General features: G+C 40.9%; 2 protein-coding genes across 4 annotated transcripts; one reads left to right on the top strand and one right to left on the bottom strand.

Moving 5' to 3' along the window:
• Positions 1-18,253: 18,253 nt before the first annotated feature.
• DNAJB9 (DnaJ heat shock protein family (Hsp40) member B9) lies at positions 18,254-27,617 on the bottom strand. Its single transcript, XM_075744265.1, has 3 exons — positions 27,456-27,617; positions 23,431-23,658; positions 18,254-22,035 (listed from the first exon to the last, which is right to left on the bottom strand). The coding sequence occupies exons 2-3, from the start codon at positions 23,645-23,647 to the stop codon at positions 21,605-21,607; spliced, it is 648 nt and encodes a 215-aa protein (XP_075600380.1). The 5' UTR covers positions 23,648-23,658; positions 27,456-27,617; the 3' UTR covers positions 18,254-21,604.
• An 80-nt stretch (positions 27,618-27,697) lies between these two features.
• THAP5 (THAP domain containing 5) lies at positions 27,698-35,186 on the top strand. 3 transcript variants are annotated; one of them, XM_075744289.1, is made up of 3 exons: positions 27,698-27,787; positions 32,091-32,280; positions 33,672-35,186. In XM_075744289.1, exons 1-3 carry the CDS (start codon positions 27,780-27,782, stop codon positions 34,638-34,640), a joined length of 1,167 nt encoding a protein of 388 aa, XP_075600404.1. In that variant the 5' UTR covers positions 27,698-27,779; the 3' UTR covers positions 34,641-35,186. The 3 variants fall into 3 exon arrangements, with proteins under 3 accessions (XP_075600404.1, XP_010306634.1, XP_075600413.1); XM_010308332.2 differs by having other exon boundaries at positions 27,701-27,862; XM_075744298.1 differs by lacking the exon at positions 27,698-27,787 and adding an exon at positions 28,046-28,708.
• Positions 35,187-72,089: the final 36,903 nt, after the last annotated feature.

Genomic DNA, 72,089 nt, shown 5'->3' on the forward strand with positions numbered 1-72,089 from the left:
CTACAAAAATTTTCCAGAATGTAGCTGTGTTCGTAATTTGATAGCAGCTTTTTTTGAGATAAACTTTTCATGCAAAATTCCAATAATACTGATTTATATTTTCTTACAAAGCTTCCAAGTCGGAGAAAAAACGGGTTTAGGAAAAATACTTTGGTAGTTTGAGACTCTTCAGTATCTTGGGCCATTCAAGGGAAAATGGCTATCTCATTTCGGAAGTTCATGGTCAATGCAAAACTTGTTACTTAAGCTTTGAGATGGCTCTAAAACCCAGTCGGAAGACTAAGATTGACAAGAGCATCAAAACTATATTCCTGATTCAAATTGAAAAAAACCCTATATATTCACTCCTTATGTAATAAAAATGGATTTTCAAGGATATTTGCATAGGTACCTACTCTTTGGGCATCCAGATTCACTATCGTTGTGTCATTGAGGTTCTCAAGAATCTTGTCCTGCTGTTACCAAGTCACACAGGCCACTAGGCACAGTGAGGCCTATGTTTTCATCATTCATCATACAGAAAACTGTTGAAGTGATATCACTGCTTAATAAATTACCTGAAGATCCAGTGCAAGGCAAAACAGGAGGGCCTTTAAGATAAAAGCCCTGGATGTCATCAGTAAGACTCACCTATTGTTCGGGAATGCTTTAAGCTGTAAGTTATTAGATATGACTGGCTCTCCCTCTCTCCCTTTCCACTACTGAGAGGAAAACTGGGCTTAAGTAGCTAGGTCCAACAGAGGATGCGAACAGAAAAGGCAATTGGGAGTAATCGGTAAGACTGCTCTGGCAGATGTTCATAAGCTACAGTGTTGTCTGCAAACTCATGATACTCTAGCTGTCCATACATGTGAAGGCATCCTAGGCTCTAAGAAAACTTGTGGTTATCTTTCCATGTGAAAATTTGTTTTTCCTTTTTGGGGGTTTTTCCTCTAGCACTAATATCAGAGATTTCCCTGTTTGCCAAGTCTCTTAATCAGTTTGGCATGCTGCCTAGCTGAGACTGTTTGGAAGGTATGGGACAACCGTGGATGTGGCATTTGGTGAGACTAGGAAGCTTTTCACAATTGATGGATCTGGGCCAGGCTGGTGGAAGCAGAAGCTGAGGAGGAACCAGATATGATTGATTTGAAATCCCACATTATGGGTTAGAAGATTATGGTGCTAGTGACAAATTCCTCCTTCTCTTCAAGCATTTGCTAGCATTTCTACATCAGAAGAAAGAGCAGTGAATGGCAAGTAACCACTGGTTTATAGACATGGCCTCTGATCTTCCTTATGAGGAGGGAAACTTTCATAAGCCTCTATGTGGCACTTGTACCATTGCTACAGTATAGGGATAGATCAGCAAAGAAACCATACCTCTATATAAGTACCAGAGTATTGGCTCTGGCTAACCAGTTGCAAAGCCAGTTGTCAGAGTGAAGGTTTGTGATGCTTGCTTGGCACGAAGGGACATCAAACAGCAGAGAACTGAGAGAACATTCAGCTCTGCCTTCGGCACTTGGGGAGCGATGGTGGAGTGCACACTCAGAGAGATGGCAGGACATTGTCCCACAGTGACCTGGAAGCCCACATAGCAAAACCAGCGTGTTTGACCGCTCTCTGGCACCCTACATCGTGCCTGCGGAGCTCCAAGCTGCTGCACGAAGCAGAGTGGAAGAGGGCACTGATAGATTGGTCAAGTCACACATACCAATAAAACAACCACAGAAGCAATACAGGAGCAGGAAAGAGGGAGCAGGAAAATAAGACATGTTGAACATTCAAATCCATGCTAATTGTCATGGATAATCACCCGCAAGCTCCTACACTACTTTGCAGGTAATGTCTCACCATCACCAAGGGCTGAGCCTGTGCTGCTCTTCACTGCTCAGAGCCCTGGCTTTGGTATTACCTCTACCAACCACGCACATAATTTTTCTAATGTATCTACAGCCCACCCATGCTCATCACCACCACAAGCACATACCCTTAATGTTCCTGGCCCGCCTCTCCTTCCATTTCTCACATCTAAATCTAGTCTCTTAATTTCATCCAGTAAATCTTCCTGCTCCCATATCAAGCACCTAGAGCAGAGTTCGGCTTTTGACATATTTCTTTCCTCAGAGGGCTTCTCCTCTGAAACAAAGTTTATTACTCCTGACCAAAGCCGCAGTCCATAATTTTTCCACTGACTGGTCATATAACAGCATATCCCCTCCCTGACCAGCTTCCACATCAGGGGTTTCCTCAAAAACAGCAAAAAGCATGATGGGCAGGAAAACTGAGTCTGGTTCCCTTTAATCTAAGCCTTCTGCAAGTCAGCATGCTCCTACAACATAGTGAGGGAAAACTAGTTTTCGAGACTCTCTGTACTCACCTCTTTCTGCAAACAACAGCATACGAATACAGCAGATGAATAACAGATGAGGTGGGTACATATCCAGTAGCTGAGCAGTCGAATAAGTAAATAACAAGGCACATGCTTGCAAACATCCCTCTGTCACTGCAAACAAATCCTACCTGCAGAAGGTCAGATCCCCCTCATGCCTAAACACTGTCTGTGCCTTTCTCTGCAGTAGTTTAGGACTCTGCTCACAAAACTGACCAGCAGCGGACTTCTCCTTGGGGATCCTAGATGGTGAAGTTAGGCAGATAATTTCACCCAGGAGCAGGACACCTAAATACCTTTGAGGATCTAGTCTTGAAGTTCAATATCAAACGTGGCTGCAGGCAAAGGAATTACATTTGAAACCTCGATTTCAGAGAAAATGAATACATTTTCATGTAAATCAACATATAATTGATCCAACAGATAGTGTATTTGGGGAACAAAAGTGACAGGCATACATCAGCAGCTGTGACATGCTTTTATGTTCAACCTCCCTTCCCCGTGTCCCCCTCCCCTTTCCCCAAAGAGCTTGACACCACTAACCACTACGCAGTGTCAGAGCTGTCTGGAAATATAGCTCCTGAATATAACAAGCAGATACATGAACAATCAGCCTCAGTGGATATTATTTTCTTTGTTGCTGCTTTTATTTGTGAAAATTCTCAGCTTTTAAACTCTGTGCAGACTCTGTGACCTGGAGGCAGAGGAGAGAGAGTAATGGAGTAGGTCAACTTCTCTGTTTCTTGCTTTTAAGAAAAAGTTCTAGTGCTTATTGAACTGATGAAGTCTGGTTGCCTATGGTTTTTTTATCTTGTGGTCGATTGCAAACTCTGATTAAAGCTTCTCCCAGGGAAGGGGCACTTGTGAGAGCTCTCTCTCCAGAGTGGGTTCTCTAATATATGAGCTCACACTTCAGCCTTTCCTTTAGTCGAGGCACTTCAAGATTCTCCAATCTATCTGGCTGCCTATTTCCACAAAATTTATAAGAACATAATTATCTTTGAAGTCATTTAATTCATCTTTAATTCATTCAACAAATTCAAAAGTTATTGCTGGCAACAGAGAAGCAGTGTGATTATATAAGGGATTGGGCTTAAAACCACCGCAGGCCTTCCCTCCTTCCCTCGCTCTCATACACGCGCGCGCACACACACACGCGAAGAGGGAAGAAAATGTGTAAAAATGTGGTAACATATGTGAGGAGAGAAACGAACCTTGATAGGGCAGGGTCTCCCCCATCTGTAGTCCCACCCCTGAACTGCGTGATCACTGAAGATCCTCGTACCAACCTGCAGGCTGGTGGGAATTGCTTCTGCTGCTGCTTCCCACCCAGTGACTTCCTCCCCTCTGTCCTTGACCAAGGGAAGCATCTCCACTGCCACAGCAACCATTGCTGTAGCAGCCCCAGCTTCTACCAGCAGCATTGAGCCCTCAAGGCCAGACCCACAAAGATGAAGGATCCTCTTGTCAGGAAAAATATACTGTGACCTGAGAAAAGATAAAAAGGATCCTAGAAAACTTCGCTTCATCTTCCCTTGTTTCTTGCTAGTCTGTGTCATCGCAGTTTTGTGTGTATGTAGAGAGAAGTGTAATTATTTTTTTTAAATTAAATCTCTTCTTTTCTCACCATAAAAATAGGTCAAGCACAAATCTAAAGGATGTTCCTTCAATACATTCTCTGCCATAAATCTAGCTGGTGTTCCACTGTTTGTTACTGCAGTGTCTACTAATATATTCAATCTGTTGCAAGGGATTTCATTACAGTCCCATTAGTAGTTACAAGTTTTAGAGTACTGTCTCCATCCAGTGGTGAAACGTTAAAAATGCTGCTTTCCTGGAGCTTCAGCTTGTCAGACTTTTTTGCAAAACATGAAATACATTATGTCGTGATTTAAAATTGTACAACTAGTTACTGGATAACAACATTGAAAGATCATATATGAGACTTAAAAATGCCCATTCCATCTGTAACAAAATGTGGTATTTTTATCATAAAAATCTCAACAGCAAATGGTGTGCGTTATAATTCTTATCATCCTTTCAACTTTTGCTTTGGAAGCTGATATTCTTCTGCTACTATAACTATGTCTGGAGACAAAAAAGCAGAGCCTCACCCACCTCCCTCTCCCGTTCGTTCCTCCTCCAGTTTAATACAGCTACATCAATAACCTCCTCTTCGCTAATGTAAGAGAAGAGCGCTTCTGGCAGTTCACATTTTTCAGATGTGGCAGAAGCAGAATTCCACTACGGAGCGTGCAGGGTTAGACGAACTAGTGCAGCTTCACCAGCAGAGACTCAGTAATTAGTTAAGCTCCTGCTTCATTGTCTTTCTTAATGCCATGTTGATTTTAGCTGCCACGGACAGAAAAGAACAAAATGCAGACTGAGTCGGCTATCAGTACCCAAAGGCATGCCAGGTTTATTCCTCACTGCAGCAGCTTGTGTTTTAAGTCTTTCAGAGACAGGATGCCCCAGCTTGACTCTTACCTTGCCCTCCAGGAAAACATTCTTGTTTTCCCTTCTCTTTGTTTTTGGCGTGGCCTCAGCAAACATTTAGTCCCAGATTCTCCTCACAGAGAAGAGGAAAAATGATGCTGTCTCAGTAGGGCAACAGCAACTTTATCAGAAAATGCTGTGAAAGGTTAATTCAGACAACAAATGGCCTGTGCCAGGCTCTCAGCAATGTTACATTGACCTGCTTTTTGTTTTGTTTTGTTTTCCCTAATTGCTTTCAAGTATGCCAAGATCTGGCCGATCTCCAGAAACCAGGAGCAGAAAAACAGTGCAGCTCCATTTCTAACCCATCTCCTTGGACTACCCTCAAGGCAACGCTGGCACAGTTCGGGCTGGGGGTCTTTATATTCTTAGGACACTGCTGAAGCCTGTGCGAATGCACTGTATGTTCTGTGCATGCATGAAGCTGCAGCATGGGATTGGGAAGAAATCAATTTTTTCAATGTTACCTTTCAACATTTTAAATCCATGTATGGTCCCTTGTTTTTGGAGGTATCATAGCTCTGAAGTTGATAAACAGGGTTGGCAGTAAAGCTGTGCTTGAGACATTTGAAGAGTTTGCTGCTGAATGCTCAGTTGCTATTCCCATAGGCTGCCAGGTCACACCCTTGATTCCAGAAAGTTTTGAAATGAGCCTTGCCAGAAAATTCAGGGGTGTTTGGACCACCTCCTTGTTTTGGATCAGTTCCGAGGTTACAGCCTTAGCAAATAACTTGATTCATTCAAATGGTCCTTCTAAACTGAAAAGGATTGGCAAGCTACTAGGAGCACACAAAGTTATGTATAAAAATATGTTAAGAATCTAGTCTTAATCTCTCATTAGGCTGGAGTGCAAATCTGGAAGTACTGAGGATAATCCTCCTTTCATTGTTGAAGTGCTAAGGAAAGCTATTAATTTTTATAGAAGGAAATCTACCTCCCTCAGGAAAAACATTAGTTTATAATAAAACTAAGAATTAAACAATCTTCATTTTTATTTCACACAGATTTCTTTAAAATAGATAATCCAGTTCTTCAAAAAGACATGACCTTTTGAAAAAAATGTCTCCAAGTCTCTGGGACTTTTTCATATCTCTTCCTGGCCAGCTGTACACCCACATACACACCTCCCACCCTGAGGCTCCATTGTCAAGGAAAGCATTCAGGCTGGAATTGGCTGGTTTTCCTGGCTCTTTGAGGAAGTCAGTAGATGCTGAAGGACATCTGCACACCTTAAACAACCCGATGAGGGCAGCTGAGAGTAGTCTCCTCTGCTCAGACGTTCTGGAAGTCCAGCAACAGCACTACGGGAGCAAACCTGCCCCTAGACAGGGGCTCCTGCCCCTGCTGCTATTAAGGTGGACCTCACATGAGCTGCATTGCCTAAAATGTGTGTTTCTTTTTTCATTAAAAGACATTCAGAAGGAAGACAAAATTACTTTCCTTGTCAGGTTTCTACAGGTAGAATGCAGACTCCTTCCTCAACGGTATGTGTTCGGTGGACATAAGATGTCAGGCTCTAGCCCCTCCTCAACACACTCATCACATGTACTGCCACCCTCACCTCCATTTGTCATCTTCTTTAACAGATGCATTCTCCTAAAACCTCACTGTAAGGAGATACTTGTAATCACCTACCTGCATTTCCAGAGAATTACAGTGTTCATAGATGTATACACTCCTGTTGATGAGACTGAGGCTGACTATGATATTCAGCTGATTTATCAATTCCCAACCTTGCTCCCTGTGACTTACAAATCTTCTGGCCCCATCAGCCTGCAATGACCTGAGAGTTCTCCACCATACTTTACACAGAAGTAACTCTGGCAAATTTACTACCCCTTTGAGAAAAGGCCCTGAACTGCCCAAACTCTTATATAAAAGTCATTTATTGTATTTAAATCCTCCAGTACATGGAATTATTTGTGTACCCTTTCTCCAAGGAAAGAAAGATTAGATCATAGGTGTCTTTTCATGAAATCTTCCTCTGTCTGTTAACCTAAAACAAGTCAAGGCAGCCATCAACCATTTTTTTACTCTGACTGAAGAGTTTCCAGACTTCCACAGTTACTACAGTGCTATAACCAACCTTGCAGGGCTTTTCTTAAATTGTACCAGTCTTGTTCTGAGTATCCAGAAGAACTAGCAGTCTGTGGTGGGTTGACCCTGGCTGAAGGCCAGGTGCCCACCAGAGCCGCTCTATCACTCCCCTCTTTCATTAGACAGGGGAGAAAAGGTACAATGAAAAAAACTTACGGGTCGAGATAAGGACAGGGAGAGATCATTCTCTAATTATCATCACGAGCAAAACAGACAGAACTTAGAGAGGGAATTCATCTTATTTATTACTAAGCAAAACAGAGTAGAGGAACGAGAAATAAAACCAAATCTTAAAAACACCTCCCCCCACCCCTCCCATCTTCCCGGGCTCAACTTCACTCCCGGCTTCAACCTCCACCCCCCCCAGCGGCACAGGGGGACGGGGAGTGGGGGTTATGGTCAGTTCATCACACGTTGTTTCTGCCGCTTCTTCATCCTCAGGGGGAGGACTCCTCTCATCGTTCCCCTGCTCCAGCGTGGGGTCCCTCTCATGGGAGACAGTCCTTCACGGCCTTCTCCAACGTGAGTCTCCTCCACGGGGTGCAGACCTTCAGGAGCAGACTGCTCCAGCGTTGGTCCCCCACGGGGTCACAAGTCCTGCCAGCAAACCTGCTCTGGCATGGGCTCCTCTCTCCACGGATCCACAGGTCCTGCCAGGAGCTTGCTCCAGCATGGGCTTCCCACAGGCCACAGCCTCCTTCAGGTGCCTCCACCTGCTCCAGAGTGGGGTCCTCCACGGTCTGCAGGTGGAATCTCTACACCCCCTCATCCTCCCTCCATGGGCTGCAGGGGGATCTCTGCTCTGGCGCCTGGAGCACCTCCTGCCCCTCCTTCTGCACTGACCTTGGTGTCTGCAGAGTTTCTTACATCTTCTCACTCCTCTCTCCAGCTGCAAAAGTGCTCTCTGTTTTTCTCTTTCTTAAATATGTTATCACAGAGGCGCTGGTTGGCTTGGTCTTGGCCAGCAGCGGGTCCGTCTTGGAGCTGGCTGGCATTGGCTCTGTCAGACACAGGGGAAGCTTCTAGCAGCTTCTCACAGAAGTCACCCCTGTAACCCCCCCGCTACCAAAACCTTGCCACGCAAAACCAACACACAGTCACCACGAATCACTAGATCCTTGCCTAGTTTTTTTTCCCAGTCATCTCTCTTGCTTATTCTTGTAAATAGCTGCAGGCTCAAGGATAAGTAGAGTTGAAGAGTTTATATACATACCCCCCGCATGCAGAGACTAGTGACCATCACTCTTTCCAGCCAACCCCCTAATTCCTGCTAGGGAAGCCTTCTAGAAGCCATTGTTGATTATTTTCCTCCTGTAGTCCAGATGATGACTCTGAGGCTGAGGCTTTTAAAAAGAAAGTAAGAGTAAGTTGGTAAGCATTGATCTCCCTCCCATGCCTAGAGGATTAACTTCTTACAATTGCAGCTTGTGATAAATAAATGAAACTTGAGGGGAAAAAAAATTCTATTGTCAGAAATCCTTCTTGACATGGCATTATTGCATCGGTAGCTGGGATTTCTCCACCCCTGTTCCAGCATTCCCAGGTTAAGACATATCTGCGTCTCTGGGAACTCAGTGCACCGTTGCACTCTGCTGCTCTCTCAAAACAAACACTAATTCTGGATGGTATGGAGGACAGGGCACTCTTTGATCTCCCCTCCACATATCACACAGCTATGCATGGCTGCATCTGTGCTTACAGTTCTGCATCACAGAGGTACAGACTCAGAGAGCAGAGTGTTGCACAGGAACTAGAAAGTCTGACAGCCATGCAGCAGCACAAGGTACTCAGTGTGTGTATGCACGTGTGTACACAAGTTTCTATAAGAGCAAGTAAGAAAAGAGGGGACAATCTCAGATGTCCCTGAACAATCCCCAGCAAGTAGTAGAGAAGATAGTTTATGAAAGGGAATCTGAAACTGCAATATCTTTTCTGAGAAGCTTTCTGATCCATGTACTTGGCTTTTCAGGGAAAATGTAATATGTTTGTAATTCTAAAAGATACACATGATAAAGACTTCAGAAAATATCTTATTAATACATTAACTAACTGAGGAAGCTGCAGTTCATCTTAACTGCTGGTCTCTGCAAATAAGCTAATGTCATTTTAGGTAAGTAATAGTCCATTGACCAAATCTTCTCAATGACAGTCTAACTCCACAAGCCAGGACTGCATGTCAGGTTGGTACATGATATATATAAAAAATCTCTGTTCCTGATTTTGTATGCACCTGCATATACATTTTCATAGCAAATTGTAAAAAAGATGAGGAAATCAAATAAGACTCAAATTATTATACTGTTCCTTTAAATATATCTGCCTTTCTTTTATCCTGATCTAATTCCTTAATTCTGACCTGTATAATTCAGATTGTAGAACTTACAGTTATACGTTTATTTTATAATCTAGTTCTCAGAAGAGCAGGTACAGTAGTCTGGGTCATATGGGTGAAAAAGAGAACAAGATTGAAGTTCTTTCTTCTAATAAAGAACATTAATAGCATTAATAAATAATGCTAAGTGTTCAGTCAGAATTTGTCCTGAAAAACCACGGTACTGAAAAAGAATTAGAAGTGACAGAAGACAGAACTGTGTCTGCACAGAGAACATCAAGCTGAGCAGGAATGCACCTGCAAGCCTACACTTGCTAGAAGAAGACATACAAATTGGAAGGTGATCACAAAAAGCAGCAGAATGACTAATAAACTTAAATACAGTATGGGATTTTAAGAGTCTTAAAACAGAATGGCTGCACTAGCTGAAACCAAAGGTCCTTCAAGTCTAGTACTCTGTCTCCAACCGTTCCAGCAAGTAAATGCCTAGGAAGTTTAGCATTCTAAAATGCTAAACTGGTAACCGCATTTGGTGTTTTTCCCTTCTGCTCACTCCAGGTCCAAATATTTTCTGCTCAGGAAATTCCTGAGCTTGAAGAGGTCTATCTGTTTACTGAACCCCCAACAGAAAACTCTTCCAAGATTTGCCCAGTTTCACCTTGAATCTCTTATAGTCTTGTCACCACTCTATTTTCTTGCAAGTTCTGTACGTCTACTATCTTGCATGAAGAACTGCTTATTTTCTTTATTTTGCTGGAACAGTGTTGTCCTTTTAGCCCAAAAGACAGTGCGCAGTCAATCCCTATCCACTGTCTCATTACTACTGATGATTCTGTAGACCTCTCCATATCCCCCCCCAGCCAGCTCTTCTCAAGGCTGAAGAATGCTAATCAGATCAGTCAATCCTCATATGGAAGTCTCTCCATCTAATTGCCCTTACTGCCATTTTCCAAATTCCTTCCAGTTCTAACAAAGTGTCTTGAAGACAAGAGGATCAGAACTGATCACAGTGGTCAAGGGGAAGGTAAACCATGGATTTATATGGTGAGACAATTAGGTGCTCTTTGTTTTTTACTCCCTTCTAAAACCTGTTTTGTTTTGCTCATTGCTCCTAAGCACAGAGCTGATGTTTTCCTGGATCTGTTCCCTACAACTGTGATAACTACAAGATCTTGTTAATGGTCGTGGTCAAAGCTAGGCCCATTATTTTTCATTTTTCCCCATGAACATCACTTTGCACTCATCTATTCTGAATTCCATTTGCCACTTCAATCATCCAGGATCCTCAAAAGTTTCTCAAAAACACTCATAAGAAGTGAAGTATCAGAATTACTTGCCATGTAATAAATACAAGATAAATCTGACAGCTTCACTGATGTTAATATTTTCAGTGTGTTACCAAAGATACACTTGAGAACCCTGTACAGGGAAAATACCTAACTCAATTTTTCCACAATTATATGTGCCTCAAATGGTAAATCTTGTTCTTTACTCTTTCAAGATTTTAATATTGGCTTATGTCCACTTTTGCTTTATAGAGCTCTACAGATCAGTGAGCAAATATGATAGGTTTTGTTCCCTAGGGCACTAGGATATTCACAGGACGTTACAATACTCACTGATATTGCTAATTTATTTATACAAGAAATAATTCTGAAGAGATCACTCTTATAGCTGTTCTTTCACATTTTTAACGCAACAAAATTTTGGATGCCTTTTTTTTCCCCCACTCTTACAACAGTTCTTTATAACAGTTCCAGCAAGAAGAAACATAATCTCTACATAAAGGCCAGCATGTCAATGGATTTATGAAAAAAAAACCAAACCAAAAACACACCAAAAAAACCAAAATAACAACAACAAAACCCAACAAAATCCACAAAAAACTTTTGCAAGGCAGAATAATATCCCAGTCACCACTTTGGGTACATGTTTGCTTGCTGGTTTTTGAGATGGAGTAAAACCTTCAAGCATGTTCAGAGGAAACGAGCCTTTATTTTTAGAATGTGTTAGGTGACTAATATATTTTCTGAACTTAATTTGTGTATTGAAAAGAACAGTATGGCTTACAAAAATGCACTAAAGGATGGTTTGTTCATTTCATAGGGAAGTACTGCTGTGTGATATAGCATTTCTGTGGTCCTTCAGCTTCATGGACAGCAAGTAAAGAGATTTATGATATTGTTAGAATAGACTGTGGTTCTCATGAGGTATGACAGCTGTTATTTTATAGTACTTAAGTCAGTGTGAGGTAACAGTCAGCCACCTACCGGAAATGGTACACACAGGCATAAATAATGTGTATTCACAGGATTCCTGCAGCATGTAAATGCAATAATGTAGTCATACTCCCTCTTTCAAATGCACTCTCCTTGGCACATTGAGACCGTTTATTGGGCAGCTGTGATGCTCTGTGACAAATTGCCCATTCTCCATGCTTACCCATTCTTTCTGGCAAGATCCACCCTTTTCCAAATCTACAGTCTTGTTCCATTTGCAGTTTTCCCCACCTGCTTCCTTTTTAATACACAGACTGATTGAATTACTGGTAAATCCACAGATGTGAAAATAACCACCTATGTCATCTCCGCCCATGAAAAAAAATACATTCCTATCAATATAAACTGAGGGTAGGTCCTGATCCACCTTCATCACAACAGAAGAAAGATGTTTCAATAGAAGCACTGCATACAGAGGATGTGCTTTGTAACACAGCCAAAAAACATTACCTGATGCAGCATGTTAATTTGACTCTGATTCAGGCAGGACCTGATTGAGTCGAGTCAGGATAAGCTCATGATAAGGGTATAACATCAGGAGCCAAGAAACCTGGCCTCTCCTTGTGGGTCTCTCTCAGATTATTTATGTAACCATGGGTAACTGAGGTCATGGCTCAAATTCACGACTGAATTATGAGCATCTAATAAATTACTGTGGGTCTAAGCAGTGATAACTCACAATAACTACTTGCATTCTCATAGCCAGTGAAGGACATGTAAGTTGATCCAAATACCTTGGATCTGGGCAGATGTAAGACTGCACTTAGTTAATAAAACTCAGCTGATAAGGGCATACTTCATGAAATTATGTTGCTTTTGTTAGGTACCCATAAATTGAAATAAATTATTGTTTTTAAGCAAGCATAAAGCTAACTCTGGAGGTATAAGTGCTCCTGCCACTTCCTTTCAGATCGTTGTTTATTTATCCTGGGTTAAAATTCTGTTTCCCTCAACACAGAAGGAATTTTATAAGAGAAAACAGCTACACTGCTGCGTACACCAAGGTGGGTTTTCTGTTTTGGTTTGGGGGAGGTTGGGCATTTGTTTTTATTTTTAAACTTCAAGGTTATCATGCAAAGTGCTGATCAAATGTAAAATCATTCTGCCAGGTTTTTCCAAAAACATTTGTAGGTTAAATTTCTATCAGCAGATTTTATGTAAGGTATCATCTGTCAGCACCTGTCTAGCTTTATGGAAGATTGGGTATCATTTGTCCTCCCACAGACAGAATAAAAGCAGAAAACCAACACAAAACCCCATGCTGTGTACTTGGCTAACCCAACAGGATATGGGGAAAGACACACAGAGGGAAATTAGGTTGCACAGAAATGGTTTGTACCATTTCACAAAATGTCATTGGGTTGCAAAACATGTTTCATATGCACAGACTAAAATGAATTGATATGGACTTCCAAAGCAAGTAGAAACATAATAACTATAGCCATTGCCAAATGGGAAAAGTAGAAGGGCTGGAGTACAAGTAGAGCTCAAGAGACCAGGAGAAAAATAAAGGGGGGAGGAGAGTGTAAGAAGAGGAGAGAATGTGTGTTTCTTGATTTTAGTAACATTCCTACCAACAACCCAGGAGCTCTGCATTCAGCTCCTAGCAGAAGTAAGCTGTATATATGCTCCATCTGCACAGGTAGTTATTTCATTTATTTGTACACAAGTGATAACATTTGCACGCTAATCCCAGCAACACACCCAGTACTCCCTCTGCCCTGCCTCCCTACCTGTTTAGTGTTTGAGCTACCAAGAGGCAGCAGAACCATTGACCTGAGCACTGGTTAGCTGCCTGACGGGCAAAAGACCCAACTTTCATGTCACCAATTCACATACTAAAGCAGAAAGATTGAATCAAAGTCATTGTTTGGATTCATTAATGAATTTGGACGGAGGAGAAAGTATCTTCTTCCTCAGCTGGAGCTCTGTATGCTCAGCATTAAGATCATGGCATTTGTCGTGGTTTAGGCCCAGCCGGCAGCAAGGTACCACGTGGCCGCTCGCTCACCCCTCCCCCAGCATGATGGGGAGGAGAAGTATAACAAAAGGCTTGGGTTGAGATAAGGACAGGGAGAGATCACTCACTAATTATCATCACGAGCAAAACAGACTGAACTTAGAAAAGAGATTCATCTAATTTATTACTAAACAAAACAGAGTAGAGCAATGAGAAAATAACACCAACTTCTTAAAACACCTCTCCACACCCCTCCCATCTTCCCAGGCTCAACTTCACTCCCGGCTTCAACCTCCGCCCCCCTCAGTGGCACAGGGGGACAGGGAATGGGGGTTGCAGTCAGTTCAGCGCACGTTGTTTCTGCCGCTTCTTCATCCTCAGGGGGAGGACTCCTCACACTCTTCCCCTGCTCCAACATGGAGTCTCTCCCACAGGAGACAGTCCTTCACGACCTTCTCCAACGTGAGTCTCCTCCACGGGGTGCAGACCTTCAGGAGCAAACTGCTCCAGCGTGGGTCCCCCACAGGGTCACAAGTCCTGCCAGCAAACCTGCTCTGGCGTGGGCTCCTCTCTCCACGGATCCACAGGTCCTGCCAGGAGCTTGCTCCAGCATGGGCTTCCCATGGGGCCACAGCCTCCTTCAGGTGCCTCCACCTGCTCTGGCATGGGGTCCTCCACGGGCTGCACGTGGAATCTCTACACCCCCTCATCCTTCCTCCATGGGCTGCAGGGGGACAGCCTGCTTCACCATGGTCTTCACCACGGGCTGCAGGGGGATCTCTGCTCCGGTGCCTGGAGCACCTCCTCCCCCCTCCTTCTGCACTGACCTTGGTGTCTGCAAAGTTTCTTACATCTTCTCACTTCTCCCTCCACTGCAAAAGCTTCCCTTCAACTGGTTTTTTTCCCTTCTTAAATATGTTATCACAGAGGCACTGATTGGCTTGGCCTTGGCCAGGGGTGGGTCCGTCTTTGAGCCAGCTGGCATTGGCTCTGTCAGACACAGGGGAAGCTTCTAGAAGCTCCTCACAGGAGCCACTCCTATAGCCCCCACCCACTACCAAAACCTTGCCACGCAAACCCAACACAGCATTTCAATGGGTTCCCCTACTTCGGCCAGGTGGAGTGTGGCAAACGCAGCTCCAGGACAGGCATTTCAGCTCCACTTTATAATTTGAGTTCTCTGAAGAGCCTGTTGTTGGATGGCAGAAGAGAAACATATGTTACTCCTGCCTTGTGGGCATAAAACACTTTTCCTTAGATCACTACCCCAAATCCTGTATATTCAAGGCTAAAAATGTTGCAAGTGCCAGGTACTAAAGTGACATGGATTAAAGTCAAGTGGGACCCCTCAGACAAGGCTCACTTCATCTTTCCTATTTCCCATTCAGCATATAGACTTCCGTGTCAGTGGGAAATGAAAAACAGATGATGGTAATATCATCAGCAAGTAACCACCTAAAATGTATTCTCTCTCTCATGTCTAGATAAAATTCCAGTAACAAGTGGTGCCTAGCAGGTGGGTTCGATGTAAAACTGGAAAGTTTCAGAAGACAGCAACACAGGTATAGCCCCAGGGCCAGCTTATGTGGACTACTCAGTATTCCACACTTTTGGAGCAGGTTGACCTCACCCACCCTGAATAGCAGTTGTTCTGGACTCTGAAACAATACCATACCCTCCATGCCCCAGATCGGGCTGAGGATACCATCCTGCAGCTCATTTGTAACATCCCTGACATCACTCCAGGACTCACATCTCCATACACTGTCTGCCCCACAGCTCATATTATTAAAACCATGCTCCATTTTGCATTGCAGGAGATTCATGTTTTGGAAGACGGGCTACACCACCAGTGCTTATGTCACCTGGATCTTCCACAAGTCCTGGTCTCTCTCTGGAGCCAGGCCAATTCACCACCACTGCCACCACATACCGTCTAGTCAGGCAGCCACACCTGGAGAAAAGAGGGCCACAGCAATACTTCCTCAAGGTCCTCACTAGCAATTGAAACAGAAACACTTATTTTCATCCTGACTACTTCCTGGAGAAGTTCCAGGGTAGAGGTTGCCATCCTCATGCAGTGAGGGGTGCTATGAGGCATAAGGAGCTGGGTGAATGTGCTGGTTTGGGCTGGGATAGAGTTGATTTTCTTCACAGTAGCTGGTATGGGGCTGTGTTTGTGCTGAAAACAGTGCTGATAACACAGGCATGGTTTCGTTACCGCTGAGCAGTGCTGACACAGAGCCAAGGCCTTTTCTGCTTCTCACCCCACCCCACCAGCAAGGAGGCTGGGGGTGCACAAGGAGTTGGGAGGGGACACAGCCAGGACAGCTGACGCCAACTGACCAAAGGGATGTTCCATACCATATGACATCATGCTCAGCACACAAAGCTGGGGGAAGAAGGAGGAAAGGGGGTGATGTTCTGAGTGGTGGTGTTCCCAAGTCACCATTACATGTGATGGACCCCAGCTTTCCTGGAGATGGCTGAACACCTGCCTGCCCATGGGGAGTGGTGAATGAATTCCTTGTTTTGCTTTGCTGGCATGTGAGGCTTTTGCTTTACCTATTGACCTGTCTTTATCTCAACCCACAAGTCTTCTCACTTTTACCTTTCTGATTCTCTTCCCCCATCCAACCAGAGGAGAGTGAGCAAATGGCTGTATGGGGCTTAGTTGCCAGCTGGGGTTAAACCATAACAGTGAACTATAACACCAGAGCAATCATTGCAAACATTATTTCCTCCGGTTCCTCTACATCCAGTCTGTAACTGTCTCTGCTTGTGCTCCTGGCTTCCAGATGTATGCCAGCCACAATCCTTCAGCTTAGGACTTGGGACATTACAGCCCCACAAACAACATGCTCTTGAAATGAGCTGTTGACAGAGATCTTTTCTACCTTAACTCAGACAGCACTGGTTTACTGGTTTCATCATTCCCCTCTCCACACTCTGGTTTCCTTGTCAAAGTACTCCATGTAGTTAAAAAAAAAAAAAACCCAACCAAACAACAAAACAAAACACAGGATGACGATCCATTTCCCTAAGCATTCTTCAGCTTAGTCTCACTTGCATCTGCAAGTCCAAAGAGCCTGGAGCAGTATTTGCAAAGCCCAACCATCATACCCACACAATGAGAACAGCCCATGATCCTCCGCTGGAGGAGACAGCTCTGAGGTCACGCCAGACACCGGCACCACTGATCAAGATTACTGTTGCACCCCTTCTGTGCTGGAATGGCTGGAGAACGGGCGTCAGGCTGAGCAAAGCTGGCTCAGGCACGTCCCTCTTTCTCCACACAGATACCTTTGAGAAGTGCATCGGGTTTTGCTAGCCTAGAGAAACACACAACTGACTCCCAACAGACCTGCCACATAAGTCAAAATAAATAAATATCCCCAGTGAATATGTATATGTTGATACTACATTTACATTCATTCCTTGGTGAACTGTCCCAGAAGAACTGCTTGGAAAAGATGGTCCACCATCTCCAGTGTTTCAAAGTTTTAGTAGAATACCACAGCCAGGCCTAGTGACCTGAGCTCCCCCACAGCACCTTTTGGTGCAACTACAAGGAATGACACAAGCAGTAATGTTCAGTTCAGTAGTTCTTAAAATAAATGCTGTTGAAGCAAACGCCACTGCTTAATAAGCAACATGCCCCATAAAAAAATGTTGTGCCTAAGCTTGGAGTACGTCACTTCAAAGCAGGAATTTTTTTTTTTGTTTTTCTAAACAAACTGGAATCAAGGATGAGTTACAGCCTTAACCTAGAATCAATTCAGACTCATGCCAGGAGTGACTGACAGCCAATTGACAGCACAGCTGCTAAGTGGCCTCTACAAAGCTGGTCTCTGTCCAGTCCCTGAAGAAACAGCTGCCCCAGGGCAGACCAGTCAGGCTCAATCAAGTCAGCCACCAGAGCCGAATGACCCTCTGGACAGCATTTTATTCTGAAGTGAGCCCCACACACAGCACAGTCAAGGTACTCTACACAAGGCTTTTGTTTCAAGTTCAACAGACACTCCTGATGGGAGTTTTCAATTCACAAATAATTAAAAAACCCACACCCCTCAGCATAAAAATATAACACAGATCTTCCATTGTCTCTAACACATTTAGTCCTCAAAATTTGGTTTTGCATTGTTAAGATGGCAGATTAGATTCCAGGGAAAACAGTTTTAATGAGAAATGGACTGATGAGATATACCAAATCCCAAAACTTTTATAACCTCCACCTTCTAAGGATTAAGCCCAGAAAACAAGAACTTTCAAGCATAGTCTTGCAGTCAACTTCCAGGATCTGCGCTTTCCAGCGGTGATCCAGGCCAGTTCGTGTTGGTCATACTGGTCTCCCACACCTCAGCAGGGTGGCCAGAGCACAGGCAGCAGACAGAGACCCAGTAGTTGTCAAGGCAGAGGCTTCCTGCCTCTCGGGAAAAGGCCCTTTTGCGCAGTCTTTGTTGTCTGTTTGGTTTGTAGGCACAGCGCCTAAACATCAAACCGTTCTCCAGATCTCTAAGAAAAACAGAGCAGGTAAAATTAAGTCAATTTCTTTCAACCCCCACCCCCTTCTCCCTACCAACCCCGTCATCCCCTTCAGGGAACACCAGTGGTCCAAACATTCCATAAACACAAGTGCCACACAACCCACTTGAATCCAGCTTCCATCTACATCTTGAAGAACATAAAGAAAAAAATAAAAAAGACTTCACACACAATTTTCACATGTTTAATGTAATGGCACGCTAATTCAGTTTACAGTACTTTCATCTGCACTAGATACTGTGTTTCAAAAGTATAATGGGGAAAAAAACAAGCATGAAAAAATACACTTTTTCGGTAAAGTTTTAGAGATTGAACCATTTGGAGTCACATATGCATAAATGCCTTTGAAAAATTTGTTAAGAATTGTACTTTTCAGCCTCACACAACCAAAGAAAAAAAAAAAAAGGTTTTGCTGGCTCTTTTCACAAGATATGGAGATCAAAGATGGCACTTAAGATACTTCTGAAGTCAGGGGTGTTGTAAGGTTATATCAGGACTTCCGCTGGAGTGCTTGCCATGAAGCAAACACTATAAATAGGAAAAGAATGTGCAAGAGCTCTAAATAAGTAAGAAGCACAACATGTTTTGCAAGCTTGTGTTCCGATAGCCGTGGAACTGAAGACGGCTGGCTGAGGAAAGCCTGCCTTAACTTCTTCAGCTAAAGTCTATTCAAAGTACAGCCATCAGAGAAACTCTCATGGACAGCAAACACACTAGACTCTTTGATACTAATGATGAGCTCTCCTTTGGATTTTACCTTGGATCAACAACCAAAACAAGCAGAAAGGTCACTTTGAGAAGCCACAGGAATAATAGGCAGTATTTGTTAGTTTTCCTATGACAAGTAATTAAGAGAACTAATATGGAAGCAGATAAAAATAGACCAGACAGAAGTCTTCTCAAGGTACTATCAGCTAGAAAACTAGCAACCCTATCATTTTATTATCAGTTTCATAGTTTGACTTTATTCATACAAAGCGTACTTGTTTTCCTTAACTCTTTAAAGTTTGGAGCATCCTTAAAGAGGGGAAGATAACCTAGAAGCAGCCAAGGATCCTTGATTTTCACTTAAAAGGTTAGCCTGAAAGATGATGAACTCATACAGTCACTTAAGAGAGACATATTTTGGGGGTGGCTGCATTTCCTACAATTAACAGTGCTCATTTTAACTTTCATTTCTCTAAGTCAGGATGTAATCCTATCTTTGGAGAAGTCAGTGGTTTGGTTCTAGTAGGAACTTCAAATATTCCTTCTCCCACACTTCGGAACTGCTCATTCTGCTGTTTTCTTTTTTTTTTTTTTTAATTTTAAATTAAGAAAATATTCACTAGACTAAGAAAGGCATTAACATGTTACCTTTGCATCCTGCTTCTAGAGTTGCCTCCCACCTCTATGTTCCAGCAGTCACCATCCCTAAAGGACATTCACTAATAAATACTCTCTTATATTTAATACTAAAGGCCACACCCTGCCAAAGTCTTATCAGCGTGAACAATTCTCAAATGCAAACAAAAATGCCCTCTACAAAACTTGGTATTTGTACAAGAAAGTAATTCAGAACTTTAAGTCAATAATTTGTTCACTTGGGTGCCCGCATGATACAAATCAGGCAGATAATTTGATTCATGCACAGGACTGATGGACTATGTTAAAGAAAAAAAAATGCAGAAATCTACAAGAATTTCAACTTTTGGTTGAATCATATATTAATTATACAGGAGAAACTAAAAATCTCTACTTACACAGAAAAAGGGTGGAAATAACACAAACACACTCACTCCAGCACTTTTCCTACTATAAGAATATTGCACATTCCAATAATGTTGCACAAATTACTGGCTTTTTATAAAGACCATATATGAGGTATTAGTCTATTAATAAATAAAGAACAACATGAAAGAGGAAAAGCACTTAATATAATGCAACAATCCATTCCAAGTATTTAGTGAATGAAAACTGAACAAGCAATAATACGTACCCTTGAGGGGAAGGTTAAGGTTACTTAGCAAATAGGCAGCTTTCAATATCCATCCAAGAAGCAAAGGGTTAAATCTCTTTTGATAAAGATTTTGAGAGCTCAAAGCCTATTTAGAACACTGCTGTTTAAAATGCTCATTTTGCTCACGTAATCAATCTGAAAGGTAAATTCTTATCTCACAATTCTAAAAGGACAACAATATGTGGGTGACAGCAATCTTATTAAGGGGAACCAGTTTCATATATTAAACCTGTATTATTAGTTAAGAAAGAAAACAACTTTTGTATTGACATCGGTTAAAATATTCAGCGGGTTTGTTCTGGGTTTATTTTTGAGTTGTTTGCTTGGGGGTTTTTGTTTTTTTTTTTTTTTCTTAATTTAAAGAGTTTAGATGGGTCATGGATTTCCACGGTGCTGAAACTGATACCATTAGCACTGTCCTTGTTATCAGATTCCAGCACCACAAGGCATTAGATGAATACAACAATCGTAATTTTCAGTTTTACTCCGTGTTTATGCTAAGAATTTACCATTCAAATCACAACACTGAAAAATTCCTGCTGACATGTAATAAATCTGTCAATCTAAACACAATCTGTTGACCTTCCAGAAACACTAGGAATCTGTAGGCAAGCTTATCTTGTTTAAGTTCACAAGAGCACAGAGGAGTATTTGAAGTTCAATAAACTGAGCTGCAGAAACTACATTGCACACGTCATAATACAATAAGCAAAAAACAAGAGTGTTTTCAGTATGGTCTTCCAAACCTTGTTAAAGAGATATTTGTATTTTGGAAGAAAAAAAGATCTTGTGTGCACACAAACTTACATATATTAATAGCCCTTTAATAAGTCAAAGGTTATTCAAATCCTAAAATCTTTTCAGATCAATGAAAGGCTATTTTAAATTAAAAGTAATTCCTACATCACTCTCCCAGATGAAGCACAATCTTAACATATTCCCTCTTGTTATTTTCCAACTTCAAAAAGTTTTTTTTTATTAATACATTTGCAATGCTGGACAGAGTAACAAAGACTTACCTAAGTCATACTTCTGCTGCTATTTTGGTTAAATTACCTAATTTGCACAATAAGTCCATATCAGGTAAAAACTGCAAGTGAAAACTTGGAAAAATGTGATTAAAAAAAAAAAGCAGCACTTCAAAATTAAAGTATCTCCTCTGCTGCAATCCATGCACCAGTAACTCAAACAGTCCTGAATTGGCATATATGAAATAATTATATTACATTATTGAAATTAAAAATATATATCTTGTGTTGAAGTTCAGTGTTTACTAAACTGAAAGACATGCAATTTTTTCTGTCACATGAGATTATTTCTCTCCCATTCTAAGTAGTTACCGAGACATTTACTTCCCAAATATATGTTGTTTCTATTCTGCAGATTAGTTTCATCTACAATTTCTTTATAGCAGTTAAGTGTTTTTCAGAATAAACAGTTCAAATAATTTTTTCGATGTTAGCACAAACCCAAGAAAGATTATGAAGATGATGAAAGAAGAAGAAAAACATGAAAAGAAACATTATTGTCCAGAACAGTCTGTATACGTGGTAACCATGTTTCCTCGTCTCTGGGTGACAGTCCTACAGTGCTTGCTGGATCCATGAAACCTCGTATCAGTTCGCACTGCATGTCGGTGTGCATTTTCAAAGTCACTAAATGAAAACATTTTTTCCATATTTTCAAACACATCATCAAACAGTCCACCTCCAAAGGAGAACTCTTGGAAAGAACGTCTTTGCCGATTGTGAGCTTCCCGATGACTTCGGAAGTGATTTTCAAAGTGCTTTTTTGATCGTGAGTTTTGACTAAAGAGGTCAAAGTCTTTGAACAGATCATCAAAGTTGAAATTAAATGACTGGTGGAATGGGCTTCCATTATTTCCTTGTCCTCCATGACGGCCAAACTGATCATATTCTCTTCGTTTATTCTCATCTGATAATGTTTCATATGCTATTTTTAAAAAAAGTTTAAAAAGTTTATTTACATTCCCATTTAAAAAAAAAAAAAGTTAAAAAACCACCATACACAAACACAAAGAACAGCAGCTTTCTCCCACTCCCTCAACAGGACAAATTTCAAGCAATACTTCCATTCAACATGCAAGCCCAATAAAACTCAACATTTGTTTAACTTTCTCCAAACCAAAATAAGCTTTTTCAAAATAAATAGTTATTTATAATAGTAAATACAGGTATACTATGAGGACAGATTATATCCTCAAAATTTTAAATTCACATAATACAACGTAGCTGTATAGCAATAAAGATTAGTGATAATATTTGACAGAAAAGAACAATGACACATGGCGATCAGAAAGACCAAAGGAGAGAGGATGAGTTTGGAGCTCCACCTAACAAAATGAACTGCCTGCTGAATTCTTATCACAGAAACACAGTGCAGTCTTTGCAAAACTACTTGTCAGCCAACAGTTTCTAGCTACACCACAGTTACAACTAAGCAACAAGTTAAACATCAAAGAGATAAAGGGAATGAATTTCCCCTATGTCCAAATTCTCAGTTTTTCAGAAGTTCAACAATAAACCTAGATTCCCCCCCCGCCCCCAGAAGTGGAAACACCTTATTTTTCCACAAAATCTTTTCTGTTCTTGATTATTCACTTCCACCATTATATTTTATCACAAAACACTTATGAACAGTGTATTCCTAGGATCACAGGATAATTCAGGTTGGAAGCGACCTCAGAAGTAGGGTCAGTTGTGAGATCAGACTAGGTTACTCAGGGCTTTATCCACTCATTCCTGAAAAATCTCCAAGGTTGGAAACTGCACAACCTCTCCAGGCAACCTGTTCCAACATTGCCTATCCTCAAGGTGAAAAGGTTTTCCTTATAACCACTCTGAACCTCTTGCACCTGTTGTCTCTTGTACTCCCACCATTAACCACTGAAGGAAGCACCTTGCTGCCTTTTTTTTTTTTTTTTTTTTTTTTAATAATCTCTACATAGTCAGTGGAGGGTTGCTGTTAGGTCCCCCTGAAGCTCTAGTAATCCTGAGCTGGATCTTACTAGACAAATCAACAAATAAGAATTAATCCGCTAGGGCTAAAGTTGTCCTACTGCCAAGTATTTTTTGTGACAACAGGCATGAGACAAAAAGCCTAACAAGCAGGAATGCATAAACCGTGTAAAAAGCCTGCTTATGTGCAAGGACACGGAAACAAGTTAGATATTGATATTGGACATTTGACACCAAAGAAGTAGAATTACACAAAAAAAAATCTTTTTACCTCTTATTCAGTAAAAACAGAGTATACTTAAGTTACCACATTTGCTCACAGATATAAGCCATGTATCAAATTATTAAGACTAAGGTTAGCATATATTACCTTCAGCAATTTCTCTAAATTTCGCTTCTGCGCCAGGACTCTTATTTTTGTCTGGGTGGTATTTCATAGCCAGCTTGTGAAATGCCTTCTTGATCTGGCGGTCGGATGCATTTTTTGGAACTCCTAAGATATCATAATAGCTCTCTGTAGCCAATATTAATTCAGTTATCATTAAAATGCAGAGAGCAAATGTGAAGACAGATTGCGTAGTGGCCATTTCTCTGGTTCCTAGAAAGAAAAAGAAATATACTTGAAGAACAAGTTATTTCACATTCCACAACTTCAAGGTACAACTACAAGCTAGAAGATGAAGAGCTGTATGTTTCAGGAGTCAGTCAGTGACAGACATGTAAACACTTTGTTTCAAGTGTATCAAACTCCATTCCCCTAGTTTCATAGTCACAGATCATGTAAACGAAAATTCCACAAATTCACATTTCACATGTATCACAAGCACACTTCAGTGTTCATCTTCATTTTACAGCTATCCTTAATTGTACACTCTCCACAGAGGTGTTGAAGTAAATATACAACACGTTTCGCTGTATCAAACAGTTCACGTTGGCACACCTGAACTAGCTTTAAACTAATCTTTGAGTTCTAGGACCACAAACACAGCAGCACTAAATTCAGCGCAGATTTGCAAAAACCCACTCAATACTGGAAGACCAATTCACTGAATAGCTTGTGCAACAATAAGAGCGTGAAAACATAACTGGCCTAGAGATCAGATATGAGGTGCAGGAAGACAAGACTGTTAGACATTCATACTCAGCTTCAGGTCGTTTAACTGACTTAAGGTGAACACGATAAAGAGCAAAACACTCATTTAGAGCGTAGAGTTCAGTCAAGTAGGGCACATTTTCCTTTACAATGGGCTGGGCTTAGCTTATTTTCATATTAGACTGTAAAACAAATAAAAATACCTACTATATCTTTGATATCAAAGAATTCATCTGATAGATACCACTACATATAAAGGTTTACACGTCTGAACTGAACTCAGAAAACAAGTCTTCTATATAAGACAAGCCACTTCAACAATAATTAAAAGTTGTAACTATTTTTTTCAGCAACATGTTTGTCAAAGTTACATTTTGAAACAAACTGATGCTAGAGCTCAGGGGAAAAGCTGTAGCATAAATAAGAAAAATCAGTTAGTTCCATGTAACCACATGATCTTTCATGATTTTTATGAAGGACAGGGTGAACTCTTCCTACCAGGAGAGATCAAATGATTTTCCAAGGCCTATGCATATTATATTTAAAACACAGAGTACAGAAACATGAACGTTCAAAGACAGAATGCTGGCTGTCACCTAGCCAGCAGGATGTACAACAAGGCTCTGAACGTGTCAGAAGTAACACGTTCCCCTCACCACATTACAGTAGTCTTACTACAACTCAAAGAGATCAATGGTATTTATTCAACTTTCAGGAAAGCAACTAACCTTACAGTCTGAGTACCATTAACGTTAGAATATTTTTAAACGGTATGCGGCCAAAACATTTGTCATGCAGAGTTCAAAACCTTTGAATATCAGGTACATAAGACAATTAAGCCTTTAATAGGAAGTCCATACCCTCTAAAGGAAATTAACACCCAAGCACCAAACCGGAAAAAATTAGCATTTCTAATAGGTAAATCAGGGGGCTAAAATGAATCTTGTGAGCCAAGAGCAAAAAAGCTCGTAAGATTAGTGTACCCATGCCCTCTTAAGCATTTATCTGGCTAGCAGCCTGCATGATATCAAGTGTTAAGGAGCAGCAGTTGAAACAAATTGTATGTTGATCAGTGTACTTAGATACCTAACAGACAGTTCTTTTCAGTATTCTTTGTGCATGACACCAGACATATATTTAGTACAAGCCTTTCCAAGTCTTTTCCACATAATTTCTCTCACCAGTTCACTAAACTGAAACTTTGCCACTTGGGCACAAAGAACTACACACATGTACATCCTACCATACTTTTAGGGTTTTTTTCCTGTTTGTGCTTTATAGGTACAGATTTATGTCTTCACGTCACACCAGAGATTGATTTTATTTTACTTCATTTCCCCACACCTCCATTGGGCTTATATAACCACCTGCTGCATTCTCTTAAAGCTAACCTCCCCTCTCCTACTATTAAACATTGAAAAGAGCTAAAAAGAGTTTATGTCCTTCATTAAGGGCCAAATCCTCTTTTATAACTCCCAAACTCATCAGAGCCTGATAACACCAAGTCACTCCTTTAAAGAAGTTTCCTGCTCTGCCTAACCTTCTCAACTTCTATTATTATTGATAGTGAATTACATCTAAGTTTTCCTTTTTCTATAGTTTTACATTAGGATTTCTGTAATGCAGTTCTATGTTGTACTACCCCTAGTTTTATCTGGATTTCTAAAGCACATTTTAAAAAACCCACAAAACAGTACTTAAATTTCACTGTTTTTTAAAATAATGTAGACAATTTAATGCTGTCCCTTGAACAACTCAATGAAACTCAAATATAAGAGCAAAATTAAATGTAAATGAAAATGAAGTGCAAATGAAACTCCAATATAAGCCACATTTTAAACTTATAAGGTGATCACAAAGACATAGTAAGTCTTATATTTAGACACTATCATCAATTATTTAATTTACCTTTCAGAAAATACCTATTTTACATGCTGTCAGCATCTTAGCATTGCTGCTGTTAACTAAGACATTAAACGCCTGACCTCTGCCTTGCAATCCCTAACTATTTTTACAATGCTTTTCAAAATAAAGTCTCTTTTAAACATTTATTCTGCTTATGTCTCCTTTCCCTCAGTTTCTCAATCGAAAAGGATAAGTTTCACTTTCCAGGCACAGTAGTTACTTAAAACACATTCCAGAATTTGTTAAGTTCTGTATACTCCTTGACATTAAGCTCACACCACAAAACAGTCCCTCCTAACAATTATAAAGAATTACATTTTATCTGGGTACATCTAGCAATAAAGTTAGCGATTTTATTACTACAGATTAACTATTTAACTCTGTTGGATAAGTAGTTACAGATCTCAACCACTATTAAGCAGTATAAGTATAAGCAGTATACTGTCTTATGTTTATCAAAAGTATTATAGAGGTGATAACATTCAGCTCCCTATCAGTTTATCAACATTTATCAATAGCTGCACTATGAAGTGATGTTTAAGGATGATGCACCTGGAATAAAATCTGTCACATATAGAAAATAAGGGGGTACTTCCACCTTGCAATGCAAATACCCTATGCCATCCTTCTTTGAAATTAATTAGCAAGGATCTTACGTATGTGCTTATATTCACAAAGTTTCGCATGATGCTGAAAATCCACAGCATCACTACCGCTCTGATTACATAAATTGTGATGTACTATCCACTGGAATTCTGATGTCATGCAATTCTTTTTGCAAACGATTCATTAATAGTACAAAAGTTACCAAAGTTTTCCACTGGTTCTCATATCACGACTAACCCGATGAGTAAGCAAGTCTCCTAGTCCACAGCCAGCTACAGATAAGTCTTTCAAACTCCGGGGCTTGTACTTTTCTCGCCCTCTCTTACACTGACCGGAAAGCAAATCTAGAAGACTACTGAATCTTGCTCTGGAGAACAGGGAAACGAAACAGAGCCTCCCCTGGCATCATCCTCCCTAGCCAGACCCCTAATGAACCTCGCTAGAGCGTACCACCAAGCGAGGCCCAGCCAGACCTCGGCAGATGATACCAGCGACACTAAGTGACGCTGTCCCACCTCCAAGTCGGCCAGGCTTAGGAAAGACCACAGCAGATGGGCCTAGTGAAAAATGAGAGCCCAGAGGGGCCCAAAGGGCAAATAAATCCACCAGACCGAGTCCCAGTGTCCCCCCTTTCCCTCATCGTCCCCAGCCCCCTTCCCCCAGGGGCCCCCTACCCTTCTCCAGCCCCTCCGCGTCCACCTTCCCTCCAGCTACCTCAACCCCCTTCCCCAAGCCCTTCCACGGCGGCCCAGGCCGTTCGCTGTCGCCCCTCTCCCCGCCGCGCCGCTCACCTCAGCCCTCGCCCGCCGCCGCCTCCAGCACAGAGGCCGCTGCCCCTCAGCGCCCCGCGCGCCGCTCCCTCCCAACCGCCGCCAGCGCTCGCGCAGACCGTGCCCCCGCGCCCCGACAGCGATTCCTACACGAAGCGCTGCGCCATTGGCCGCTCGGCCCCACGTGACGCGCCACGCGCGGATAGCCACTGCTACAGCTGCCGCCGCTGGGCGGGACTTCTTCCCCTGGCGCGAGGGGCGGGGGCCGCTGTTCCCGTGACTCCCGCCCCCCCGCTGCCGCCGTGCGCGTGGTTCCGCCCCGCGGTCGGTCCGCCGCGCTCCGCCATGCCGCGGTACTGTGCCGCGTCCTGCTGTAAGAACCGAGGGGGACAAAGCGCCAGAGACCAGCGCAAGCTGAGCTTCTACCCGTGAGTGGCCGGGGAGGGGGGTAGGGTCTGCCTGAGGGCTGGCCCCGGGGATGGCGAACGCCAGCGGGGCCAGCCCCGAGTGAGGTGAGGCCCGTAGCGGCGCCTCAGGAGCCCGGGGAGGGGTGGTGTGTGTAAATGGCCGAGAAACTAACTTTAGGGGCTGGGAGCTGCCTTTGAACCCTGCCTGGTCCTCAGCGGCTGGAGGGAAATAATGCTCTCATCTCTGGGGGGGAAAGGTGTAGGGAACAGGGTCGGCAGGCTGAGTATTTCGGCACCCCCGCCAAGGCGGCCGGTACTTGCTTGAGGGGGAAGAGGTACAGCAGCGTCGGAGGGCTCTTGAGTAGGTGCAGAGGGTGCATGAAGTGAAAACCAAAGAGATTCGACTAAAAAAATAAAATTTGCGCGTGTAACCATGAGGTTGTTTAGCTGTCAGAGCTAAGTAGCACCGGTTACCCGGGGTTTTTTCAAGCCCTTGAGGAAGGGGTGTTTCAGCAGGGCAAGCATTAGCTTAAAGGTGAAGAAGCTGCGTATCCTTTATCTGACAGCTTGGAAGCTCAGCGAAGGGCCTGACAGAGCAGGAAAGTAAACATACATTGATTCTTTAAAATTAAATATAGCCACTGGAATTACTGTCTTCCCTAATTATCTTTCCTACGCTGCGAACAGAGGCATTGCTGGTTTGTTTGGAGGCAGATGAGCCAGCTGGAAGCTAACTAGCTTGGTTGCCAAAAAACAGTTTATGGTGGCTGCATAGTACTATCTGACCACCTGATTGATTAGTCACCATCCCAGGCCCTCAGTAACCTCCGCACCGTTGCGGTTACGTGGCTGTTCATTCCCAAAATGGTGAGTTAAAAACAACATTTCTCAACCCTGAGAGGAGCACAGTGCAAGTAATTAAATATGAATGTATTTCTGTTGAATAAAAGTATGATAAGCATTTGTCAGCATGTCGTGGTTTAACCCCAGCTGGAGCTAAGCACCACACAGCTGCTTGCTCGCTTCCCCCCCAGCCCTCCCAGTGGGATGGGGAGAAAAATCGGAAGAAAAATGTAAAATTTGTGAGTTGGAATAAGGACAGTTTACTGGGACAGCAAAGGAAGAAGAAAATAACAACAACAATACTAATAAAAGAATATACAAAGCAAGTGATCCACAATGCACTTTGCTCACCACCCAGAGCCTCCCTCCTTGTATACTGAGCATGACGTTATGATATCGACTGTCCCTTAGGCTAGTTTGGGTCAGCTATCCTGGCTGTGTTCCCTCCCAGCTTCTTGTGAAAATTAACTCTATCCTAGCCAAAAACCATGGCACAACAGAAGGAATTGTGTAGCATTTAAGAATAATTTGAAGAATAAATTTCAAAACTACCCTCAAAATCTGTTTTGGTAAAATTTATACCTCAAACTAAGTTATCAGTTTGTTTCAGCTGCTGAGTAGTCATTGTTTTTCCAAGATCAGGCAGGCTACATAGGAAGACCCACAGGAAGACTGCTTTGAAAGGGATTTTAGTTTAGATTGAAAGAAAGCTCTTTTTCCCGGCATGTCTCTTACTATGTGATTCATCATAAAACAATCATGAAAATGAGGGGAAATAAATTATTTATATTGCTTTAGAGAATGTGCCACATGGATGATCAAAACAAATTTGAGTGCTGATACATATTTGTATTCAAATGTATAGCATCAGTATAATGATGATTGCAAAAACACAGCTGTTTTATCTAGCCATTGAATTCTACTGCATTACAAGTATCGTGGTCCTGTAGCAGGGGTACTGAAATTAGATTTATAGGCATCTCTTGCACTACGTTAGCAACTCCTACTGATGTGGAATGCAAGTTTTATTCCCTTGACTCTTACCACCCCAGAGAAGTCCTCTGCTGCTCTGTGGTTTTGGGTCTGCACCCCTTCTGAACTGTTTAACTGTGACCTAATCTTAGCTGGTTTCACTGCCTGCATCTGTTTTATTTCTTCAACTCTCTGACTTGTACAGCAGCGGCAGCTCCTGGGTAAATTCTGTCCACTTCCTCTTTACATTTTCCTTTTTTTGTGTGTCTCATTGACTGACACCAGAGAACAGATTCTATTGATAAGTAAGGGGGTATTGAAGCAGGAGCAGGTTTTGGCAAAATTGCCCTTGAGCTAAAATAATAAATTTTGCTGTCAGACATTATCTCTCACTACAGATTTTGTTGTTTCCCATCTGAAGCTGGCTGACTGTGGGGAAGACAGTGAGTGCTGTGTTGCAAGGGTAACAGCAGCAGAAGCAAATGTTCTCTAGCCCTTCTGGGAGAGGGTGTGATTGGTGACATGGCCTTCAATTGAAAGAAGCCATCCTCTTACTGAGAGCCTTTAGACCTGTGTAGTAACATCCCAGGCTAAGCTCTGTTACTCATGGGACGTGCTGTCTAGTGTCTGTAATGCTGCTATTGGGTGCACACAATCTAAGTAGGCAGGATTTGAAAAGGCTGAATCTCTAGCCTGTCCTTGAGAGGTTATTGTGTTACTGCTAGCATTATTTCTTGCATTCCTGCAGACACTCAGAGCCAGATGCATCAAAAGCTTGCTCTGTTTCCTTGGTAGCTTCAAAACTTAAATGGCAACAAATTCAAAAGCTTGGGAAAGAGGTGAAGACATGCACATTTATCCTGTGAATCTCGGGTATCTTTCTCTCAACATCAGCTAAGTTTGCACTTTTGAAATATTGTGGGCCTGTATAAGAGAGTCATGACTGTGTGTGGTTCTTGGAGGAAACCTGCAGCTTCAGGGATCTGAGGGTGGGATGTAGGGTTTGCCAAGAAGTAGCCTGACCAACTGGTGCCTTTCATAGCGTTCGGGTGACACTGGGCACTCCAGGCTCTCTCCCCAGCTTATGTTGTGTGGGTATATCTCACTGCAGAACCAGGTTTTTTTGTGCATTGAAGTTCAATAAACATATGGTAATAAGAACCAAAAGAACTGATTGTTAATTAAAAGGAAAGAAGAGCTAAGGGAATAAATGGAGCAAGGAATGCTCCCTTTCTATTTAGGGAGTAAACCAAAATGGTTCTTGTAAAGTGGCTGTAGGTACTTGTTCACACTTGGATGTTTCTGTTGCCCATCATACTGCCCACAGCTAATACTTTTGACATCCTACAGTTACAATCAGGTCAGGTTTAACAACCACATTAATCTGTCTCTTGCAGTTTTATATAAACAAAACTAGATTTTTTTAAGTTATTATTGATCGTGAGTCTAAGGAATATTGCTTTCTTAACAGTAGTTATTTAACAGTGCTCAGAATTTGAGTTATGGTTTATATGCATCATATGTGGTTGTGTGCTAGAGTTGAAAGAAAGCTGATGTGCACCAGAGAAATCTGTAAACGCATTGCTAATACCCTGATGTCTGTCTGGTAAGAGATGAGAGCCAAGGGTAGATATCTTTGCCCACTTTCTTTTAATTTGGTTCTTTCCCATATAATTTGTCTTACTGTTTGCCTATATTTTAAAAATCAATTTAATTTTTTTCTATGAATGTGTATACTCTTCATTTTCCTTTTCAAGAGGGTTAGATGGTTGAAAAGTTACTTATAGTTTATGTAATGTTATGTAGGCTCTCTACACTTAGTTACCAAAATGCAATTTCTCATTGCTTTTTTTTATTTGTATGTATTAACTTTTTGAACAAAATTTAAATCCTGCACTGGAAATATTCAGATTTCCAAGTTATCAGATAATCTGAATTATGACATTTATTGAGATACTCTGTTAAACAAAACATAGTAACAAAAGTTTTTGTTACTAGTTTTGTCTAGTAAGACAAAAAAACTCCACAAATACTATTTCTAAAATGAGGACCAGGCCTAACTTTTTTTGAATGAAGTCAGAGTGTTTCATTGGACTTCAGCAGAACTGCTTTTAAAACATCTATTCAGACACGCTTAGCCAGAAGAAATTAATATAAATTCTTCTGCTGAATCTGGAGCAAATATCCAGCTAGAAATAATGTGGATAATTATTGGATTAACAACTAAGTGATATCCTGATTAGGTTTTTGTTTTGTTTTGTTTTTTCAAAAAAAGGAATTATTTTAATCATTTTGTAAGGAAAGACTGCTTTGGAAGGAACAATGAGATATTCTTTATTTAAAAAGAAGAAGGAAAGAAAGAGAGAAAGAGAAGGAAAGAAAATAACATCTTTTCTTTGTGTTTTTGTCTGTTCTTTCAACTGCTTTAAAAAAGATTTCCACTTCATGATAAAGAGAGACTTGAGAAATGGTTGCGGAATATGAAACGAGATGCGTGGACTCCAAGTAAGCACCAGCTTTTATGCAGTGATCATTTTACGCCCGATTCCCTTGATGTGCGGTGGGGTATACGATACTTGAAACATACTGCTGTACCAACAATTTTCTCTTCCCCAGATGATGAGGTAATGTATTCCTATCTTTTTTTATTGTAGTAAACTATTGGTTACATAGAAATACTGTGCTATGCAGGCACTTAATTGTGATCAAAGCTGTGCTAATTCTTTTCTGGCCCTTAACTGTCTTCCTCTGGATCATCATATTGGAGGTGGGAGAAATGGAAAGACTGGAATTACTGTCAAGGCTAAATTGCTGAAACTGAAACGTGTAGATAATTAGTTTTACAAAATAATTTATTTTTAGTCATGAAGTTCTCTGTCTTCTTGGATAGCGGCAAGTGTTGACCAGACTGCTTTTGACTCTGTAGAGTGAAAAGCAATCTTGATGAATCTCTCAGATACAAAAATAGAAAATCTTGCAATTTATGGCAGTAGTAACTTAGCAATAAATATCTTTCCTTCTACACACCCCCTCACTTTGCTTCAACATATCCCTCGCTTCCCTGTGCTGTCATTGTAACAGGGAGCTTTACCTTTGGAACTGGACTTTGCTGCATTGTGCTTCTGTGCAATTGCAGATAAACTGTGTGATTTCCCCCCAAAGAAAGGTCAGGTTTTCCCCACCTCTTTATGCTCTCTTGTTTTGCGTGTGACCATAGACCAGTCATAGTACAAAGGTGGACAGCAGAGTTACAAAGTTAAACTTTTTATGCAGTGGTGTTGCCGAGAATGTACTAATGGCTTCTCTAAATTATTTTTTCATTAGCAATATACATGGGAAACAACTTCTTTTTAAAGTCCTGTTAAAATTTATCCTTCTGCTAAAGTTTCTGTCCATCCAAAAAAAAGTTCTCTGTTTTTATGACTTGTGAAGTTTAGTTATCAGAATTGAATTGCTTGTTTAAAAGTCCACCTGTGTGTTTGTGCATGAGTATGTTTCACTGTTCTGCAAGCCTGTGCTCATAATCCTTTTGTTGTTGTTGTTAAATTCTCTTTGGGGTGGACCACACCACTTAAAATTTGCCATAACTGGCTAAAACAACTTTGTTGCATCTTTAAAGTGAAAATCTTGTACTGTGTATATTTAGTACAATGTTTCAGGTGATAATGGGAGATGCTAGCCAGTCTTTGTCAGATTTGTGTAGCCACTTCTCTTCAAGTGTTTTTAAAATTATGATGACTCATGTAAAGTTCCTTAGAGTTTGAAAAATAATTTTAAAAAAGTATTATTGCCTTTAGAACTTTAAAATAATATTTTAACATTTAGGATCTGAAGCAAAGTTATGGAAGACACTTAAATGAATTTTCAGGTCTCTGGTGTAATTTTTAAATGGCGCTCGTGTAAATTATTAGTTACGCAGTATGATGCTATAGAATGATATTTGCCCAGTTTTTTTTCATGTTCAAGTGATTTCCTAGTTACAAGGTAGTTGGATTTGTGGGTTTTTTTTCTCCAGGAAAAAGACTCTTCTCAGAACACCCCGGAAGAGATAAAGAGGGAAGACCTGAAAGAAACAAATACAAATGTAGAGCCAGAGAAGGCACCTGTATCACTTGAACCTTGTACACCAAAGAAAAATCCTGTAATTGCAGAAAACGTAGATGAAAATGCGGAAGTAGTTTGTTCAGCTGCATTGAGTAAACCTTTACAAATTCAAAGCCTACAACTCCTAAATGGAGAATACTTTCAGGCAGACGGTGTCATTCTTGATAATTCCTCTAAGCAGCATATAGATCAACCTAATCCTGTTTTAATGGCAGCAGCAGTCCAGAGTGTGGAAGCTACCAGTGTTCATACTTCTGTAGAGGATCCAGTAGGATGTACAGCTACAGTCTTGCAATTTACAGACCCTGACTACTTGAATTCGTCTCTGAAACTGAAAAATGCTTTAGGTTCAATTACTGACTATGCAATTGAAAATCCAAACTCTCATATTGTAGGCTGTTCTGTTGAAGTTCAGCCATCGAGTGAAAATGCGGTTTTACTGAGTACAGTCACACAAACTATTGAAGAGTTCAGTGGAAGTGAAGAATCTGTCATTGCTATCATTGTGCCAGCTGAGAGTCCAGCAGATTCTGAAATAGTTAGTACTTCTTTCCTGCCTATTAAGGAAGAGTTTCTTGACACAGAGGAGACAGAAACAGATAAATCTCTGTACATGGATGCATATGATGGAAGTGAAGTATTACAAACTGAGCATTCATACTGCAAACAAGACATAGACAGAGATCACCTTTGGCAAAAAATTTCAAAGCTCCACTCTAAGATCACTCTACTTGAAATGCAGGAGATAAAAACTTTGGGGAGACTCAGGTCCTTGGAAGCTCTTATTGGACAACTGAAGCAAGAAAACATGCTTTCTGAAGAAAAGCTGAAGATTGTAGAAAACTGCTTTACAACACTTGAAGTGACTATGATACAGTAAAGGCTTTCAGTAATTGTTCTAAAATATCTCTTTAGCCTCTTTGTCTGTCTGTTTGTACAAATTAACTTTTGTTTCATTCATGGTACTTTAAAAATCTAATGCAAATTGTGTGAATAGCAAATATTCTTTAAAATGTTACATCAACCACTACCAAAGCTAGGTTGTAGGATATTGCCTATAAAACATGACTTGCAAGTAAGCTTTAAAAGAGAATAAAACCTGTTAAAATTTTGTTAAAAAGTATATGAATTGAATCAATGAAGATAAGTTAAATTTTTCTAGCTGCAGGCTCCTCTGAACCATGCAACTCCTGCATTTGGGGCAGCAGTAGAATGGACAGAATAAGGATGTAGGGTGGGCAATTACAGAAGTGCTGTTAAAAAAAAAAAAAAAGTGTCCCAGTTCTCTCTCAAATGAGTAACGAGGTATGTAATATACATTGTCCAGTGAGACCACGATTACTCTTTAATCTTCTGTTCATCTAACATTTGTTCTGATAGTTTTTTGTACACTTTGATCTTATTAAAATTGTTTCTGCAATAAAAAGTGTTTCATTTAGTTCTTGAAACAAAAATTCTTTAAGAATATAGTTACAGTGAAGAGGTCCATCTCCTTCTTTTGGATGATTCAAATCAAATGGAAAGAGCAAACTATCTTAAATAGTGATATTTTTGCTGGTTAGTATAAGGGAAAGCTCCAACTGTTCAGTGAGTGCTATCTGCTCAGCACTGATCCTCTTACGGTCTATAGCTGGGTAATGTATATGCCCTTAATAATACACTGAAGAAAACAATGCTTTGCAGAGCGAATTGCTAGTGAAAGTGGCAGAATCTGGCTCGTTGTTTTTCTGTATCTTTTACTCTGCAAGAAATGGAATTGCAAGACTAGAAATCTGCTCCCCTATGTTGATTTTATTAACCATTTCTAGTGTACAGGATACCACTACAGTAGAAAGACACTGACAATTCGTTTTGAGGGAAATTAATTTGCTTAAACACTTTCTGCTTATTCTGTCTGTGTGCTGCCCCTTGGATCTAGAGTTCGCTGTACAATCTAGTACAGTGAACTAGTACTAGATCATCTAGTCCAACTCTACATTGCAGTTAGACTAGAAGATCCTTGTAGGTTCCTTCCAACTGAACTATTCTATTCTAGTCCGTTCCATTCAACAATGATTAGATTACTTGAGGGACTTGGATGTATATTCCTTTATTCAAAAGTGTGTTGCTGCCACCACCGCCACTTCAGTCTGGGACTGGAGCAAATGGGTTCCTTCGCAGTCCGTTACCCGTATTGTCTTTCAGACACGTTCTAAAATGTTCTGTGAATCTTTTGATAAGGATTTGAAGATCAAGCAACACTTAATTACAAAGCTGGCCTCCAACTAGATAACAAGTTGCAAACTAGTCAAATTTCAGAAAATTTTTGGAAATACAGAGTAGCTGCCAGAAGTTGGTCTGCTACAGCACTCTGCTTGAAGAGGTTTGTCTGTATCTGCAACCTCTGTAATAGGCCTGTTTTGTCCTTCAGCTTGTTAAATTCTTTCAGACTCTAAGCACAGAATATACTTGGGAAAATTCCTAAAGAAGATAAAGGTCAGTTACAATATGATGAATTATTTACAGGGACTGTGTGACACACTCATTTTGTCCCCTCTGGTTACAGAGTGCTGTCCTTGAAACAAGAGAACACGCCTGTTCTGCCTTGTGAGCTCTGAAATCACAAGGGGTTCTCCTGTATCCTTAGAAACATTGCTGCTATACAGGGTCCAGGTGGCCTCTCTGAATTGTACATTTTGTCATTTTTTTATAAGATGATTTACAAAATGCTATAAGAAATTGCTAAATGATTTGGCAGGTTTAGAAATTTCATGAATGTCATTACAAATATGCTAACACTATATTTTAAGACTTACCACCCAGTTCAGAAGTCTACTGTAGGTCTTGAATGGCAGTGAGAGCTAAGACATGGCAAAAGTTGCAACACTTAAAGCTGTTGCCTCAGTAAAGCTCTATTCCTGAAGAAAATATGGGAATTTTAACATGGTATTTAAATCTCTGGTATATTTTTGTCTTTATTGACAGTTTCTAGTATTAAAATTAAGAATGTTATTTGTGACAGAGATGTCTTTAAACCTAGGGAAAAACAAGGGTTCAATTTGCCTCCTGTGGAGTTTCTTGGGACTATAGCAGAAAAACTCAGTAACTCTACAAACCTGTCACTAAGTTCACAAATTTCACTGCTACAGGGTGATTTGGTCCAATGGGCCTGGGGTGGACATAACAGGCCCTCTGCCTTTCTTTACACACAGCTTTTTGTGCCAAGTAGGTCATTAAGGCCTACAATTAGCTCTTCTCACCAGCGCCTATTACCTAACTGCTGCCTAAAGCAGGCCCTACTCTCTTGCCAAGCAAGACATTAGAGCTGTTCAGCAAAGGTGTCTAACAATAGATGTTGAATAATATGACAGTTTATTATATTAACCTAGTGTTTTCAAGTAGAGCTTTACAACTTTAGATTTAAATTTACTATTTTTCCTTAATAGTAAATTTGGCATGTGATTGCTCTCAGTGTGTCAGATCATAGTGTGTTCACCCCATGTCAGTGTGTCCATCCCATCCAGGTTCATGGTTTCTGTAGCAGGCAGCATCACCAACTTCAAAAAAAAGCCAGAGGTTGCCTGAAAGCAAGATCATTTTGTACGTAGCCTTTCTCAGGACCAGCCTTGTAGCAATGAAGAGGCTGAAACTCCACAAAGCACTTTGAAGGTAGACCAGAATCAATGCTGTAGGTGACTGTTTTGTAGGTGACTGTTGCAAATTGATTCCAATAAAATATTTTGGGCATATACCTTTTGTATTCATTTTAAAATATTTAGTATTATGGCTGTCTGTTGTTGCTTACAGGAAAATACAGCTAGGTCCTTTTCTTCAGTGATATGCTGACACTGAACTACTCAGGCTAGTCATTATGAAGAAGAAAAAGCACCTTGTTGGAAATCACCATACACCACTGAATTAGATGCTACGTGTACATGTTGTTTTCAGTGTGTCCTAACCATAAAGCTGCACGACCTTTGCACACAGTTTTATTTCACTAAACTTAGGAACTCTTGAAGGTGTTATATTTTTCCCTGAGATCCAACAGAAACTGCTGTTGTGCAGTGGCAGCCCAACATCAAAGTAGCGCATTGAATCATCATTCCGTCTGTAACCTATCAAGCTTACCTTCATCCAAGTTAAATGTTCTCATTTCTCTTTTCAATAATTCTGCATTTGCATCAACATTTTTTTAAACTTACCTGTTTCAAATGATATAATTAATTACTTCAACACATTACAGATTTAACAGATGAGGGCTGTTTTCTTATTTCACTGCTTCAAATGTTAAGCTGTATTTCCTTTACTCTGTCCGCTGGCTACTGTAGGAATTTGGCACTTGACTTTCTCCTAGATCTTAATTTAAATTCCACCAATTCTATTTACCTTATCTACAAACAGTGTAGTTCCATCTAGATTAGACTGGTGCCCATTTCCCCTGGTTTTCTGTCTTTACAAGGTGGAATGTAAACTTGTATTTAACTCATTCTGAATGCAGTGCCAGCTACAGGAGATTTTTTTCTTTCTGTCAGACTAATAAGTATCCAGGACTTCACTTCTGTACTTTCTTGCATCAGTGGTACAAATATTGACTACAGTCTTGCACATTACACAGGCATTAATTAGAATTCTGTCTAGATCTCTCATTAGATGTCTGTCTGATATCTTTTTACTCTACTGCAGTAAAGTTCTATTTTTTCTTTCCACTTAAACCCTCTCCTATACTGAGGTGCCTACGTTAGAAAAAACAGCAGCAGATGTGGGCTCACTCAAAATGCCATCTGTGTTAATAATTCATTTCCTCTGTCCTCTTCTGTTTTGCCCAAGCTCGTCTACAAGGACAGGTGCTCTGGGCCGGTGCCATGCGTGGGGTCCACCTGTGCCCACCTCGGCCACAGGGCAATCACCCCGACTGCATTGCTACTGGGCTCTAATGACACAGTTCATAAAGTCATGCTAGATGCTGTCTTCTCGTCACTAAACTTGATGCTACATACCGTGTTTTAAGGAATTACACTTTCCTCCATCTCTTAACTTCTTCTGTAATAGATTGATTTCCTTCATACCTAACCATGTTTTGGTCCAAACTGCCTTGTGTACAACTCGATGCCTCCCCTCACTTGATGCTTAACTGCAGGTTACTGTCATACATGTAAATTTGCATTCCTACACTTCAGCCTGTACCCAGCGCTACCTGAGCAAAGGCCTAGACACAGCCTAGTCCAGCCCTTCCATAGCATCACGGAATGGTTTGGGTTGGAAGGGACCTCAAAGATCATCTAGTTCCAACGCCCCCGCCATGGGCAGGGACACCCTCCACTAGACCAGGATGCCCAAAGCCCCATCCAACCTGGCCTTGAACACTGCCAGGGAGGGAAGTGCAATGTGTAACACTCATGGACTCCATCGTGTCACCAGGTGAGGGCTCATTCCGGCAGGGTTGCCTGCACACTGTGGATTCCTACAGCCATAATTGTGTTGATGACAGTGGAAGACTCTGCTCAGAGGGAATTATTATTGCTAAATGCACTAGGTGCTGTAATGCCTTTACTCTTAGATGTTTTGAACTTTGTACTGACAGTAGGGCAGTGAGCCTGCTTTTGTGAGACATTGTATCTGGCCAGTAAGAGATACCAGGAGAGACCCACCTGCTTTGGGGGCGTACCCAGAAGACACCATGAGCAGCAGGCAGACAATTTTTTAACCACTCTGGCAGAACTAGACAAAGTCCACGTCCAGCCCTGAGGAAAGGCATAAGATGTGGGTTAGTGCTGAGTGACTTAGGTCTTTTCCTCTTCCATAAACTCCGCAAGCAAGAAGCCCCATGCCGTGTCGTAAGGCTGGAGGGGAAATGGCACCTGCACGCTGGGGCCCTGTGGGAGCTGCTCAGGGTCGTGCGTGGGGACGGGGATGAAGGAGCGAGTGGGTTTGGGCATTTAGGGCTGCTGCCTGGAGAAAGTGCCTTCTTGTGGGGCATCTCACAGGTGCTGCCCTGTTTTTGGGGTCTCACTGGCCAGGCACAGCTCAAAGCTGCAGGGAAATCCCAGTAATGCACTGGAAAGGCATGAATTACCAGCACCAAGGCAAGAGAGAAAGAGGGAAGGACGAATTATATCTTCATTAATGACTTAAAATTGTACTTAGATTTGGTCAAAAATATATTTGCTTATTTACCAGAGAATTTTACGACTTACAAATACAAGCTGATTTACATTTCTGCAAGTGGATCTCTGGAAATGCTTTAGAATCTTATTCACACTAAACCACATAAAAGTATTACTGCTTTATTTTTACCTCCAATGAAATCAGTGTAATGGCTTTCTAATTTGCCAGACCATTTACTACTGCAGAGACAATACGAGTTTCTGCCAAAATATTTTTCACAAATAAGACAATAATAATCAGACCTCTAAACAGACTTTTTTCAGTAAATATACCTCTTGGCATTATTAAATATTATAGTGTGCGTTGCAAAGAGTCTATCACTGTTTTAATATCTGCCTTTCCAGCAAAGGACACTTCGAATGACATTTATGAAAGAGTAAAAGCAATTTAGAAGCCTGTGTCTCATCCATTCTAAGAGGTAAAACTGTAGAGATGCTTTGGGAATGGATATATATTTAAAAAATATATATTTTAAAAATATATATTGCATATCTAAAGACCAGCAGTGCTCCTTATGAACAGCAGGTGGTGCTACTGGATCGCGCTGCAGAAGTCAGACAAGACCTGCATTTTATTTTTGTTATTGAAACACATGCAAACAGATTAACTATGCAGAGGTTTTTCCCTTATATTTCAAATGTATCTTTAATAAAGAAGGGAAGTATCTGAACAAAACAGTATGACTAATTGTCCTCAGTCTTACAGAAATAAAGCTTCAGACAAGAAGAAACTCGTTTATATTCTGAACATAAAACATGAAATTCAAGAGCCTTCTGCTCAAGTGAGTGGCAAAAGAAGATGTATTCGCTGTCCTCACATGGAGCATGATTGCACTCCTCATTTGTTGAAGTGGGTCAGAGATTAATGTTTGAATTGCATAAACAGTTTAGCATTGCTTATTTGCATGTTAATCAGGGTAATAGTGCGAGTGTTTAATCACACCCGTCACCGAGGGTGTCTGGTTTGCTACTCAAGTACTGCAGCCGTGGTTTTGAAACTGGGAAGGTACGTGCACAACAGCTTGATGCGTGGCATAATCCCCTCTTAAGGTGTCGCGGGACAGGCTTTGCTCTGAGAATACACAACTTCAGATGATGCAAACAACATCGGAATAGGGGAACGCTGGTCCTGCACAATCGGGCAAGTTTCGTTTTGCTTATTTCAGTGTTGCTTTCAAAATACAATAGATAACAGGGCATTACAGTACAGGTCAATAGTATCCATGTGATTTTCTGAGTGAATGGAGCAAGGCTGCGAAACAGTGGCATGGCAAAACCAGATGGTAAAGACAACCATGTCAAGGTAAATGCTGGTCTCAGATGCATAAATTTGCCTCACAGCTGGTGGGGCCATGGTGGCTTCTCTGGGTACACAGAAAGTGGTGCTCAGCACATTGTTCACTGATCAAATCCAGACACTCCACCACAGCCTCCTGAAAGAAGTCATCTCACCTGACTCTGGATGTCTCCATCATGAGGTACACCTCAATTTAGCAATATTTGATATGAAGAAGAAGAAATGAACTAAGGAAATGCCTGTTTATCTACTGAATATGGCCAAGGAGGTGTTCTAGACACATATTTCACATTGAGTTATGTATGTTGTAAATACCTGAAGTTAACCTAAAATTAATCTCACCTTGTGTTTCAAAAGGTAAATCACTTCTAATTCTCAGACAGGGATGTTAGGAAGACTAAATGCTAATTTGAAGAAATTTGGCACGGCAGTCCTTCCAAATTGTGCCTTAATTTCCTGTACAGCCAGTAGCAAGAGAAAGATCTCTGAAAGCTTCTAGAGGGAATTCTGCTCAGATTTTTCATTTATATGATTACAGCCTTTTTTTTTTTTTTTTTTTTTTTTTAAGATTTTGAAAGACACTTCTATCTCTCTAAGAAATTTGGACAAGTAGGAAAACTGATTCACCAGGTGGCTGTCTTGGGCAGGGTACATCCTAGGTACAATTCCCAACGCTGCAGAACATCCTCACAAGACACATATCAGAAATAAAAGCTCTGTGCTGCTTCATGAATAGCATAAACTGCTTGTAGTCAGACAATCTTAGAGTCCCTTGGGACTGAAAACAACTTTGTGGCTGCTATAGCTTCACTCTGGAGTAGTAAACACCACAAAGAGGTCTTTTCCAGCCATGTCTGCTTGAATAAACACGTTAAACATCATAAATACCAGCAGGCTCACCTTTAGGCTGAGTCGATAGACTATGAGGCCATGTAAGAACAGGCTTCAGGAGCTCTCAGTGACCAGAACAGCTACTGTTTGGAGATCGGGGGATAATAAAGTCATGACAGAGATAGTTTCACTGCATGCAAAATACATCAGGCCCTTTAGATCTTATACTTACCAGAAGATGTTATTAAACTTACATCAGAGCTCTTTATTCAGTGTTTTATGTGATGAGAAACCGTGTACCATGTAAAGCTGGCTTTGGCTAGAGGGCAGTTATGGAGCAACGACGCCCCTCTTGCCCCGGTGCCTACTGACAGGCGATGAATGCTCTCACCACCCTGGACTGGCCTCCCCAGGGCTGGCTCGAGCAGACTGACCAGCCGTTCTCCGGAACGAGGGGATGTTCTGCTGCCACTGGGCACGGGCGAGTACCACCACAGGTTCTCTTTTCAAGTCAGAGCCCCAAACAACCTCTGGAGAAAGGCATACACACCTCACGAGTGATGCAGCAGCCCCTCTCCACAACTCAGTTACCTGTGTAGTCCCTTAAAAAGGGGGGACTCACCCCCAACGGGCTGAGCACCCCATCTGGTACAGAATTTGCTCTCTGTGGAAAGAGCAAATATTCAAGGTTTGGCTGGCACAGAGGACATCAGCTTTGAACTCAGTCAGCTCAGGCCTCCAGCAGGGACTCAACAAAGACGCAAAATGTGAGCCAACGCTGGCTTTTATCCTGGTTTTCCTCCCCCTTAGTGTAGTGAAAGAGGGACCAATAAACCAAGCTCCTGAGACTTACTGGGGTAGGAAATGCTGCAAGGAGAAAAAGATGCAGATAATGAGCACAAAACTATGTTTCATTTATGGAGATTAATTAGAAGCAATAACAAATCCCAATTAGATTTTTAATTAAAAATATATTAGAAACTGACACTTATCTGAGAGTTGCTACAGAAACACGAGCTCAGCCACAGTTGTGTTTGAGATGACTAATTTCACAACTTTTAAACATATAATTCACCATAATGAGATCACAGTCATAAATCCAAATGAAACTGTATTTTACATATTTCACATTAAAACCATCAATTTACTTCTTCAAGTATCCATTTTGTGAGATTTGGGTTTAAGAACAATTAAAAATAAGAGTGTATAACAGAAGTTTCATTGCAGATGAAGCGATGCAGTGAGTGTCACGCATTGATATGAACACAATGCAGAACTGGCCTGAACTGATAGGGAGGCAGGGGACTTTTACTGTCTCACACACACATGCACACCCAAAAAACACTCAAGATACTGGGACTTGCCTTAAAACCAAGTAAATTTTGAAATAATGTTGCTAGAACAAGTCCCAGATATCTTACCAATTTCTCCCTCTGAGCATTAAAAACAACATATTCTCGCTTCCCAAGATTTATGGTAAAAATGCATTTTATTCTTTCTACCACAGTTTGTAACAATGCGACACGAAGCAGTAGTGAAATGTTATATGGCAGAATAATGTGTCCTGCCTCCCTTTCTTGCAGGACTGTCTCTAACACTGAGCAATGTTTGAAATCACTATTTTACGTTATCTCAAAATTTGACAGGATCAGTATCCTTCTGGGAAATTACCCTTACTGCATTCTAATGAGCAAATTGATGGCTTTTGAAACAGAAACAAGTTGTCTTTCAGACAAGCTATAGCTGTGAATGGCCAATTTGAAATTAATATTGACACCTGCGCACAGTCCATGTTTCTGCAGCTCTCTAGAGAAAAAGCAGAAGCCAATAATTTCTTAAGAACTGCGGGCACATTAAAAGCATTAAGTGCCTGTTCATTCTGCTTTTCTTCCCAGAAGGTGTGTGGCTTTCAAGGGATGTGAGTGAAGACTATAAACAAAAGCAGAGTCATGAATTTTTAAAGTTTAAATCAACCCTAATATTCTTTGTTCACCACACAGACCATTTCCTGTCCTTTAAAGCACAAGTCCATTTCTGTTCTGAAAGAAATTCCCTGCGCCAGGCTCAGGCAGGCAGCCCTGTGTTAGATCCCACAAACGATGTGAAGATGCACTGGCAACCTAGTTGGACGTATGAAACTTATTTCTGCTGCTCCTAATGCATGGCTCTGTAACATCATTTTTATGCAAAATAAGAACTACAAATTTCCGCTGCCCTTTCCCCCAGCCCCCTTGCACAGAGTAAGATGTAGGTAGTGCCAAACATATAGTTTTTCATACTGTTGCCCTTTCCTCGAGTGTTTATATTTCTTAAGAAGAAGCTAAAGACTAAAGGTTGTCTTTTTAAAGGTATTTAGGTATTACACATCACACTGCCTTTACAAATCTGGCCACTAATGTTTTTTTATTCTCAGTGGATTTGAGATGCTTGGCCGGAGGCAGGGAGCGGTGTGTCAAGGCCGGTGCTCGGTGCCGTGCCTGGAGCCACAGCAGCCACCCCAGGCGCACCTCCCCCCTGCAACTGCCCCCACAAAGGGAGAGCAAAAGCTGCCGAGAGAAGGTAACACAATTTATACAGCCTTGGGGCTGGGAAGACTCTACAGATGCTGAAAGAGTGAGCTAGTACCTTTGTCACCCGGCATGATGTAGTATCAAAGCACTCGAGCACTATACTCATGAAAGCCTTACGTAGATCTGAAATTGCAAGAGAACTGGCCTCAATATATTCAGTGCTTCCTCTGAAAAACGCTACTCTACTCCCTGCAAATATATCAGAGCCTGCTGGAAACAAAACTCCCGGTGAAGTCAGGATGGACCAGAACGTGCCTCCCAGCCGACTGCGGTCCCTGCTTGTTGCGAAGGGCTTTGGAGTGACCTCAGAGAAGGACAGATATTTGCATTCTGCAGAGTTTGGTGTCACATCTGCTGTTGAAAAGAAGTCACTGTAAAGGAGCTCCTAAAGGAAGAAATGCAAACGTTCCCTTCCAGAGTGAAAACATTTTATTCATTTGAAAAGTGAGAACAGTAAGCTACCATAAATACCATATGCGTAATGCAGCTCTATAGGAACGGGAATTCTGGCAAAATAACCCACAAGTTTTGCACAATATACAAGCTACATTATTCCCTTATTGCCAACTGCTTACTTTTAGAGCAGCTCCACAAAAATCCCATGTACAACATGAGTGTTGGCATTACACTTTTCCTTTGTCTTTTTTTTTTAACCTCCTAAATGGGTAATATTTTCCTCTTACATGTAATCATTAATAAAAAATATTCAGCTGATTTAATTTCATGCTGTGGTGGGTTGACCCTGGCTGGTCAAATTTTGAGGTAATGTAAAATAGTGATTTCTTCATCCTCAGGCGGAGGACTCTTCTCATCATTCCCCTGCTCCAACATGGAGTCCCTCTCACAGGAGACAGCCCTTCAAGAACTTCTCCAACATGAGTCTCTCCCACGGGGTGCATGAACTGCTCCAGCGTGGGTCTCTCCCACGGGGTGCAGACCTTCAGGAGCAAACTGCTCCAGCGTGGGTCCCCCACAGGGTCACAAGTCCTGCCAGCAAACCTGCTCTGGCGTGGGCTCCTCTCTCCACGGATCCACAGGTCCTGCCAGGAGCTTGCTCCAGCGTGGGCTTCCCATGGGCCACAGCCTCCTTCAGGTGCCTCCACCTGCTCTGGCGTGGGGTCCTCCGCGGGCTGCACGTGGAATCTCTACACCCCCTCATCCTTCCTCCATGGGCTGCAGGGGGACAGCCTGCTTCACCATGGTCTTCACCACGGGCTGCAGGGGGATCTCTGCTCTGGTGCCTGGAGCACCTCCTGCCCCTCCTTCTGCACTGACCTTGGTGTCTGCAGAGTTTCTTACATCTTCTCACTCCTCTCTCCGGCTGCAAAAGCTCTAACTGTTTTTTCCCTTCTTAAATATGTTATCACAAAGGTGCTGATGGGCTCGGCCTTGGCCAGCAGCGGGTCCATCTTGGAGCCGGCTGGCATTGGCTCTGTCAGACACAGGGGAAGCTTCTAGCAGCTTCTCACAGAAGCCACCCCTGTAGCCCTCCCCCGCTACCGAAACCTTGCCACGCAAACCCAACACACATGCATAACACATTTATGTTCTAAATGCTTGATGCAAAGGGAAGCAATACTCGTAAAACTGATAAAAAGCATTGTCACTGAAAACATTTATTTAAGACTTGAGCCAAAACATAAATCTAATATGAAAAATGTAAGAGAAGAGGAGCTAACTCGTGATCCTGAAGGGACTATAAAATGTTCTATAAAAATACTTTTAGAGTGGTTTAAGAGAGAGTGAAGGCCAAGGTAACTTAAAATATCAAACTTTGATCCAAATTCCATCTCCCATGACCTATCACAACCACAGCACCACTGCCCGCTGGCTTCATTTTCATTACTGTTATGAAGGGAACATGTGTCTCAGGGGTGATGTGCCCTGCAAATGTACCCAGTAATGAATCTAATAAAAGAATCAACTAGCAAGTAAAAGAAAAGAGATTTTACCACCCCCATTCTATAGATCTGGAGCCACACAGGGAGGCAGATACCCTTGAGAAAGTTGGGAAAAGACTCCAGAGCTTCCAAATGCCAGTCTAGTGTCTTAGTCACAAATCACAAAACCACAAAATCCCAGAAAAGTCGGTTCTGCCAGGCCTCTGGAGGTCACTTAATGCGATTTCCTTCTCAAAGCAGCTCTACCCCTCCTACCACTGCAGCCCTGATGCAAAGGGACTCTCAGAGCTGGGCAGCCCCCCGCCAGGAGCAGAGGGAGGAGAGGGACCCCGAGTACCGGCGTGGCCCACAGTACCACACTGAAACGCTCTGTTCTACAAATAAACACCGCATGAAACAAAAGGCAGGTGTTCCCAGTTATAATTTATGAATATAAGATTGGCACAAAGACGTGCTTGTGTTCACATAAGAGTGTATAGATATAGCAATCATTGTTTTTGGCTGGAAACCTTTTAAATGACTCTGCTTTTGCTACTGGTGAGAATTTGTCATCAAGGAAAAAGAAAATAACATGGAACAAGAATGACAATTGTTCCCATCCATGTCCCAGCTATATTACTTTAAGGATGCAAAAAACATCCTTTTTATTTTAAAATGGTATGCAGAGCTCTGCCTCTGCTGGGTGAGGAGAGCATCACGATGATGCAAAGCACATCAGAATTGATGGAAAAATTGCCATGCCTTGTCCTGTACCTGCTCCAGTTAGGGGGAAATGCAAAGAGAAAATGTGCTCTTTGACACAGCTTCTCAGAACTAGTACAAATACTTTGACACTAGCAGTTTATTTCTGCTAACGCATACGTACTATTTTATAATTTTTTTTACCATTCTTTTGGAAACCTTCCCATCGCCATATGCAGCAAGAAAAAGAACAAAAAGCAGGTAAAAGGCTGGAGAACAAGGGGGCAGCAGAGTCTCTTGCAAGCTTTGAAATTATGATGGCATTAGAGACATCCCAGTATGATTAAGGGAAAACTAGGAACATCCACTTGACGCAGTGGCAGTGGAACAGCATAATCCTCCCATCCTAAGCCCTGCTTTGTTTTTGGATTGTGGTGCTGATCCTGATGAGAAAAATCAATGGGAGAGTAAAAAGAGGCCTGAGTATCAGTTTATTTACTTTGGAGTACACAGTGTCATTCTGACTTCTGACAGCATCCCCCAGGGCTGCCAGTTGCCTCTAAACCCTGCTTTTATCTGCCAGGCTCCTAATTCAGTCTCAAAAGTCAATCACCAAAACTTCCACCGATGATTTGTAAGTCTATCTGGATACATATTTATGTACAGGTTCAAGCTGGTTTCCTTAAAGGTAAAAATGCCAAGAAATAAAAAACTAAAAAGCCAACCTGCCACTACCACTTTCCAGGCTTTATTATGTATTTTGACATACTCCTGTGGTTTAAGGCAGTCTCAGCATATTCTGATTAAAAGTGTGAAAACATGTTCTCAGGGGAAGGCAAAAAAAAAAAAAAAAAAAAAAAGGTCAGATCCTTTCCACAGGGATATTGAAACTAATTAGCACAGTATTTGCCCAGAAATGACTGAAACGTACCAGAGAACTTAAATGATGTAAAGAGAGAAAAATCTTGTCATTGATAAATCCTCCCATTTCCCATACACAATTCCAACTATATCATTGGATCACACACCCACAACTATTAATAACTTTGAACATTTGATTTTACAGGAAACCTCTGATTTCAGCAGCATGGATGTTATAATATGCAAGCTGTCTTATCTGACAGCCTAAGCCACCCTTGGGAAGTCTGGTGGGCTGCACACAGACAGTATTTTCCACACAAAGAGCCTTTCTGCTTGAGCAGCTCTCCTCAGACGTCACCACCAGCAGCACAACGCGATTTCCAAGTGAGCAGCTGCCGAGCTCATCAACAAGACATGGTAATACTCAAGCATAAGGAGCAGACAGTAGTTTACCGTCCTCCTGCTGACTAAGAGACCCGTACTGGGTTGATGTGGCTAAGGTTTAGCTTTTGACAATTTGCCGACCCCTGGGAAATGGTGTTTCAGTGGGCAGTAATTATATGATCTCTTTTGGTTTGAATTTTCACTGAGAACAAATTGCCTTACAGATATCTTGTGCCCTTCTGTAAACTTTCATTTATTTTCCAGTGTTTTCCTCTATTCTTTGCCATCGATATTTAAGTGTAAATGAAGTTTACACCATGATGGAGGGTACCTAGGGAATACCCTTGGGATGCTATTTTCTCTACCATCTCAAAAAGTGCTTTCCAGGGTCAAATAGGAGTTGCCGACTTGCTAAATCTTATGACTACTACATTTTTGACTAATCTTCTTATTTGGCTTTCCCAACTGTTGTCATACTCAATGGGATTTAATTTTCATAGCAACTTGCTTATCTTTGAAGTCAGTGTTATCCCTTCATAAAATCCTTTTTGTGCCAAAGCTTAGGGGAGCCACTCTTTTGCATGCTCAGCTTTTGCAGCTCCTATAGGCAACCTAGACAGTCCTAGCTAGCCACTGTAGCTAGGATCATGTTAATTCTGCTCTGGGGAATCAAACATGCTGTTCAGCAGCCCAGCTTAGCTGGAAAGGCTAAAATGAAAACGGTTTTGGGCACTGCTGACAGCCAGCAACAATTTTCAGAACCGAAGGGAAATGAGGATCCCTTTTGACTAACCAGACCGAGGTCGTTCTGATCTCGTTCAACACTCTGAACTAATTTAATTATTTGTCTCAGAGATCCTAAAAAAAAAATAAAATAAAAAAATGCACTGCATTCAGATAGCACTTCTCAGCATTATGGGGCCTCACTCTTGTTTTAGGTTAACACATGTGCCGTAGGACTAGAAAATAAACAACAGTTTATTTAATATATTTTCATTCTAACATCTAAAGGAAGATTTGGTATTGAAAGCATTACTTTGTTTATCAGTCTGGCTTACAACCAAACAGTTTCACGGCTGCTAATCAGACTAGAGCAGCTGCCACCTTCAGAAGAACACGTGTGTGCCAGGATGTCTGCTGCTTGCTTTGTAATTCCCCGGTACAGCTCCACGGGCTGCCGAGTCTTTCCTCTCACATCTGAACCTTCTGGCCAAAGAATAACAATTTTCTGAAATGAGAGTTTGTAGATTTACGGTGCTATCTACCTGGAAAGATGATGTTTTGTAGCATTGTATAAGTTTTTCTATGGATTCCAGCACCCAAGTTTTCTCCACCTCTGAAGAGCCACAGCACTTGCTGGCAGCAGCACCTGCAAGGCAGAAGCCAGAGAGGGATCCGGTCCTTGTCATCTGCACGTGGTAGGGGGAAGACCACCAATGGAAACCTTCTCCAGGTGGTGTAATAAGCCATATGGGTTACTTCCACATGGGTCTAGCCTTGCTCTTGAGTTTAACCTGGCCCATTTGTTTCTCCTTCTAAAAAGTAGGAGCTGCTCAGATATTATGTTGGCCATGGAGATCCGTATTGGATTTGTCACATCTGCAATCATAGAATCATAGAATTATTAAGGTTGGAAAAGACCTCTAAGATCATCAAGTCCAACCGTCAACCCGACACCACCATGCCTACTAACCCATATCCCAAAGTGCCACGTCTACACAGTTTTTGAACACTTCCAGGGATGGTGACTCCACCACCTCTCTGGGCAGCCTGTTCCAACTCTTCACCACTTTTTCAGTGAGGAAATTTCTTCCTAATACCCAATCTAAACCTCCCCTGACAAAATTTGAGGGCATTACCTCTCTTCCTATTGCTAGTTACTTGGGAGAAGAGATCAACACCCAACTCACTACAACCTCCTGTCAGGTAGTTGTAGAGAGCGATAAGGTCTCCCCTCAGCCTCCTCTTCTCCAGACTAAACAACCCCGGTTCCCTGGGATGTATGGTAGGTTTTGATCTTACAGGCGTCGTGCCTTCAAGTCAGATTATGACAACCAAATACATAGACACATACTATAGAGGAAAACAGATTGCTGATATTTTCTATTGAATTTTCTGTAGAGCATGCATTCTTTTCTATATCTCAACAATGTCTGAACTAACCAAAAAGAAGTAATGTTTCCTGCAATGGGTAGAACTTTTTTTAGAACAGGCAGTTTCATGAAACTTGGCCAGAGGACACTGGGTGCAACTAGTCTACTTGGCTCAAGAGGAGAATGGTGATGAATTGGAAAGACACCCGCTGGGCACCTTTCTACTGCTTAGACTCACTAAGTAAGCAAAATGCTTCCAGGAAGGTAGGTGGGAAGAGGCATATACATTTGCCATGCTCTTGCACTTCTGACCAGGGTTGGAGACAGAGTGGCAGGCTAAATGGACCTTTGGCCTGAGCTGCTACAATAACTTGATGTTCTGACATTAATTTATGATAATTACGGTAAATTTTTAATTATAATTCAAATGTAAGGCATTTGAAAGGATTTTGCATACATTGATATTAATAATTATTAATAACACATTGTTAATTACATTTAAGGATTACTTCAATGGCACAATTCATGACAATACAAACAAACATTGAAAAAATATTTGCAGGACAAAACTTTTGGGCATTTGCCATTTCTTTCATGCTTTTGAATGAGGAAAAGATAACCTTGCTTTATAAGGGTTGTGTGATAGCAATAGTTTTGAAGCTGCTTTGTTAAGGAGCCATAAAACATAGCTTTCTTTTCTGCAGAAATAAAAATTCAGTCTTGATCTCACATGCTTTAGAATATGGGAAAAGAGGTTTGTGTAGGCAGAACTAAACTCATTGTATTGTCATAAAGTCTCTTCAAACTGTCAAAACAAATATCTCTTGAAACTCGAATCAAACTACAGGCAGAGAAAAAATTTATGCCATGAAATTGAACATTAATAAACTTGTATCTATGTAGTCTGCTTCAGCACTTCCCATGTAACTTTAACAAATGTGCATCCACTAGGAATAAGATTTTCTCTCTCCCATAGGATAACTCTTGCAAATTTTCCATTTACATTTTGCTTTCAGGGAACAAACTCAGTGAACTAAGGTATCATTTTGTTTGCTATAGTGACTTGTAAATTCCTAGTTGTGTTTTTACCACCCTTTGCTGATACAGTCTATCATAAGCCTGGAAGATACTAAAGACTATTAGCTAATCAAAATGATTTCTATGATAAAATTCTATTTCCCCAGGACAAAAGCTTATTCTTTCTTTCCAAAGCTGAAACAGTGCTAATACAGACCATGAATTAGTCATTCTCAGGGAAGAAGGCAGCCCTTAAATTTGCTTTAGCTGATTCCTTTCCCCAGCGTTCATTTTATACTGACAGTAATCTCGAAGCTATCAATTGCAGACATAAAGTGAATTGATTCTCCTAAGAATGGGACCATCACCTTCTTTTACCTTCCAACCCCAACCCACAAAACACAACCAGAAAAGTTTGTACCATCACCACTGAGCATGGCTCAAACACCCACCTCCCACCACAGCCAGCCTCGCTGGGCATGGAGGCAACTGGCAGCACGCTGGATTCCCTCCTGACCCTTCTCTGTTCCTGAACTGCTTCATCACCTCAGTACAATCTTCACCATCTTTCAGCAGCAAACGGCCCTGCTCCCTCATGCCTGTGGGTCTCTTCACACGTCCATCAGGTGTAGGATGTGGCACGGTGAGGCAGCATGGCTCCGGGTAACCAGTGCAGAGGCAGCAGCCCCTGCGTGCCGCCGGCATTTGCACCCTCTGGGGTTCTCAGCTGCAGTTCATGTCTCTACCATATTTGGTTAAATTTCTTTTCTCCACTCTTTAGTTTAAAAATAGCTTTTTAAAGGGCTTTGCGAAATTGGAACAAAGCAAGAAATAAAAGCGGTAATGCTTTTTCTTGATTTATTATTCTCTTCATTTCTTCCTGTCTGATCACTCACTAGCAGTTTTGCCATTTCCAGAGAAAGGCTGGGCTTTTGCTTTGCATCTTAATATCTCATCTTTAGATTTTTAGCCTCTGGTTTATGCAACATAAAATGAACTTGGAGATATTTTTCCGAGAATTTACTTTGGCTATAACATGTAATCTTTTAATAAAGTGTTCTATGTTCTCATGTTTAGGCGTCTGGATAAGTATTTTTCAGCTTTGAGGTGAGTCTTCATTTCAAGCTATGGAAACTCTATCGTACCTTAAAGAGATACAGCCAAAGGTTGTCATTTCAATGAACATTTTCTTTGAGGCTCTGAAGTGATGACAGGTGCTGCCTTTGATCTACCATCCTTAAAAGCGTAGCACAGCAGCCACCTCTTATTCAAGTTAAAATAAGAAAGTTACTCTTTGTGCAGTAATTAAACAGTAGCAGCTACTACCCAAGTGATTGACAAACTAGCTTTATTTGGCAAAATAGAAGGTGAGGCAAGCAGGTAAAGATGTTTCTATGGGATCAATTGTAAAAAGAAAAAAAAAAAATTAAACCACAGAAAGCTGCCTCCTGCTGCTCCTCCCACCTACATTTTGGGAAATGCACTGCTGGCTGCATTTCTGTAGATAAAGACAGTTGTGCTGAAGAAATACTTGACTCTTTCAAGAATTTATCTCCCAAGGAAAACCTTGCTAGCAAGGCCGTGGATAGTGGCTAAGTATTTGTGCCAAGTGGCAGTGCTTTCATCAGCCGTGCAGAGCTGACTGCATTTTACAAGAAGGGAGACCACTGGCACTGTGTTTCTAAACATCACCAAAAAAAGTTTATTTTCTTTCTCTGTGAGGAAGCAGGGAGGCAGTTTTTACATGGCTGTATTGATTTTTACAGCATAGTCATTTTCCTCCTCAGAACACCCATACAGAATAAAAGTAGGTTTAAAACAATACAGAAGCGCCGTATTAACTTGATGTGCTGATGACAGTATTCTACATAATACACCTGCAAACACCAACAGGAAAATGAGATATCAAAACTCAAATGAGAATTCAAAGAATTGGGAGCACAACATTTGTCTGGCTTACATCTTCATTTCTCCTATTTTTACATAGCTATGGCCAAAGTGATTTGGGAGCAATTCTCTTAACAATGTGGCCGCCTGGATCTTTTATACCTAGAGGAAATGTATACCAAGACAAGGGCCAGCGATGACAGAGGGAAGCGATCTAATAAAGTGGGTAAAAATGACTTTATCTTATGCATTTCTTTGCTGCTTGCTTGAAGTTTGTAAAAATGTGAAGTAGGGGTTTTAATAGGGAAAATCTTGATTGTTAGAAACTTCTGAAATAAAAATAAAAATAAAAAAATCTTGATAAACTGCCATAAGTTATCTTTAGCTATAGTAGTGTGAAGAAGATCTTAGGCATGGGAACCAGCTTGTTCTACTCAGTCTGCCCACGGTCCGCATGGGAAGCTGCCAGGGAAAGGGCACCTGAGGAATATTACAAATTACCAAAAGTAAGTTCCTCACCCAGAGGTCCTAGACTCCTAAAGGACAAACTGGTGTCCTTTCTTTGATGAAGCTCAAAAATATAGGGGGGAAATCAAGAGGGGAAAATGCAACAGAAGCTTCACAGCTGTGAACACATCTCTGAGTTACTTTCCTCTTTCATTTGTTTTCCACTTTGTTTTCTTTTTCTGCCAAAAAAAAGAATAGATCTTCTAGCTCGTAACCTGATACATTACAGTTATATCAAACTACACATTCTACCAAAAGCAGAGTGTGGGTCTAACCGGAGCGAGCAGCAAATCTCTGCAGAGGGTATTTCCTTGTTTCCCACCAGAGTTTTGTGCTTCTGGGACAGAGTTCAGCGGCTGGACGTGTGGGTGCAGCATGGCATTCACCTTGGCAATCCCAGTGCTTGATTTGCATGTATCTCTACACAGGCTGATTTTGGCAACACAAACGCACGGATCAGAACAAGAAAAAAAAAGCGGTTCAAAACACCTCTCCAGACTGTATAATAATCTATTTTGAAATTTTTTTCCCACTCACAGATTTTAAACATCCTTGCAATCAATTCTGACAGTTCGACACTTAAGAGATATAACAGTGCCCTTTACTAACTCAGTGTATTTCAATGGGTTTTTTTTTTGGTTTTTATAGCAATTTTCTCCAGTGTTTTACCTTGCAAAATAACAACAGCTGCTAATAAATGTAGTCAGCTGATTAAATGAAATTCTGCTTTTTGCAGTCTCAGATCTCTTATCCTCTAGAGGCAAATCAAGAACCACATTCAGAGGCTGTGTGCATTCTCTCACCAAACGGGGCTCGACAAGGTACTGTTCCTTGTTATACCTATTCAGTGGCAGCATGGGGACAGTACTTGTGTCACACAGAAGGTTAAGGTAGTAATGCCGTGTACCCTGGCTTTCTGTTTGACAATTTGTCATCAAAACAAATTGCTGCAAATACCCTAAAAGCATTGTATATATGAAAGCATTTGAACAGATTTGTATCCAGGCAACAGTTGTAAGCTTCTAGATAAATTGCCTATTACTCATTGCTTGTAAATCAGTTGCAGCTAATTTCTCTTAGCAAATGAGGTCTGCATAGGCCTGATAAAGGGAGGTGATTAAAATGTGTTTTAGGAAAGCTGACAGACCAAGTATTGTTTTACTAGTCTTTGGCCCCGCTTTTCCTGTGGATTACAAATCCAAGAATGACCTGGTGTGATTCTTAGCAGTGTTGCGCACACGTGCAAATCCTGACCATTGCAGAGTTGCTGACAAGGCTGCCTGTTTCTTTTTCAGCAGATGGAAATGCTGCCTATTATTTGCACTCCTAAGAATGTTAATGAAAATATGAACAAAGCATAAGGCAGCTGAAAAAGCATCCCAAAAGAAAAGAAGTAACAAGGTGAGCACAGGCTCCCGGGGCCCCCAGTGACCCCAAAACCTGCTGCTGGCTACAGGCAGGTAACAGCAGAGTTCACGTTTTTGTCCTAAGCTGACCACAGTTAACTCTAGCTTCAGGATCTGGTTTGTGGCAGGTGCCTTCAGAAATTCAGAACACACTGCTCTGCTTACTGATCAGTTGCTGGACTTTGTGGTCACATCTGTATTAGGAAGTAAAATAGAGTGGGAGATGCTCCTTGGTTCTGCACAGCACAGGTATAGAGCTAAACCCGCCCAACCACCTAAACGAAGCAGTTATATTAGCATTATATAGATAGTAATATTAATATAGTATCATATTATTATATAGAATTAATATATAATACATTGTTTATATAATTATATGATAAGAATCTATATAGGACATATATAGTAATTATTAATAATATTAATATAGTATTTTATTATTATCCCATAAACTAATACATTTATATTTATACATTATAGAAATATTTTGTTTATTAAATATATTCTATATGGTAAATTTATGTGCTAATATTATGCATAAAGTTTTATATATAAATGTGGCTGTTTGGGAAGGGTCTCTGACACATGCTAACCACCTCAAGCCCAGAGACTGTTTGGGAAGCACTGGCTGACCAAAGCCTGAACTGGGCCAGAGTCTGTGCAAACATTTCAGCAGATGGTGAGCACATATCAGAGCTCAGCCCCGGCCCTCTTAATGTACTAATGTGCACGAAGCCTGTAATGCCTTCAGCCTTAGACAAATGCCTTAAAAAAGACAGACAGACCCTCAGTTTAATCCTGTTGGATTGGTACAGCTTTCAGGACACCAGCCACCGCCAGAGGAGGAGGAGGCATTGCCGGGATGTGTGGGTCTGGAAAGGGAGGCAGCGATGAGGTGTCTCCGAGTCACCCCACGCCGCAGCTCTGGGGCACAAACAGCGCCAGGGGTGAAGCATGGCACATCTCCCGCGCCTCCTGCCTAGGGAAAGCGAGGGTGAGGATGCTCAACCCACGACTAAGTCTGAAATACAATCACTGCCTTATCTGTGGAGAGCGGATCAGCCCGCTCAGATCAACAGCCTGTCCTGGAGACCTGCCACAATCTGGTTTTTGAAAGAAAGGTGCAGGGAACCATGGAGCAGGCAGGCAACAACTTGAAATCAGAATTCTCTTGTCTGGGGCTGGTAAATGTGCATTTGATGCTATTAGAATTTCAAAATACCCGAGAATGAGCAACGTAGTGCTTCTGCATGTTTTCAGCCTTTTTTTTTTTCTCTCTTGTGCTTAGATGCTTTCAACTGTAAGCTACCTAGGAAGATTTTCTTTTTTATATTGAAAAATGCTAATTTGTAGAAACTTTTGATAAAAACAAACTTCCATGACAACAAATCCACTTCTATTCACATTAAAATGAACTCATGAAAGATGGTGAGAATAAGTGTCTTTAAAGCACTGGGAATCAATTTGTCTCTTTGCTTCCCTCTTGAATTAATATGCATTAATATGCACAATGTAATCTAACAGTGCATACCTTCTCTATTTGCAAACATTTGTCCATTGCAATTATTCAGGTATAATTCATTTAGATATCATCTATACTTATAATCCCAGATAAAAACTGCAAAACAGGAACTGTAAAGTTTATAGTAAGCTGTTAAAATACAGAAAAAATATTCACTCACACACACACATTGTCCCACAATAGCTCTGATTGTAATTAAGGTGTTTTAGTGTTTAATTAGAGCAATCTGACTTTTAAAAGCTTTATTTTCTTTCAACCCTTCGAGGTGTTACACCTTTCTTTGTCATCTCCCACTAGTTTTGTACAGGACTGTAATAGAAAAATATCTTGATTTTTACAAAGGCATTTTTAAATATACCCCAGATCTTGTTCCTGAATGTGAGTTGATTTCTATATTCTCTTCCAAGCCAATCTTCTCAGCTATGCAATAGGTACTTGCATCTAAATCCTCCAGTCAGAAGTATTTCCATTGGCTTTAGTAAAACTTGGATCAAGCGTTAAGTAAGAAGACAGGAATAAAATTTTCTATATAAATTGTCTCTTCACCCTTCTTTGGTGACACAGTGAACACAGGCATAACAGAACCAATTCACCTGTCTCCTTTGTTAATACCCCTGATGGTTAATATGCATGAGAATGTCATTGAGCCATTGCTCATGGGCAACTATATTCTAGAAAGGGGGACTATCAACACAAGCCAGCAGAGAGACCTTGATTTAAAAAAACCAACATGCATAATTCACCTTCTTAATCAGTGACACAGCAGTGTAATGTTTCTTGAAGCTCCCAAGAGCAAAAGCAAAATCCTCATCCTGATTTCTTCCATTGGTTTTAATGGGACAAGAATCCCTTCCCAGCCACAGACTACTATTTTAAAGCTACTTTGGATATTTTTCCTAGTTGGAACTGATAGATTAGAAATACCACTTCTACTTTTTACTTGCTACCTCTCCCAACCAGTGAAATTTGGTTTCCTGTTTTATATATTTATAGACAGCTAATGCATATGTAGGACATCTTTACCAGAAACATTGACTCAGTTGATTAGCTTACCAGCTGTTACTGCTTACCATGAATGTTCAACTTCCTCCATTTGGATATCTATCCTGAGAGCTAGATTTGCCAAACAAGAGAGAGAAAGTAAAAATAATTGCTTAGTTAAATAAGCTATAATGTTTTTTTAACTCAGTAAGATCCATTGTGCTTTGGAAGAAATATATTTCCTGCTCTCACATTCTTCTGTTTCAGTTCTTTCCACTCTGCTTAGATATATTTCAGCTGTGTTTTCTTCCTTTGTTATAGATTATTTCTGCTGATATCATTAGTTTGCCCTTCTTATTTGGCAGTGTATCTGTAGGGCTTCTATGGCAGTTATTAAGGTTCTTTAGAAAATCCCTTCCCTTAAGACTCTTCACATAAATAAGAGAAGTGACATATATATGGATGCTTTTTTTTCCCTCAAATTTTCTTTGGGAGACAAAAAAGACATCTTCATCTTTATTCCAATAGCCAAGGCAAGAAAACAAAAGAAGAGTAATTATAGGTGTGAGCTCCAGGCATCAAACCTCTCACGAGGGACTAGTCAGGGCTGTTGATTTCACTTGCGCAAAAAAAGCAAAACCGCGAGAAAGGTCTTATCCTTAAATCTGTCAATATACTTCTAAGGAGCATATTGTTTGCTTTTGAAACAGATTAAAGATGACAGGCTTTGAGGAGGAGGTGAGGAAGAATGTTAGGACAGTTGACCTTGAAATTCATGTTTCACGATTTTCAGATACTCACTCCATACTTTAACGTATGAAGTGTGACATTCTAACCTCCCTTTGGCATTCTGCTGTTTTTTCCTGATTTCAGCATACATACAGAGAAACACCTCTACAAAAATGTTATTTCCAGCCTCTGCAACTTTCTTGAAAATCTAGCGATAAATAACATATTAAAGCCCAGGCTGCTGTATTTAAAACATTGCATTAGAGGCTCAGCTAAGTTCTCATATTTTCACCAAAAAGCATGATAAAATGACTCAGGCATGCACTAGATATTTAAAACATAGCCAAACAGCTCCACCTCCCAATATGTATTTGTTCATTGGCTTAAAGATCATGCTTCATTGCTTTAGAAGAACCTGTGATTCTGTTCATGTTTTAAACTGGCAGCATTATAACTGCTACACCTCTACAAACAGTGAAGTAAATCGTTAGCAAAAAATTACTACAGCAGCCCCCTTCAGCAGTATACCACAGTATGGGTTTTTTTGTAGTTGTCCATAAGTCCTGAGTAGAACTAGCACCCTCGTCAGGCTTGCAAAGAGGGGCAGAAGGAAACATCAAGTCTGATGTTTGACTCATTATTTATGAAGAAAATTCTGGAAGACTTTCAGTCTTATCATACCTTTGGGACATGGTTATGGGGTGTGCAAGCAGCTGTGCAACCACATCGAGCCTGGCTTTGAAGGTATCAGTCACGAGTATACGAGGAAGAAGTGTATGCTGGAACCTGGCTGGGCAGGAGGCCTGTTTATTTATCTTCTTAGCCAGACTTTCCCAGAATCCCTGAAGCACCTATCTCCTTAGGGTTGACAGGAAAAATACTTCTAGACTGAGTAGTCCTAGTCTTCTGTTTGCATTAAATCACTATGGTTTTGAATGGGGGCTAGACAAAACCTGAAGCCTAGCCAGAAAGAAACTATGGAAGCAATTGCTTAACCAGAGAGGAGTTTTAATGCATTTTCTGGATGGAATTTTTCAGCAAATTCTCACTAAACTGAGACCCTTGCAAGTCTCGTGTCTCTCTTATTAAATGTTCTGTCCAACCAACAGAAGTTCTTAGACATCTGAACAAATAGGAAACTAAATTTAATAAAACTGCTCTTGACTGCATTCTCTTTAAATTATTAAAATTTCTCAAGACAACAACTTGTAAGTGAATGATTGTTAAATGGTAGTATTTATAAAGATTAAGTGTCAGTTATGGAGAGTTCATTATCACTAGACTAAATTGGTCTCACTTGGAAGACATCCCAATAAATCAGTTGTCTTGGATTAGCCAATTACAGTTAAGTAGAGAAATGGCACCTTGAAATAAACACTGAAAGTCAATTAAATATAACCTCAATGGGGAGCTGTACCTTTAAAAGATTCTGGTAGAAGGTATTCAGGTGAGTTAAGGACATTGAATGAACTATACTTCTGTTCAACCTTTGGCTGTTGGCAATCACTGAACCCATGCTCAGGAGCGTCAGGCATATGATATAACAGGAATAAAGCCAAGATAATTCTCTAAGTTCTGAAGGCTAGAACACATAAAGCCTCTGCAGAAGTGAAGTTTTATAGTATACTGAAGACATTTAAAGAGGATTTCAAGATATATTTTTAAAAAAAGACATTAAAAATGCCTGAGAAGCCAATGAAGTTTTAGCCATTCTTCATTCAATCAAACAGAAGGAACTAAACACTAATTTCCCTATATCTGAGTAGTTTGACATGTGTGGCCTCCTTGTATGCTACAACAGTCTCTGGGCCTAGAGTAGTGGGAGGTGGGGGTTGTAATATTATCAATATTCATGTTAAATCCAGTATTTCAGTAAAAACATAAAGCAGGGGACCAAACAAAACAAGATTCAGGATATGTCTTGAAGAGCAGTTCTTCAACAGCAGTTTGAGGTGTTCTCAACAAAGCAGGGAGTAAAGCTGAACGAGCCCATGAGCTCTGTTTCATTCTACTTGCCCTAAAGCAGAGCTAGAAGACAAGATGAATAGGTTAATTTCTTATTAAGTTGCAGAGTAATTCCTTATTTTTTTCTTCAGTGTAAAATTCTTATATCTTTGAGTTGAATGACCTGCAGTTCTTTCCCTGTAGAAACCTGGTGCTGGTAATAGGAAGTAAAACATGTCTATTGTCTTACTCCCCTTTTCAAACAATATCAGCACACGCACACATGTGTGCATTAGAAAAGGACCTTTGTGGACCTGCTACTTACATTGTTGAACACTGTAGGAGAATTTTGGGTAAATTCACTAAAACTTCCAGCAGGAGTAAATGGACTCTGCTGTGCACAGGGTCACTCTTCAATGCTGTGTAATTTGTGAGTTTGAAGCCTCACAATCTGAGCAGAAATCTGAACCTAAGCGTCCCCCTTCCTGGACAAGTATTCTCTCCATTAGACTATGATTTCAGAACAAGGCACCACTAATGAACCACCAGATAAGCCAGCCTTTGGCACATTTGAAAAGGAAACAAACTAAATATTAGCTCAGTTCAGTTGTCTGGAGGAAAATAAAAGGAAAAAAAAAAAGGGGGAAAAATAAAATAAAAATAAGAGAGCCATCTCCAACAGAAGACTCAGCTTTGGAGACAAAATCACAGAACAGAAGAATTTTAGGTCTACCTCTTTCTTGAATATTTGCTTGTTGGCTTGTGTGGGCCTTGACACCTGTCCTTTGCTGTCTACTGGGTTGGTAGGCACCTCATACCGGTGCTCTAGGGTCCAGACTTCTTCCAACCACCTAACTCATGGCAAGGTCTGCAAGGTCCCTTGATGGATCTTGCTTTTACTTGTAACTCCACTTGTTTAAATGAGTGCTTTTTTTGTATATTCAGCTCACTAACTCTAGTGCATTTAAACAGCCATAGACAACTAGACAATGAAATCGCAGTAATCCTTGCTGTCATAAAGTACAGAAATGACATATCTGATCTTCCTGGAACCATTTAGTTATATATGATTTCTTCCAGCCATCCTTCTGTATATTTGTCATGTCTTTACTTTATACTGTCCACATTTAAAAGCATTCATAACAGAAATGAATTATACCATCTAGTCTAGATGATGAAAACCTTTTTAGATAAGAGCATTTGCCGTCTAATGGATACTAAAAGACCTAACTAGGAGGCAGTTGTCAGAACAGCACCAAAGTTTACAAAGAGTTGAAGCAAATGTGAAATCGAAATGATGAACATTGTGCAGTTCAAATCTTTTGGTATCTGTGAATGAAGTCACATCTTTTTATCCATCCTGAGCAACAAGAGGAACAGATGAATTCAAATGAGTTACTGTTCCTAGGGCGCACTTTAGCACAGGGCAAGATCCCCACTGCATTTCCAGAGTTGGCTTGAGCTTGCTCCCAAGTCCAAACTTGCCTCTCAACACATTTTTTGTCAATCAATTTGTGACCAGAGGCATACTCATATTCATTTGCAGGGAAATGGGGCAGATGTCACTCTCTTCTGAAATACAAGAAAACACATCAGCTCCAAAGGAGTGGTGCAGGAAAGCTGACATATTAGCTTCAGTCTGCAAGACTTTGATGAATCTAACCACATCATTCCAATGGAAAAGACTACATTTACATCCTTGTATATCATCTGTCTTGTAAAAATATCATCTAATGATGCTGCTGCATCCCTTCTAGAAGGACTCAATATTTCTGCAAGGATTGCACGTGGGATTTCTCAGCAAATGAGATGTATGTAGGTTACATTTCCTGTAAACAAAGCTATAAACTAATAAAAGAATATGCTAGTGATGACAAGCAGAATTCCTCTTCTAATGAAATACATGGCATGGTCAGAAATGACTCTTTAGTTCTACATAATGGGAGGAAGATATACCTCAGAAATAAAATGTGTACTTCCGGCACATTGGAAATAGTGCCGGAAGTTAAAAGGGACACTATTTTGGTTCATTTCCACTAGTCTCTGCACATGCATTATAAAGTTGATGTGTATCATTGGAAAGTCTGGGCTGCCTATACTTGCCAAACTACCGCTCTCTCTCTACACAATGGGCTGGTGCGGAAAGCAACACCACCACTCTGAGATCAATATCTTATCTCCAAGGCACGCAAAAGTTGTTGGTCTGTCCTACATTTTCGTTTTGGACCCATGGAAAATTTCCTATAAATAACCCTGACCCAGACTGAATATGCAGTATAACATAGTTTAATTGTTGTCAGACATCTTTTACAGTATGCTGTTTACACACATATATGGTGGAAGCTGTGAAGGAAAGTAGCTGGAAATAAAAATCCAGCTGTGGTACAGTTTACTTGTTTTCATGAAGCAGTTTTGTTCTGGTATACCTTTAGCTACCCTGAAAGGCATTTATCCTTGACTCTATTGTGCCCCCCCCCAAGGAGAAAAAAACCAGTTTTCTATGTTCCTTGAAACTACATCCTATGCATGGGACAGGCTCCTAGCTGTTTAAGATCGGTTCATTCAGGACAGCAATCAAATTGGCTCTGACAGCTATCCATCCCAAGCAAGGGAGAGCTAAATGCAGAATATATAAATTCTGCCTTGAATTAAAAGGGTTCTAGCACTAATTTCAGTACAGTTTCAAAACTGAAGCTGTAAGGAGAGTTTTGCCAGCTTGGGCTCACCAACTGTCATTACACAATAAACCATTGCCAACAAAGCTTCCAGCTAACACTGTAGTCAAGCTATGTTTTGATCTGTTGTCGAATGAGATGGGAGTAACACCTAAAGCAGCATTTTCCTCAGTGCCTAGAGGTGCAACCCCCTTTGAAGCACACGGCAGTGGCTCCCTACCAGCCCTGCCTTCTGGCATCCTTCTTTAAGCCTGCTTTGTAAATGCAGGAAGTCATGTCTTGACTATGGAAGGACGTACACTGCACAGCGATTGAAGGGAGGAACAATATGCCTTCTGTTCAGCATCTCTATCTCCCTCCTCTCTCTGGCTAGAATGGTCATTAATCTGATGATTGCCTGCGTTATGGTTTCATTCATCTCAGGGGAGGTTATGTTGCATTTGTCACAGATATCTTAAACAATGTTCTTTTACTTTCCTTAATTGTGTGTTGGAATAAAACAAAGAAGGAAGAGGTTATTTGTTTCTTAGTCCAGCTCCTCTAGACACAACCTTTTAACATCGTCTAGAAATCATCCAAACTCAAAACACTACATTCTTTCCCTGCCTTCACACCTAACATTAACTTCTCCAAAATATGATTTATCTTCCACAAAAGATGATGTAAAAATTATACACCCCATCTTCAGACCTCCTACAATGCTTTGCTCAGGGTCATTGCTATAGTCTCCCACAGAAAAACAAGCTTATTCTTGTCCTGCTCTTATTTACTGCCAACTGGACACAGAGCTATCTGAGAACGACCCGAACCCCACTGTATGTCATTGTTTATGAACAACAAAATTGCTTGTTCATGCCAAGATTCTATGTCAGGGTGCCTTTTCCTTTTCTTTTTTCTTTTTCTTTTCTTTTCTTTTCTTTTCTTTTCTTTTCTTTTCTTTTCTTTTCTTTTCTTTTCTTTTCTTTTCTTTTCTTTTCTTTTCTTTTCTTTTCTTTTCTTTTCTTTTCTTTTCTTTTCTTTTCTTTTCTTTTCTTTTCTTTTCTTTTCTTTTCTTTTCTTTTCTTTCCTTTTCTTTTCTTTTCTTTTTTCTTTCCTTTTCTTTTTTCTTTCCTTTCCTTTCCTTTCCTTTCCTTTCCTTTCCTTTCCTTTCCTTTCCTTTCCTTTCCTTTCCTTTCCTTTCCTTTCCTTTCCTTTCCTTTCCTTTCCTTTCCTTTCCTTTCCTTTCCTTTCCTTTCCTTTCCTTTCCTTTCCTTTCCTTTCCTTTCCTTTCCTTTCCTTTTCCTTTTCCTTTTCCTTTTCCTTTTCCTTTTCTCTTTCCTTTCCTCTCCTTTCCTCTCCTTTTCCCCCCTCTTTCTTTGAACATCAGCAATCAGATTTTCAAAAATGAAAAAAATGGTAGTTTCTTTGTGCTGACCACTTGGGGAAACCTGGCTACTCAATTAAAGGGACTAAATGAATCCTTGTGGGCTTTAGTTTCAGGATCTCATTTGTCAAAACTCATTTTTTCAGTTACCCCATGGTATCCTCATTAATGACATTATCCTGCCACATCTGAGTACACTGTTGGAAATTATCAAGGTTCCCTGGCTGACACAAAAAGAACATACCCTACAGAAACTTTTTGCAATTGCTACTGCTGATGGTGATGACTAAGCAGGAGAGCTTCCAGCTTATTTTTGCTTTTTCTATCTTTAAAGTATTCATTCAAGCACATCTGTGTGTCTCTAAATGCACTACAATGTTGGATGACGAGCCTGTTGCTAGGCTACTAACAACATGTCCTTTTATATGTCTAAAAATACATTTAACTTCAGTATTTAATGATTATACTTCCTCTGTATTCTAAAGCACACATGATTATTGCAGAGCACCTTGAGGCTTTGGGAAGATGAATGTTCTATTCCCTGTTACACAGCCCCATTGTTAAGATTGTTACAGAATCCAGGATGAGGCATGAGTGCTCCTGTTTCCTAATTCATCTATGCTGTTCCTTTCTTGGCAATCATAAGACATAGAGCTGAAAAGGACTTTAAAGGTCATATTACTTATCTGTCTATATAAGGCAGGATCAACTAAATAACTCCTGGCAGACATTTGTCAAACAGGAGTCTGAAAGTTTGTGGTGATGGAGATTCTTTGACCTCCCTAGGCAACCTAATCCCATGGTTAAATATCCCCACTAGAAGGTATTACCCCAATATCCAACCTAAATCTCTCCCACTGCTCTTTAAATTCATTACTGCTTCTATGAAATGCAGTTCATGGGTGTTGCCTGACCAGACAGATTGAAAAGACAGACAACAACAGCAAAATTAGGTACCGGGCCTTTTTCAGACTACAAAAAGAGAGTTATTTCCAATAAATAGAATAAAGGCAGCTGCTGCTCCTGTTTCAGACTGAGATGCAAGTCTCTAAAACATTTTAAAAGGGGAAACCTCTCTACATTCAGAATTCTGTATCTGGTTTCTTCTCTTCCTGATGGAAAGAAACACCATAGAAGAGACCTGATACGAGGTTGAGGGATTATTGAGGGAGGTCAACATGGAGGCTATACAGAAAACTTATGTGCAGCCTTACATTCCCACTTGTCCAGATTGCTCCACGTAAATAGAAGTAAGTAAAAGCGAGCATACACTGAATTCCTTACGACATCAAGGCCTTCGTTGTTATGGGCTGGAGTCTTTGATTATGGAAGTGGATAGTGGATGGGATCCTACAGTCTCATATGACTAAAAGGAGCAGATTTTCCCTGTCACAATGAGGATCACTGCAACAACCTGCTCTGAAAGGACATCTGCACAAAGCCCAGGCATGTGCAGGGTGGTGATGGATTGCTAACACTGTGACTGTGAATAATGTGTTTTGAGAAAATAATGGATATTTTGGTCTAGCTGCTGAACCAGAAGAGGAAGGGGCCAGACTCTTCTCAGTGGTCCCCAGCGATAGGACAAACAGCAACACAGGAAGTTCCATCTCAATATGAGAAAAAACTTCTTCACTCTGAGGGTGACCGAGCATTGGAACAGGCTGCCCAGAGAGGTTGTGGAGTCTCCTTCTCTGGAGATATTCAAAACTTGCCTGGACGTGATCCTGTGCAACCTGCTGTAGGTGATCCTGCTTTAGCAGAGGGGTTGGATTAGATGATCTCCAGAGGTCCCTTCCACAGCCTACCATTCCATGATTCTGTGATTCTGTGAAAGGATCAGAAAATGAAGCCAAAAATACTCAAATGGTGGTATCAATAAAGTCTGGTGCCTTATAGATTTGTATCTTAAGGGTGATCTCAGGCATGGATTCTCCACAGCCTATCCATCAGGTCACCAGAAGGATCTCTCTCTCCTCTGTCAAGCTACTGATTTTTGTGAAACATGGAAGACTCTATCCTGCTTTTAGATTTGGCCAACCAAAAGTTATTTGCATGACAGCCACAGATAGTTCACATACGCTGATCAGAAAGACCTCCAAAATTAGGTCAATTTTAAATAAAGTTATTGCTCTGAAGTAAACAATAAGCAGAATTTTTAAAATGTCACAATGAAATGGTATGATATTTTAAAAATTAGAATGACAACCACAGCCTCAGAACATATTAAAAATGTTAAAATGAGTCCTTATTAAAAAAAAAAAAAAAATTAAAAAAGCAAACTACCAAGAAAAAGGCATTGTCTAGCTCTCAGCAGACTGTCTGCCCTACCCTGGAAAATGATTAAAAGAAAGAGAGAGCTTGTACAGTATCAGCCAACCTGAAAGAGGACAAAAAAACCCCCCCGAACAACTAACAACAAAAAACAAACAAACAAGCAAAAGAAAGAAACCAATGTGTTGGAAGATTTGAAGAAGTGAATAATCCTTTACTGGGATTTTTTTTCCCCTTTTAATAAGGGCTGGATGGAATCTACACCAGAAAGGGTTCAGGAATAATTGTGGTTTCAACTCAGAAAAGACAGACTTTCCTGGGAAAAAGATAAAAAAAACCTTGAAGCAGTGACCTCTTCGCTGTTAGCACAGTACAGATCTCTTCAGCTTCTCAACACTCACACTCCCCCGCAGCTATGCTTCCCAGGCAGAAAGCAGTGTAATCCCTAACTAAGCAAAGACTCTTCTGTTTGTTAACTAATTGCCCTTCAGACAGCTATCCAAGCTGGAAATCTGCCTGTATTTTACTAGAAAAGCAGAATTCCCTTACAAGACAGTGATTACCAGAGGTGGCATAAACAAGAGCACTGGAAAGAAATGAGACTTTGTGTTTCTTCTATGTATTCTCCAAGGTGGTCATGTCAAAATCCTCTTCCAGGACAACCGATACAGTAATTAATTCAGTAATAACAACTTCAGTAACTCTAAAAAGACTTCTAGCAGAGACAGAGATATGATCATCCCATTCTAGTAAGTGCCTGTTAGGCTGCACCTGGAGTTCTGTGTCCAGTTCTGGTTCCCACAATTCAAGCAAGATGAGAACAGACTGGAGAGGGTCCAAAGGAGGGCCTGAAAGATGATCAAAGGGCTGGAGAAGCTGCCTTATGAGGAAAGACTGAAGGACTTAGGTCTCTTTTCCCTGGAGAAGAGAAAGCTCCAGGGGAACTCATGACAGCATTCCAGTACTTAAAGGGCAGCTACAAAGAGGACAGAGACGCTCTCCTCACAAGGAGCCACATGGAGAAGACAAGATGCAATGCATACAAGTTGCACCAGGAGAGGTTTTGTCTCAATACATGAAAGAGATTTTTTACAGCAAGAACAATCCTTCACTGGAATAACCTCCCCAGGGAAGTCGTAGAGTTCCCATCACTGGAGGTTTTCAAGATGTGCTTGGACAGGGTGCTAGATAATCTCAACTAGGGTCCCTTTCCCATAAAAGGTTGGACCAGATGATCTTTTGAGGTAACTTCCAAGCTGGGCTGTCCTATGATTCTATGATTCTAGGAAAATATATGTTTACATTAGAATTCCTGCTGTTTCTTTAGCTGAAGACATCAGCTATCAATTGCAGCCTTTAGCTGTATGTTTTCACGTACAACAGAAAGAATGGTGTCACTTGTGAGGTCTCATTCAACCCTGATTCAGTCTAACTAAACCAAGAGACTGAAGTCTCCTTCTTTTATTCTAGAAGAAATAATCAAACAACAGATAAGGAGCTGTGCTGAAAAATAATATATATATTCTTTGGGCTGCCATGGCCTCAAAGAAGGCAAGATATTGTAGTTGAATAAATTGCTTTATGAGAGAAAGACATTTGCCAGCTCATTTGGTGGACCACAAAAATAGAGCAACCCAAGAGAGAAGGGAGCAGAATGCCATCTGTATATCCATTTCAGGAAACCTTTTGTCCCATGACCCTTTGATGCTGCTATTGTTACAGAAAGATACTGCTTTACTTGTAACAGGAATATTTAATCTGTCACATCTGACTGCATTTGTGGCTTATTGATTGTAAGAGTGTTCCTTTGCATAAATCAAAACTGTAATAACAAGGAGCTAAACCAATGCTTCCAATTTTACAATGTAATCATGACCCAGATGATGTGATAGGGCAAAATACTACTTCAAAAGGTGGTGTTGGTGCTTGGTACAGTTCTCTCCAAGGAGAAGAAATCATATATGTGAAAGATATTCTTCATGTGCTGAGAAGCACTATACGCTTACGAAGGTACATTCAAAATAATTTTGATGGCTAAATATTTGTCATTGGTCCTTTGTATTCAGAGTGACTATATTATTTTTCTGTTGAATTAACAAATTTCCTCCTAATTTAATTCCTTATCTAAGTTATCATAATAATGTAACAAATTTTAGAAGAATATGGCAATCAGTAGTAATAGACCAAGCTTGTCAAAGCTGTAAATAAACCAGCAATCTAATCTTTTCAGCAACTACCGTCATCACATGAATTTGCAAAATAAATATTTTTTTATATTTCCTGTATATTTCTTTGCTTTACAGAAATTACTTAAGATAAGAGGCATTCAAATAATGGTATGGACTTGGAATGTGGTAGAAAGAACTTGTCAAAGGCTTATGAGAATGTAAATCAGTGGCAGTCCATAACCAAAATCTTGGATAAACCACCTAAACTTTGGGTAGCTAAAATCTTAATGTTAACTTTTCTGCATCTAATTTTAGGGAGCTGAAGTTAAAATACCCCAGAGCATGGGCATCAGGAACAGTTGGTGCAAATAAAAGCAGTCCTTTTTCATTTTGAATCTGTAAATTAACAGCAACATAGTTCGCCATTGGCTGTGCCTCCAAAAATCACTTATACCTGTGCAGAGCACTGTGGTAATAATTTAGCTGAAGACAATGTGAAGTGCAAAACTCTGAAGAACAACTTCTCATTAGCATTTAACTTTCTTTGACTGCTGCTTTGCAGAAATTATGGTCAGTGCTGGCATACCTTATAATATCTGCTCAGAAGTACGTTCAAACACAGGTTTCAGGTGCAATAGAAGGGAAGACTGCATGCAAAAAAACAGAAGAAAGGATAAAAATTATGATCTCTGGGATTCACCTCAACTCATCTTTACATGTATAAGTCTGAAGTAGTCATCCTAGGCTCACATTATAATCACTTTAGAATAACAGAGACTTCCAAAGAGGGTTTTGCGTAACCCATCATGAACACTGCCTTTTGGAGATGCCCACTGACTGGAAGAGAAACTAAAGGGAATCTGGTTCAATATCTTCTGACTTTTAGACACCCAAACTGGAGTCTACATATCACAGCCTTAAGCACATGAAAGAGGAATGTGTCCCTCTAACCATCCTTAAAATAGACCCCTTGATTATTGGCATCTCGTCTAGACATTGCCTTGTTGCCTGTGGCTGGGGTTCAGCCCTGTGCAAATGTCCAGAACTACCTTGGTTGAGGAGCTAAGTACATAACCTCCACCAAAATCCTATTAGTTTCCAAAAAGAAATCCTCCAAAGTGACCAATATTTTAGAAAATTAAATAGTACTATTTAGACATAGTACTTCCAATAAACTGTTTTGGAAGGAGGGGAAGAATGTTTCCAGGTGATGCAGCATTTCACATGTAACCCTGTGTCTAACTGACTTTTATTAGTAGGGTGGAGTCAGCTCCTGGATCAGTGCTTGGATTTTCTGGAATGCTTCCCTAAATCAGCTAGTCTTTCAGAACTGTGTAAAAGCCCTGGTATTCATGGGCTTTGTACTGCACTCTGGAGGATCCAACATCTCACATGGAGCAACTGCCACCACTAATTTGTAAGAATTTATAGATGGGATCACAGGAGCTCTTTCAATTAAATTACAGCAGTTTAAGAAGCGGATGTCCCCAGTTACTCATTTTTGTCCTTGGACTAGAGTTTACAGCCCCTACAGGCAGGCACCGGGACAGAGTGTGGATCCACTTTAGTGCACACCCACTGAAATGTGCACCTCTCCTTTGAATCACCTTCAGCAGTCACTTAACATCACTGGAATAGATCAGGTACGTTGATGTTGTTACTAATAAAGTCTTGTGTTAGTTGGGAAATAATTTCCAGCTGAAAGGGGCTGTTCCTGGAGCCAAAAGCTGCTACAAAGGGTGCAGGTGAAGCTCAGCAGTTTCACAGCCTTATAACATCATTGGGAGGGTGTCGACTGCACTCAGCAGGGCATATGATGAGCAGCGTTCCCAGATACCCAGTCTCCCCAGTACCTCTCAGTAATAAACAGCTGGAGTTTGGGAGAAAGATGTAATATTTTCAAATCCCACAGCTGTTTCCAAAGTGATCATGCCTTTACTGTTGTAAAGCACATCAGACTGGGCTTTAAAACTGTGGAAATCCACGTTTAAGGAGCACCTTATCATTGAATGGCACTATTGCACAAATGATGTCACGACTGTTTCATATGCACAAAGTGGTCCATAGCTGGAGGCATACATCAATCATAAGAGTGCAAGTTACCTCTCAGACAAAATGAACTTTCATTTTGAGAGGGAGAAGAGGGAGAAGGAGGGAAGCTGTCCCCCTTAGCTAGCCAGGAAGAGCAGCAACAGATCTCCTCTGGGACGCTCTCTCCGATGCAGCAGGCAGCAATACTGAAGACATCAAGAAGTATGATTTCCATCGTGCTTTTCCACTCAGTACTTTCTATTGTGATTTGCTCAAAGTCCCTGGTACTTGTTCCAGTCTATGACGCTTTTAGCACTGATTAGAATATGCTAATTAAGCGTAAATGCTGCATATCCATTGGCTGTTAAGTTCCCGTGCACAAGTATTATTGGATAATATTTATCCCATATTTAAATTACTGCTATTTACTTTGCTGTGCTCTGTCTTTGCTTTTTCTCTGTTATAAAATAAAACCTGCAAAACAAGAGGTGAAGGAAAGAGGGGGAAAAGGGTGCAATTCTGAGGCTGGTGGTAGTCACTTCCCAGGAGAAACCACCCTAACAACAATACAGAAGTTTGCAGGCACAAGGTTGTGAGACCAAAGGCACCACAATAATGCATGGGGAAAATACTACCCAGAGTGTGACTCTGGAGAAAGAGTGCCATGGCACCTCGGGGCAGAGATTGCGTCAGTAAGGCTGAGATGCAAAGGCACCTAGGGCACCATACAACAGTGCTGTGATGCTGACCATCTTCAAAGCACAACAGGATCAGCGGAGAAACGATTGCTTTTCAATTTCTTCTGTGAGAAAGTCTCACCTAATAGTATGAACATAAACCTGGAATACAAATATAAAGTCAGCAAACAGACCTGAACCAAGTGCTTTCTTCTCTGATGGTAAAAAAAAAAAACCAACCCCAAAAAACCCCAAAACTCATGAAAAAACCAACCAACCAAAAAAAAAAAAAAAAAACCCAAGAAAAAAGTAATAATAAATGAACTCACTGGCATACATCTGTGGAGTGATGCAGATTAAATAGTGTCTATGAGAAGCAATGATTAA

The sequence above is a fragment of the Balearica regulorum genome, chromosome 1 (genome assembly GCF_011004875.1).
Source record: "Balearica regulorum gibbericeps isolate bBalReg1 chromosome 1, bBalReg1.pri, whole genome shotgun sequence".
Lineage (NCBI taxonomy): Eukaryota > Metazoa > Chordata > Aves > Gruiformes > Gruidae > Balearica > Balearica regulorum.

Coding starts and splice junctions, on each gene's coding strand:
- DNAJB9 (XM_075744265.1), bottom strand. CDS start 23,647: ATGGCCACTACGCAATCTGTCTTCACATTTGCTCTCTGCATTTTAATG. Junction 22,036..23,430: donor ATTTAGAGAAATTGCTGAAG/GTAATATATGCT, acceptor TTTTAAAAATAG/CATATGAAACATTATCAGAT.
- THAP5 (XM_010308332.2), top strand. CDS start 27,780: ATGCCGCGGTACTGTGCCGCGTCCTGCTGTAAGAACCGAGGGGGACAA. Junction 27,863..32,090: donor CGCAAGCTGAGCTTCTACCC/GTGAGTGGCCGG, acceptor GCTTTAAAAAAG/ATTTCCACTTCATGATAAAG. Junction 32,281..33,671: donor TCTCTTCCCCAGATGATGAG/GTAATGTATTCC, acceptor TTTTTTCTCCAG/GAAAAAGACTCTTCTCAGAA.